At 42.9% G+C, this 72,089-nt stretch overlaps 2 protein-coding genes across 2 annotated transcripts in view; both read left to right on the forward strand.

The window, feature by feature from the left end:
* ephb2b (eph receptor B2b) overlaps positions 1 to 1,824 on the forward strand; it is a 144,674-nt gene extending 142,850 nt beyond the window's left edge. The window contains exon 16 of the mRNA XM_018725794.2: positions 1 to 1,824. This exon is cut by the window's left edge and continues 310 nt beyond it. The gene's annotated coding sequence lies outside the window, so the exon portion shown is untranslated.
* A 26,026-nt stretch (positions 1,825 to 27,850) lies between these two features.
* lrrc38b (leucine rich repeat containing 38b) lies at positions 27,851 to 42,236 on the forward strand. Its single transcript, XM_018725555.1, has 2 exons — positions 27,851 to 28,478; positions 41,745 to 42,236. The coding sequence occupies exons 1-2, from the start codon at positions 27,851 to 27,853 to the stop codon at positions 41,990 to 41,992; spliced, it is 876 nt and encodes a 291-aa protein (XP_018581071.1). The 3' UTR covers positions 41,993 to 42,236.
* Positions 42,237 to 72,089: the final 29,853 nt, after the last annotated feature.

Raw genomic sequence — 72,089 nt, forward strand, 5'->3', positions numbered from 1 at the left:
GGGGACTTGGAGGGTGGAGGCTCAGGGGGAGTCTGACTTCATTTTCACGGACTTGTCTTTTTTTTTTCCAACTCTTTGATTTTGTTTGTTCTTTTTAATAACTTTCTATTTTTTTTTTTTAAGAAAAAGCTGAGAAAACAAATCTATATGACTGTAGATTATATGAATATGTAAACAAAGCAAACTGAGTCTAGAGGCTACCCTTTAAAAGGGAAAGGAAGACAGACAAATGGAGAAAAAGGAGACCTTGCACCAGCCACCACCCAACACCATCTCATTCTGAGTTCTTTTTAATTATTATTATTTGTGGGAAATATGTAAATGAAGAGAGGTGCTGATCCTCTTCTGAAGAAAATCTATGGAGCAAAGACTTTGCAGAAGAAACTGAGAGACCAGAATTGCTCTCCTGTTGATGAGATTGGAGGGAATAAAAAGCTTTTACCATGAAATGGATCTTCTCTGGGCAGCCATTGCCTCCATAGACAGTGTTAGGGACCTCACTGATACGTGAATTTAAATCCCTTAGACACAAAACAGGTTTTAAGACGTTAAAAGAGGAGTTTTCTTCCCATTTCAATGACTAATCTCGATCTGAATGCGTGAAGTTTGTGATTTTTGAAGATTTCTTTCTTCTTTTTGCCACTGGACAACTACAGCGATCCTTTATTTTTCAAGCATCAGTCTGCCAAATGAAAATCCTCCCTTCATACCTCAGATGTCATCATCCTGTACATATCAGATGCACTTGATATTGTGATGTCATCACTACAAGCCTGACATTGTCACTAAGCCTTGGCTGTGTACTGAATTCAGGAATTTCATGAATTGATAAATAAACATTTTTAGAGATATTAGAGGGAGGGAATTATATGCTGTCGTTAATATTTTTTTAAATGTTAGTGGTGGACTTTTAAAAATTGGTAACGTCAGTGGCATCATACCTTTTTCTTCCAGTGATTTATAGTAAATCATGGGCTTTTTCCCTACGCTGTCAACATGGAGGGGATCCTGAGTGCACGCATATGAACGTCTCGTTTCTGCTAAAAAACCCCTGACGTGGCAGAAGCATGGGAGCCAGCATCCGAGGGCACGTCGACAGAGACGTACATCTGTTGCACACTGTTCCATCCTGGCACGAGTTTATGTCTCAAACAAGTACAGTATTAGGGTTTTAAATATGAGAAAGACAATGTCATCTGCATTGGAACAATGGCGTGTTTTTCATAATTGTGCAGTGCTTTGCAGATTTTACAGGTAGATGGGTTTATATATTGTGTATCTATTACTATAGGGTTACAATCTAGAAAGCACAGATGTTAATACACCTTCTTGGTGGTAAAATGTGGCGAAGGAAAGCATGAGGAAAAGAGGGGCTGGCCACAGTGAGCCAAGAATTAAATCCGTACAGCAGACTGGGAGCGACCCGACCTCGGCTCTGAGGAACGTCCAGCAGAGAGGACAAAAAGCTCAGCTTTGTCAACACCGGGTGGAAACTGACCTTTTCTTTATTTGGATGTTAAGATGACCACAGAGGGATTCAAACAGCTCAGAGTTTTACACTCACATATTTCTTCAGATCTACAGGTCCTGAAAGTAATTTGAGCTCAGAACTCTACCAAAGGGTGGAGCAGCGATGGCGCTCTTTGGATTGGAGACCAACTGCATTCTGGTCTGGACATTGCGCCCCAAGACTCTTCTTATGTAAACTGTCATAAAGTCCAAACGGTAATTTAATTCATTGTATAGACATATTTTGATATTTGGTAATTAGCCTGGGATTAGTAAAAATGTACAGCTTGGTATGTTTCCCCCCCCCCCCCCCTTTTTTTCCCGGAATATGTTTTTACGGTTGTCACTTAGCTCCTAGAAAATATCTACATCCACAGTGGAATAACTGAAGTGTCCCTTGACATGTTTGTGAAATGTTTATTTTGAAGTGTTCTGCTTCACAGGATGATTAATCGAGGAGTAGAGAAGACTCTTGGAAGGTATTTTGGCCCCATTCAGATGCTGCTGAGATACTGAGAGGTAGTCAAGTCAGAGAAGCAGATCCTGTTGTACTTGTCTAAGAGTTGTAAGGCAGGGAGCTGCCAAGTCGCCTTCAAAAAAAGTCCTGTTTGATTTCTGAGCCCAAGTCAAGTGGCGTCATGCCCACTGGAGCAGCTTCAGAAAGAAGACGTGTCCTTCGAACACTGCAAAGCTCTGATGTGCATTGATTTTCCCCCTTTTCCACCTTGAGGTCTTGGGTTCCATGGAAATCTGACATGGTGATGGGTCTGAATTCTAGACGACAGTTCTGAAAACTATCCTGTTGCTTTTACTCAGAGCCTGTGTCCTTTCAGTCATCTCCTGGCAGTAAAAATAAGTGCTTCCACTTACAATGCTGAACATATGATCCGTTCTTCCACAAAAAATGCTTCCCCATGTAGAAATGGTAAAACGTCCAGAGGCGTTTGTCCGCTTCAGTGCGCTTTTCCTTCTGGCATCACCTTGTCCCCGTCTCAGTGTTCAGGAGGAGGGGAAAGAAACATGTGGTCAGGTACTGAATGTCCGTCCGTTTATGTTGTGGTTTGTCTGTCCATCCCTCGGTCTGTGTGCGACATTGAAGTCAGGGCATGAGAGTATCTCTGAAACTGCAGTACTGCCGTCCTATCCTCCCGTCTTCTTTGCCAGCTGGTTCATCACCCTGGCATGAATATTTCACAGCCCAAACCCTGTGGATTTCTTCAGAATGTTTGGACCTTCAATTTCATTACATGGCAGTTTAATTTTTAATATTGCCACAGTGCCAGTTAGCAGCAGACAGAGACCAGACCTCTGCATGTTTTCCTGAGGTCAGCGTTTACCCCTTGCCCCGATTCTCTTTCTGGAGGAAAACAAAATGATACTCAGAAAGTCATTGCGGAGAATCAAAGATGAAGCGAGGCTTCCGCTCAGCAGTCGAAACAGAGGAAAACTTCCATTTGTTTTACTCTTCTCATTAATAGCAATAACAGTAAGATGAGCTCTTGAATGAATTGTACGCAGAGGCAATTTCATTTTGCGCTCTTTTGAATGAATAAGCGGGCGGAATAAACATCGTCTTCTCATTCTGACTCACTTTGATTGTGCACTGGAAGGAAATGTGTAAAAGACAGAGGAGTGGAGTATTGTCCATTTACTGTTTGTGGAGGAAAAGCAAAGGGCATGTTTGTACATCACCATTTTGCCCAAATTGCCAGTTCCATGTGTGCAGAGTGAAAAGTGTTGTCTGAAAGGGTGCGTAGTTCAAGCAATGTCACAAGCTTTCCATCCTGTGGTCCTCCAGCACCATGAAATCCCTTCTTGTAAGAGCAAAGCAGTGTCAGTTCAAGGCTCCTCGTTGCGCTGCCCCTGTTCAGGTAGATAACTGCACCTGTTTATGTGCAGCGGACAGGTGTGGAGCTGTTAGACACCGAAGAACAGGGAATGACTTTCCTCCAAGGCTCCACGCAACACCAGGTTTACATTATGGCTTAAGATACTGTCAAGACTAATTCAAGTACAAGTACATGTAGGAGAAATGCATTCATGCAAGAGTTGTATGAGTCCACATATCCATCCTCACGCACCATCCAGGACAATAATTAATCAATTATTTACCCTGTACTAGCTACAGGGTTTCAGAAATATTTATATATTCTGTAAACTCGCGTGTAGTATTAATTGTGTATAACTGACCTCATTCAGGATGAATAAACTTTTCCCACACTGGTGGTAAAAATGTACTTGTTAACTAGGTCTTCCTTTGTTATGGGAATAATGTCAAATTAATAAGTATCATCTGGAAAATATACATCCAAAATGTCTGAAAAGGAATATATTTTTAATGTAAAACGTGCTGCTTGCCTTCCTGCATACATAAACGATAGACGGATAATTATTACTATCAAATATGAAATATATTTTAAAAATTTATTTTACAGTATATGCATATATTTTTCCAGCATATGCAATACAAGAAATTCATGTGACAAATATTAATTTTTTTTAGTAATTTCCGTTGCCTTATATTAAAAATATATTCCTTATATGTTACATTTGTATTACTTACTGTATATTACTTACTTTATATTACTTAACACTGGCGGGAGTGTTAAGACCGACTCACTTTTTAAATGTTAACACAGCAGTGAAACAACAATCGATTATGAACTGTTAAATCAGGGATTACCACGCTCACCGATTATCGTACACTTCGTCGTCAGTGGGATCTGGTGCTGTAGTTGCACTGCTCAACTGAAGGCCTTTGTCACTCCCTTCCGTTGTCCTTCAGTAATTTCGTTATTAACTTATTTATTCGCCTTCCGTTTCTTTGGACTCCTTACAATTATAGATGTTGTCGTGACGTTCAACTCGTAATGTACACACACATCCCTCTTACAGCAGAAACACGATATGTATGTTTGACATGAAAGCCAATCATAAGAATGTAAAGGGTTCGAGGTGCTAGTAGGCACACGGTGGTCATGCCTCTGGAATGTCCCTCAATGATGTCCCTCCTTATGTTCAACATATTTCCCATGTAGGATTGGTACATTGTCTTGACTGGACGTTTATCCCGCAGCACTTTGCTCTGGTTGATCCAGGAAACATGTTGTACATGATGGGCTTTCTTTTGCTTTTTCTTTGCCCTACTACCACAGGTAGAGGTGAAAGCCAGTGGTATATATTCCTGAGCTAATCTGTTCACCCTGAGGCTCCTTAAAAGACTACAGTGACCTTCGTTGCCCGTGTGTTGACAAGTGCTCTCTTCGTCGTATAAAGTGCTCAGATATTTCAGCCACTTTATTTTTTCTTTCTCTCTGTTCTGTTGATGGGAAAGTAATATCTGTTAAAATGTGACAAAGAGTAGAAAACTACTGAAATCAGGTGTCTTCAAGAAATCAATTCATATAATATGTCATGTATAATATGGTATTGATATATTTAATACATTCTATAGTATATATAGCAATTATATTTACATCTCATAAGACAAATGAAATGCCAAACCAGATCAAACAATTGCAATATATGTAATGCATTTTGACATGATTCCTATGTGTCACTTTAACATATAATACTTTCTCAGAATGTCAAGTCATTGTGAAAGAAGTGGATGATCTGCATTATTTTGAAGTAGGAACCTTTACGTTGGAGAAGACGTGCTCCTTTGTGGCACGACGTCCTGGTTGGCTTTAAGCTGAGCGCTCGGTGCCGTGACCGACGTCTCTATACACTGAGCGAAGGTGTCAATCCTCAGACTGCCCGAAATGTAACTGAAACCTTGGAACTGCCCATCCCTGCAACCGTCTCTTTTTTGCGTCTCTAAGGTAAACCTCTACTGTAACTCACCTGGCCATGAGGAGGACCCTAGAAAGGACCATTTTGGGTGAAACCCTTCTGAGATCTTATCTGTGAGCTCTGGTTTGGGTTTAAGAGATCTGTTTTTGGATGGCAAGACAAATGCCATCAGACACTTTCATAGCTTTCATCCAGAAAATTCTGGAACGGGGGAACGTGGTCGCACCGGTGCTGTTTGATCGTCCGCATTTCAGTCTTTTTCAGCGTAAGCAAACGGGATACAAACGACCCTGCATTTTGAAAAGTACACCATTAGGTGCTTTGGCAAGTCTTTCAGTGAATGGAAATTGTTATGGAAGCATTTTTATATTTTCTATTTAATTTTAATGATCAGCAAAGGAAGCCTGAGAGGCGCTCGTGGTATTTTCGGGAAACGCAAAGACGAAAGCGTAATGCGCCGCTTTACTCTGCCAAGCGAACAGCCCCAAGCTATGCTTTCTCACCCTCCCGTGGTGACGAGCTGTTCCTTTGCTCTGTGGTCAGCGGGAAAAATGGTCCCCGTTGAGTGAAACGATGCAGCAACCCCTGTTGTCGGAGAGGCGAAACTGCGGTACGGCCCGTAGCAGAATTACCGCGTTTCTTGAGACGCAGGTGTCCAAACTGACCTTCCTCATGCTCTGCCGCCCACAGCCGCCTATGAACAGCACTGCCGGCCCTGACCACTGTGACTCAAGCAGGAGGCCCTGTTCTCTGTATAAATGTACATTGACTGTAACCCTGTGAATGATGTAACAATTTCATTATTTGTAATATTGTTATCGGTTTATTTTCTAAAAATGGAAAACCCAACTTGACTCTCCTCAACAATAAAAAAGAGGGACAAACAAGGAAATAAATGAAAGCTGTTGTATTTCCTGCTCGTGTTCTCCTTTCTCTTCCTGCCGTCTTTTGTTTATTATTTTAGTTTATTTTTCTTTTCATTATTTGTTTTGCTGAATGGTTATATTGAAGACTTCGTTTCGCATCTCAGCCCTTTGCAATAATGTAATGCCATCACTGGTGATACTAGTAAGTACGGACACACATACAGGATAACTACATCTGCATGCTGGGGCTCATGTTCAGGGTTCGAATGGCCACAGAAAGCCTGCGCACATTTCCTGGGGAGGTTACCATGATTTGCATTCTGGTCCTTCCGAAGAGAGGTGGGAATTCAGACGTTTCTCCGCAGGTACCCACCGCCCTCCTCCACCTTCTAATCCACCCATCGGCCTCACCTTCTTTACACACTGTGAAATACAGTGACGTTCAGACTTTTGGGAGAACAGTCTCCGGGAAACGGGCCGATCTTTACCTCCGTGGATGTCAAAAATTCAGGGGAACATTAAAAAGGAGCGGCTCATGGTGAACTGCGAGGGCTTCTATAAATAACTGCAGGAACGGCAAGTGTGGGAGTTAGAAGGAAAAAGGAAATGGATCCATGTATCTTCCCTGACAGGCTGTATTCTTCTACTTGTGTTGTGAGATGGCCTAGAACAGATTTGGGCAGCGACGCCATAAGAATGACAAGTGTGCTGGGTTTCGTTTTGGATCCATTCCATGAGAATATGTGCAAAACAACGGAGCCATCCTTCAGTTAATGTTGGGCGTAAACGCCATTTGGCATCAGGGAGCCGGTCTTTGTGAGCAGAACAACACACATAGATATTGATGATATTTAGGTACATTTTCATTTGTTCGCTATGTAGATGCTCTCCTCAAAAGTGACTACAACTCTGAGCAAACAGAAGCACTAAAGAACCTGAGATACAGACACATGATTTTCAAAGCATGCTTTGTGTCATACCACTGTTTGGCAGAAGATGCAAAAATGATCGTGACATGCAGTGTGAATTTATATACTGTAGCTATCACTGTGGTGGTGCACATTGCAGGAATCTGCATATGGAATTCCAAAGGTGGTCGTGACAGGGATAATTAAACTTTACCATGCAGATCAGGAGAGAAATGAGTTCAAAAGAGATGTTTTGAGACTTGTCTTGAATGTAGGAAAGGATTCAGCAGTTCCGAGGGAGAGAGGGACCTTAAGAACCTGCAGACTTTTGATTTCAGACCCTTTGTGACAAGAGGTATTCAGCGCAGTGCTCATGCTGTTGTGTGTGGAATGATCAGGTCCTGCAGGTATCTGGATCCCAATCCTTTGACCATCTTGTTGGTCGTAACCAAAGTCTTGAAGTTGGTACAGGTAGCAACAGGAAAGCAATGGCAAAAAATAAAGACTGGAGATACATGGGAGCTCTTTGGAAAGTTAAACCCAGCTTGTGCAGTGTCTGGAGGCTTGATGAAGCAGTTCATGTATGGGATCACTGCAGCCTCACTCTATGGAGCTGAAACCCCATAGAATGTGGTGTGGGATAGCAGCAGATATTACATATGGTTGAGTGTGCTGGGAGAAGGTGTGTGTCTATGAAGGTATGAAGGGCAGAAACGCTTTTGTTGACTCTCAGGACATTACTACAGCATCTTCTTCCTCTATATGGACATGTGGGCATAAGGACAATCACTCTGAACATGAGTGATTGTTACATGACTTCTTTCTCATCTTAGAAGATAACATCTAAGGAGTCTGACGTTTATACACATACATGTTCACGTTACGTGACGATTGTAAAGGCACGCATACACACGCCATGTAAGATGATATGTGTGGCCGACTGAAACACGTGTTGAGATGTACTGAAGAGAGATCTACAGAAACTGGGAAAATGCCGTCAACTGCATGTCGCAGAAGCTGCTCCCAGCATATTTAAGCGCACATGAAACCTACATGGAAGTTTCAGCGCGTTACTCTGTCAGTTACACCCTTCTTTCGGAAACTGAACACAAGTTCTTCCCCAAAGGAGGGACGTTGGCAGTTTCTCAGACTTGAATCCAAGACCTGTCCCTTGGAAAGGTAATCCAAGACAGACTGTCAGGATCTTAGCAGATTATTTGGTGAAAATTTGTCTCTGTTATCGTCCACATAGACACGGAGCCGAATGTGCAGTGGGAGGGGCCACGGCAGGTGGCCTGCGGTACGGGACCAATCAGGTGTTGTACCTCTCTCTTCCAGGTCATGTGATCCAACGATGGTGTCAAGGATGGTCCCTCATAGGTCGAAAATAACTGCTTCCCTTAACTACTTCTCCCTTTTTTGACCCTCTCTAACCTGTGTCTTTGTTTTAGAGGTGGGTGGAGGACAGCGCTTTTCTTCTCGTGTCCTGAAACCATTTTTTTCCACAGGTGTCGCATGTCAACAGTAATTCAAATCATATTGTCTTAGAAAGACTCATCTGTAGACAGAGCATTGACGCACAATTTGTCTCGTATGTAAAAATTCCCAGAGAGACCAGAAGACAAAGGCAGAGGTTTATTCTGCAAAGAATTTTTTGTTTACTTTGCACGGTTCATCACACACAGGAACGTACTTGGAGGCAAAGCTGACCGCACTGAAATGCGTGACGGCACAGACAAAAGTTCTGATTTATAATGCTCCGTGACGTTTTGACATTGCAAACATTTGGAGACTTTAATTTGTTTAATCTGAAGTGCTTTCTTGTTTGTTTACAGCGGAGTCACAGTTTACTGGAGGACTGGGGTTTAACATGCCGCATAAAGGTCCAAAAATGCGTTGAACTCGTTTGCCGTGCAAACCTTGTTGGGAACGCCATCCTGAGAGCGCGCCTACACAAGACAATAATAGCAAATGTGTAAAACATTTTAAAAATCCACACGTTTATGCAGAGCTGTTAATGTTAAAGAACATATAAGAAATGTGTGAAAAAATTAATTATACGTTCATGGGCCGCAAAAGGTTCAACTTCTTTCAAGTGTGCATTTCTTGTCTTTGAAACTCAGAAAAAGTGAAGTTGAAAACCAGGTCCTGAAGAGCAGAACTGTACATCTTTAAATCCAGGCTTAAAACCCACTTGTTCAGAACCATTTCTACACAACACATATGCATTATCTCTTTTTTTCCCCATAATTTATCTGAATATCATTTTCTCTTTTCCTGTTTTAGTCAGTCTTTGGGGAACACAGCAGGTTAATTATTTATGGATCGACTGTTATTCTTTTATTGCGTTAATGTTTTTAAATGTTATTTTTGTTGTTTTATGCTGCTGTTCTACAATGGATTTAAATTCCGATAATTTTTTTAAAAATTTCCTTGCTTTAGAGTTGAAACCTGAATATATGAATATATTTCTTCTACATTCTTCTACAAGAGCTTTTAGAAACTGTTTTTAATTGTACTATTTAATGTAAAGATAATTGATTATTATTATTATTATTATTATTATTATAATACCATCATCCTAATGCAGTTCATGTCTTTATTGTAATTACTCGTAATTATTTGTAATCCTGCAACAACCCTTTGCTGAGCTGTTTGTAAAAAATATCCTTTGCAATAACAGAATAGTAGTCCAAATCACAGAATCACTCAAAATGATATGATTTGTATCACTTCAAGTTGTAAACCAATAGATAAGACTTTGCTTTTCCAGCTTTTGTCACATTCTTTAAAGGTTTTTGTGATGTAGAGCTGATTATTGTGACTGATTGTGCTTTTTATTCACATAACGCAGCACTCCTTATGCAAGGGAACCCTATATTTATGGTTATTTATACTATACTTACTTATTTGACAGCACTGCAGTCACTGCCCTCTGCTGGCTGATCTAACATTTTACATTTTCATAGTTACAATTAATCATTTATCTGATACTTTTCTTCAAAGCGCTTACAATGTTAAGCTACTTACAATTATTTACTCATTTATACAGCTAGGTAATTTTACTGGAGCACTTTCCGGTTAGTACCTTACTCAAGAGTACTACAGTTGGAGGGATTTGAACATACAACCACCTTCCAGTGTAGAAGTGGACACTTTAGCTGTTAGGCTTACCTACTAGTCTTCATTCTGTGGATCCACCTTGTGACCAACCAGGACAATGAGCCTGTAGCCTAAACTTCTGTAAACACACGATACAATCATTGTTAACCTGAAGCAAGCAGTATATTTGTATTTTGAGAGATTTTGGCCTTTTTTCCTCGGAAGTTATACTCTGATCGTGACTCCAGGATAGGCAGTGAGACACATCACCTTACCCTAAAACGAATGCAACGTCACAGGCAGCAGCGTCTTAAGTGTGTATTATGTGTACTGGGGCGGGGTGGAGGACCACAACAGATGCTGACCTTAGGGGTCATTCTCATTTGCCTAGTCAGCCACCAAGGTGAGGGGGCTGCAGTGTTTCATGCCGTTTTCACACTTGGTGGGATTGGAGGGCCATGGAAGCTGGTGCTGCGGGCGTGAGGGGGTGTTGTCCTTGGTGGCTTGTTGTCCACAACATCAGAAATAAAACCTGGCAGGCTTGGCTGTAAAATTCCCACTGGGTGCAGGCCTCTGACCCCGTTGCCATGGCGACAGGGAAGATTACGGGGACTCCCGCTCTGAGGGACCTGTCAGAGAGGTAAAGACCCCAGATGCTTTAAGGCCCCAATTATGTGATTTGGTGGGGGGGGTGGGAGCAGCAGCTTTGTTCCACCCTGCAAGTGCTTCGAATGAACATGGTCCCCACACACTTTGAAAGGCCACTATGCCACAGACAGACCTTGTCCCCCAACAATGAATTGGCCTCGTACCCCAGCCGGGCAGACTGCCCTCCGCCACTTCCCTACTTTCTTTGTCTTGCTTTCACTGTTTCTCCGTTCCATTCCTCACAAATGCAAAATTCTTCCAGCCCTGGTCAGCCTAATTTAAAGGCTATGAAATGGTTTAAAATTAATAAAATCATACAACAGTCATTCGTTATGACAATTACAGTTGCAGAGGTTTCATCTGTGACTATTTATAATGGAATACAAAAACAGATGTTTTCCTGTGTCTGTTAGCCACTCACACACGCCCATGTTCTGCTCCCCCAGCAACACTGACACAGGTCGCCATAGCTGCATGATGGTTTTACCCCCCCTCCTTGGACTCTCTGCTTGAGCCCAGCTGCTTATAAACTGCAATTTGTTCCTCAATTTAACAGCAGCACCAGCATGGGCCCCCGCCAGTCAAGCTGGCCCCTTGTGGGGGACTGACACATGAGGTCAGCGCTTTGCTCCATGACCCCCCCATCTTGAAGCGAGGCCATGGAGACTGTGCCTTAGCCATACATTACCTGTAGGCACTCACTGCCGTAATGTAAAATAAAGCAGTACAGTTTACTACATAATGTTGCACAATGAAATGTGTTTGAATTATCTCTCCTTCTTTGTTTTGGTAAATGGTGTAGAATTACTAAAAAAATCTAATTCTTATTTCTCCTGACACACAGTTTTATATTATAGTCTAGTCTGGCATTACATAATAAAGATGTAGAGGGAATAAAAATCTAAGTCCATAAACATTAATTCCAAGAAAAATTATTTTTTTTTTAAAGATTAAATCAGTCATATCCACACACACACACACACACACACACTGTCTGAAGCAGGGTTGCGGCAAACCGGAGCCTAACCCAGCAACACAGGGCGTAAGGCAGGAGGGGGAGGGGACACACCCAGGACAGGACACCAGTCCATCACAAGGTACCCCCAGCGGGACTCAAAGCCCAGACCTACTAGAAAGCAGGACCTGGCCAAACCCACTCCACCACTGCGCCACCACACCCCCTCATCACTCATATCCTTGAAGATGAAATGTTTGGTCTCAAGGTTACAGATTTGAATCGCACATGCTGCTGCACTACCCTTAAGCAAGTACTTATAAATAGGTAAATAATTGCAAGTCGTTGAATATCGTAAGTTGCTTTGGTGAAAATTTTCAAATAAATGTAAAAGCTTCATGGCAAAGCTCTACAAATAGGTGCCAGACCATCATGAAGTCATTCATAACTTAATCATTTTTATCCGTGATCCTGGTGTCTTTAGATTTGTTCACACTTCGTCCATCAACATGGTCCATTTTTACTAGAAACCTGAGGTTAAACTTTTTCTAAGCTGAAATTAATCCACTCATGGAAACAAAACAATTTACTCACAACCACACGCCATATTGAAAACCACAATACACAGATCACTTTGTTCTTACCCTGTGCACTCTGATTGTTCTTTCACCTTGGGCTGTATTTACACTGCCTGCTAAATAAATCTCCTCCCTCGGCCTTGTCATAGCCACCCATAGATTCAAGTACCACTGCTACACTGATGATACTCAGCTTTTCCTCTCCTTTCCATCTGGAACATCACTGCCTGCCTGTCGGACATCTCTGCATGGATGTCTGATCACCACCTCCAACTCAACCTCTCCAAAACAAAGATCCTACACCTCCCAGCTGGTCTGTCTTCCTGTCATGATCTATCAATCAAACTGGGCAACTCCCTCATCTTGCCTACCTCCTCGGCTAAGAGTCTGGGAGTGAAGATTGACTCAGGTCTGTCTTTCTCTCAACACATCGGAGCCACAACCTGGACCTGCAGTTACCTCACAACTGATTCTGCCCAACTCCTTGTCCAGGCCATGGTGATATCCCACCTGGAATATTGCAACTCTCTTCTGTGTGGCCTTCCTGCTACTGCCATCAATCCTCTACAGCTCATACATAACACTGCTGCACGAGTTGTGTTTGACTTGATGAAGCGTTCCTATGTATCTCCTCTACTCGTTTCTCTGCACTGACTTCCCCTATAGCTGCCCGGGTCAAATTCAACACCCTGGTTATGGCCTACAAAGGAATCAATACAACTGCTCCAAGATACCTACGAGATTTGATCATCCACTACACTCTTCTACTTTTGCCCACTTAGTGGTCTCACCCATGAAAGGTAAAGCACGGAGGTTCTCAGTTCTAGCTCTGTTGTGGTGGGACGACCTCCTCCTCTCACTCAGAACTGCTGAATCTCTGTCCACATTTTAAAAGGGTCTTAAAACTCACCTCTTCCAGACTCACTTCACCCATGATCTCTTAAGTTCATGTGAGCTGTAAATGTTCATTCACTATAACTTTAAGATGATGCCCGGCTAAGGCTTTACTCAGCTACTCCTGTAATGTAACGTAAATGTTTATATGTGTCTACAAAAAAAAAAAAAATAGGAAGGTGATTAGGAATCGTGGATATTCGGATGAAGTTTTATGCAGCTACTTGTGTGATGAACATTGGTTCATATGGTGAAAGAAACAAACTGTACTTAAGAATTGCGCATCTGCCTCTAAGTCTCTCTAATGTAATGAACACATTGTATTTTTTATGATATGTACATCAATTTGGAGAGAAGCATCTGCTCAATAAGTACACTGTCCAAAACCACTTGCCCCAAGCAGGGTCACAGCAAGCCAGAGCCTAACCCAGCAACACAGGGCACAAGGCTTGAGGGGGTGGGGACGCACCCCAGATGGGATGCCAGTCTGTCACAAGGCACTCCAAGCAGGACTCGAACCCCAGACGCAACATAGAGCAAGACCCAGTCAAACCTGCTACGCCACCGCACCGCAATCCTCTCTATGTAAAGCCACATTTGTCATGTTTTGGCTTTTAGTGAAGCTGTGTGCCTCTACAGATATTACAAGAAAAGCATTCAAATTTACTGCGCTCTGAATGTACAACAGACACACAAGTGGAGTAAAAGTTACATCTCTGAGTCACTTGCTGTACAACAGGTAGAAAGTACAATTCAAGTGGCTCTTTACTCCATCATAGCTCTCGTTTTCCGCATGAAGGAGCAGCAGAGCCTCTCAAAAGCAGTTTGAGCTCCCCACCTTGTGGCAGTTGTACCTTACTGCTTCTGCGCCTTTTTGTGGCCCTCAGTGGTTCATTGATGGTTCCGTTCTGTCCCCTACAAAAGTCCCTGTGTGTCCATTTCAGTTTGGCCACAACCACAAATCCAGCGGGTTCATGCCACTGACACCTCTGCTGAGAAGACTCTTTATCATGTTCAGAATGTTTAACTCGGCTTTTTCCAGAGTGTTTGTCACCTAGCTTTCTCTTGCTCTCTAAAAAATTAAGGAAATTATACCATTAGATAAACATAAGGGCACTGAACAGGTTGTTTGCATTTATTCATTAATCTGACACTTTTCTCCAAAGCAATTAATAATGTTAGGCATCTTACACTTATTTACCAATTTATACAGCTGGGTAACATCAGTGGAGCAATTCACACACACATTGTCTGAAACTACTTGTCTCATGCAGGGTCACAGGAGCCTAGCAACACAGGGCGTAAGGTGGGAGGGGACACACCCAGGACAGGATGCCAGTCCATCACAAGGCATCCCAAGCAGGACTCGAACCCTAGACCCACCAGAGAGCAAGACCCGGTCAAACCCACTGTGCCACCGCTTATTTTTCTAGAGTACTCTTCTGACGCAGTGACACGGAGCGCTTTAACACAGGCATAAGGCAAGAAAAATAAGTAAAATCAGAACAAAGAAACAAAGACAGTTGACTACAGATGATCATAATATACTGTAGTACTTTTATAGAGCTATAAGTATGCCTACTGTCCTTGGAGGAAAGGAACAAAAGCTTCCAACCTAAAAACTGAGGGAGAAAAAACCTCCTGGGGTCCAAGGGCCAGTGGCTGCCCACCCCTCTAGGCATTCTACATTAAATAAGACGTCTAAGCCAGTTTTACAAGTAATAATTATACTGTTGCTGTATGGTAGCTTGAATCCCTAGCTCAGCATGGTACATCTCATCGATCATGGCAGTTGGTCATATCTTCAGCCAGCATGGGGGTGCGTCTGTGACCACCGGCCGGCCTCCTTAGCTCTTATGTAGAGAGAAAATGCTCAACAAGAAGAAATACAGTAGTTAGTAATTTGTAACTTAAACAAGGAAATTTAATTTGCATTGCTGTAGAGGTGGGAAAAACAAACACAGCCAAGTGGAATTACATTTCGAGGTGGAATACCTGAGTAAACATGTAAGTCTTTAGTCTGGATTTGAAGATAGAGACAGACGGGACATTTTTGACAGTAACTGGTAGAGTATTCCACAGTTTAGGTGCTCTATAACTAAAGACGCAACCTCCTACTGAGGTCTTATTGATCACAGGTACTTTAAGGTAACCTGCATCCAATGAACGAAGATATCGTCCTGGGATACAAGAATCAACAATCTCACAAAGGTAAGCTGGAGCAATGCCATGCACTGCCTTACAGGTCAAAAGTAGGATTTTATAATTCGGTACCTTGCTCAAGGGTACTACAGCTGGAGGTGGGATTCGAACATACAACCTTGGGATTCACTACAGTACCAGGTCTGTACCGTGAAAAATGAAGGTGGAGCACACATTTCAGAAAACAAGCACTTGATGAAAGAGGTAAATTCTGATAGAATTTTGAGGTATTTTACTGATTGGGTGGGGACAAAAAGACCAGAAAAAGAATAGTTCTAACTTCTAGGTTTTCAAAATAATTTTTGAAATTATTAATTTAAAATGTGTTCTCCTCCTGTGCTCTTTAAACAAAGGGAATGTTAGAACAGGCAGCACTTATTGAGAATGAAACACACACTATGCCACTAGAGGACAGTGCCGACTAGTTTGTAGTACTTCCTTTCACTCCAGATCCTGCTAGTCTTCTCTTACCTTCTACAAAAAGAAAAATCTGGGCTCACACTGGCACACACACCTCCGTCACAGCAGAAGGATAACCGTCACACAGAGAGCCTGAAAGGGATGAGCAGCAACATCTTCAAGGTGGTATCAGTGTGTGTGAAAGAGAACTCCCAGAAAATCACTCCACTTTAAGAACACTTAAAAGGAAATTTTCCCTCTCTTATACTGTTGATTTTTCCCTCCAAAATCTTAGGATCAGTAAACCTAGGTATGGAACTTGCAGGCTGAATTTTCAATTAAAAAATATTCACACATTTTAAATATTGTGAAATACATGAAAATATCCCAGAGTTAATGGAAAACCTGAGGCTGAAAATAAGTCAAACTGGGATTTGATCCTAAACCCTGATGCTTAGTGCCTTCAGTTGCTCCAGCAGGTGATTTGAGAACTGGAAGTCACCGCATGGAGGACCTCTTCATCTTTTTTGACTTCACCAACAGAAGAAAAGAGCAGACTGTTCGTCTCTTCCATGCAAATGAAGGGAAATGAAGGGAACAGCTCATTAGTACCTCACCTACAGGTAAGTCTCGAGTAGCTAATTCGACTGTGGATCTGGAGGAAGTGGGATCCTTATCATCTCTCTGTCTTACTTTCTCTCCCTGTGTCTCCAGGTTAGTTTGATTGCTGTAGTTTGATGACTGTAAGTCTCCATGAAAAACTCTATTATTAATACATACACTCTCTCTCACACACACACACACACACACACTGTCTGAAACCACTTGTCCTGAGTGGAGTTGCAGCAAACCGGAGCCTAACCTGACTATGCAGGGCATAAGGCTGGAGGGGGTGGGGACACACCCAGGATGGGACACCAGTCCATTGCAAGGCACCCCAAGCAGGACTCGAACCCCAGACCCACCAGTTGTACATTGTGTGCTGCTGCAGCTCAGGTGAATTTTCCTCTGGGATCATTCATTCATTCATTTTTTTGGGCATGAGGAAGGTGGAGAAACACTGCTGACAGAGATCCAAGACTGCAAGGTACACACACACACACACACACACACACACACACACACACACACACACACACACACACACACACACACACTTTCAGAACCGCTTGTCCCATATGGGGTCACAGGGAACCAGAGCCTACCCAGTAACACAGGGCATAGGGCCAGAGAGGGAGGGGACACACCCAGGACAGGACACCAGTCCATCGCAAGGCACCCCAAGCAGGACTCAAACCCCAGACCCACTGGGGAGTAGGACAATGGTCCAACCCACTGCGCCACCAACTGCAAGGTAAAGAAACAAAATATACATTTAGACGTTTCGACATAACAAATATTGTTGTCAGCAGGATTGCAGACATGTCACAGCATGTGTTTCATGTGCTTTGTGGCCAGTCGATCCATTGCCCCATTCAGAGGAGTGTTGCCCGAGTGTCATCGGGTTCCTCCAGAGCAGAGTCCACTGGAGATGCAGACTTGTGTTGACAGCTATAAACATGGTGCATTTTGGATAGGTATCCTTATTAAACTAACACATTAGGTTGCCTCCAGGTACCTCCTGTTGGACTGTTGTCATGATGTCAGCATGTTTCCATAGATGCAGCTCAGGGGAAGAAATAACTTGAAGCAGGAACAAGGAACAGAAACGATACATCATGAATGTCAGGCATCTTTTGGAAGATACGAACATAAGTTACGAGCAGAAGTTGAGGGGGACTCAAAAATATTAACGATGGTACTGAAATGTTGGGAGCAAATCTGGTGTGCTCCCCCTCGATTTAACTGTGTCATGATACATCACTTGTTTGGTTGCAGCTGGCATCATATTTTTCAGCCTCAAAGTTAATGTGTCTTTGAGGGAAATGGCACGTTCGCCATGAGTGCCTCTATTATCATTTTGGCAGGACTTTTACTGTGCCCTTGACTCAAAACATTTTGAAATTAAAGTCCAGAGTTTATTTATTAACATAATGCAGGCTGATTCTGTAGAGGTCACACAAGGACCTGTGAACACAGATTTGATTTCATACCACGGAAGAATGTAGAATACTTTATTTTGGATTTGTTTGTGTTCTCTTATGTCTTTGCTGTCAAATGCATTGCCCTTGACTGGCGAGGGCTGAGGACAGGCTCGTTGCCCATTATTTTTGTCCACTCCCCACCTGACAGCTGCCATCCCTGTGCCCTCTGCTTGTGTTGCTACCAGGGGATAGAGTGGTGATATCATCTATCAGAGTCATTTTGCACAGAGCCCACCAGTTATCCTGAGCAGTTACGCACACGCAAAGGTTAGCACGATTTTCGTACGTTTTAGGGTGTGGTGTTTGGAGAACACCAGAAGGTCCATTTCTGGGGAATATCCAAGATCCTCCGGTCCTGGTCAGCTCGGTGTTGGAGAGCAGAGGGTGCAGAGATGTACATCGCTTTGGAGAAAAGCATCTGCAAAATGAATAAATGTAAATGCATGTGACTGTTTGTTGTAGCTGCATTCCATCGGGACACTTGGACAGTAGCAGGATTGGCTTGATATTAGGAGCATGAAGAACAGTTGGCCAAAGCACCATTCTACATATGACATGAAAGTAAAATTTTTCCAGTTATGTGCAATGGGTGCTCAGTTATGTTGTCTTTCCTGTGAAAGTTCCAGAATTGTCCAGATTCACCCTTACAGTTGCTGGAATAAAACCTCTGCTAAAGCATACGCATCGCTGTGTTCGCCAATTCCATGACACAATGAGCTCGTGCCCAATATTGTCAGATGGCTGGACATGGCTGGCCAGTGCGGTGGCTGCACCGATGGGTAGACAAAGAGAGATGCACATGTCTTGTCCCCTATACTGCTTTTTACATGTAATCTGTAACATTTTAAATGCATAAAGACAAAGAGCTTTGGACGATGTTGCGAATAAATCTCTTGGGGATCCTACTGCAGCAGCGGTAAACCTTCTCAGCACAGTGACAGTTGGGTGTCCAGAGCATTGTAAGCACAAGTGGAGTTTCCAATCTTTATGATGTTGTTGGAGTCAGAGGTTAAGTTAGTGGTGAGACCTAGTGCCCTTCCAGGACCTCCCACTAAGATGTTCATTCTCCAGCAGCATCAGGAGCCAATTAAGGTGGCTTCCAGGGGAGAACATGCTGATTAGTCCATCACCCAAACACCACCGATTGCCAAAGACAGAAAGAATGGCACCCTCAACATGTGGGAACTGCACAGGTTCCCGGTTAAGTTAAAACATTCTAAAGGGCAGGCGGGAAATACTTTTATACTGGCAGGTGTGAAAAATATTTGAGTATTCAAAAAAGTAATATCATGCTTATTGAACATCAGTAAACAATCTAAATATTATTGGATTTCTCAGGTTTAATGAAATGGATCCCATAATTATGCAACTTTCAGAAATACACTTACTGAGAACTTTATTAGGAACACTATAGTAATACTGGGTAGGGCCTCCCTTTGCTCTCAGAACAGCCTCAATTTTTCATGGCATGGATTCCACAAGATGTTGGAAACATTCCTTTGATATTCTGGTCCATGCTGACATGATTGTGTCAAGCAGTTTCTGCAGATTTGTCAGCTACACATTCATTCTTGCTGTGAATTTTCCCTTCTTCTACTAGATTCAGGCCTGATGACTGGGAAGAGCACTGAAGAACACTGAACTCATTGTCATCTTCATGAAACCAGTTTGAGATGACCTTTGCTTTGTCACATGGTGCATTATCATGCTGGAAGTAACCATTAGAAGATGGGTAAATTGTGGCCATAAAGGGATGCACATGGTCAGCACCAACACTTAGATAGGCTGTGGCATTCAAGTGATGATTGATTGGTATTAACAAGCCTAGAGTGTGCCAAGAAAACATCCCCACACCATTACACTACCACCACCAGCCTGGACTGTTGACATAAGGCAGGTTGGGTCAATGGACTGATGTTGTTGATGGCAAATTCTGACCCTACCATGTGTGCTACTGCTATGACTGAATGATTAGGTAGCTGCATGAATAAGCAGGTGTACAGGTGTTCCTAATAAAGTACTCCATGAGTATATGTGTTCTTTTTGTTTTTTTCTCCCATTCGGCAATTCATCTAATTCTTAGCCAGTTATCCAGTTGTGATGTCTCTCCAATGACATACAGCACTCTCAACAAGTGAGAAGTGAATGCAAGCTCACACTTCCTCCACCCACTTCTGTCCAAACTGTGGGCTGCAGGCTTCATCAGGCCACATGACATTTCCACAGAAAAATGGGCCTGTTTCATACACAACCCTGATAGTTCACAATTTTCTGTAGGTGTCACTTTGCACAATGACTTGGAGAGAAGCCTAGCCACACTCCCATGGGAATATAGGTTAATTACTGCTATAAGGACCTTGTCCCAGAAGATGGATACAGTGTTCAAATTAGGGTTCCCATTTGAGCTGCTCAGCAATGCATAGATACACTCGTGAGAAGGCCCACATAATAAAATATTTTAAATTGTTCATTGAAATGCTTCAGTAAATTGTCTCCTCTGTCCTTTTTTGATTTAGCTGGACTCGGTTCCCCTTTTCCCTCGGAGTGAGTTATGACCCGACTTTGCCATGGGGTCATAGGGCTGCCGATTGAATCCCAGAACTAAAAGGACTGTTGGAGACAAATTAGATCGGTCGACTAGAAGAGCAGCACAAAATGTTATGTCTGCTGTGCCAACAATTTAGACGTATTTTTGAGGGACCATGACCTCATATTCAACTTCTCACAGTGTGTCATCGGTAGCAGTGATGAATGCAGGAGTCGCTGCTTCTTATTGTATGCATTGTTGAGGTGTCCTTCATTAAAAGGACTGTTATGAAGAGTATGTGTAAGAGTAAGTAGTATAGAATGGCACTACAAGACAACTGGAAGTACCAGGTGATACGATCATGGGGTCCTTGGGGTTGGACAATCAATGAGAAACCCAAGACAGTAAATAGAACAAAATGAGTCAGAATTTGTAAGGCAAGGCACAAACATGTAGGCCTAACACATTTGCATTTATTCATTATATGACACTTTTCTTCAAAGCAACTTACAATGTTAAGCTATTGTTTATCCAATTGTGCAGCTACATGATTTTACTGAAGCAATTTAGGGTAAGTATCTTGCTCAAGGGTACTTGGCACTGGAAACTGGCACAGTTTGTACATTGGGCATTTGTATAGTGCAGGGGTACCTCACAGACAGCACCACCGCCAGTGGGATGAATGGTGGCGACAATTCTAAGCAGCAAAAATTTACAGTGGTTAATTTATTTTAGGAGGGTAACATTCTTTCAGGATGCCACATTGCTGACTACACCGCTCCTTGCAAATGTGCGGCCTTCAAATCCATTTGCTTCAAAACTCTTTTTTTCAGGAGTCTATTGAGTTAAAAATAGTTCATTCTATTTTTTCCCAACATGTGAGTTTTTTTTGCCAGTATTTCAAAAATGAAGTTTGGTAAAATGTACAGCTGTCTGCATAAACCATTTATATGCAGATTTAGAGCTGGGAGATTTAATGACCTAACCAAAATATTTCAGGTGTGTTGTTTTGCTTCTAGCAGGATTCACCATATAAATAACAATATTTACATTTATTCATTTACTAGATGCTTTTTTCCAAAGCAACTTACAATTATTTACCCATTCACACAGCTGAGTAATTTAGGGTAAGTACCATGCTTAAAAGTGCTACAGTTAGAGGTCAGACTCAAACCTTCAAACCTGGGGTTCAAAGGCAGCAGCTCTAACCACCACACCAGCAGCTGTCCCACAGTAATGCATCTATAATTGTGGTAAAGGAACTATACAGATACCCATTATGGTAAAGGATACACAATTTATTGCATATTGATAACAAAAACACACTAAATCATATTCCTTAAAGTTGCCCTGTCGTGATCAGAATAGCCGGTTAGCATGTAAATAAACATGTTACCTAGCAGTTATAAAGACCATTTGAGACCTATATTAGGTCATATTAGAAGTGCTGGGATAAAAATCATAGGTGTGTTTCAATAATCCCTGTGGAAAACGGCTGCGGGGTGTCAGGAAGAAATGTCATCACCATCAGTCAGGTAGTGTCATGAAACAGCAGTTCTCTACAGTACTATGAGAAAGTAACTTTAAGCAGCATGTCCAGAGCTCAAGTGGATCTTCATTGCATCTGTGAATACAGAGCCAAAGGAATCTTTGTAGAGTGAAACGCAGCCCCCTTCTGCTACCGGAGCCTTCGGGAACCTGGTATCCAACCCATATTACTGGCTGTCATCATTTTCCCAGCTCCCGTTGGAGGAAGGGGGACTAGGACCGAACCCACATGATGCTCAAGAGTCTAAAATTGCAAGTCACTCAGGGTGACCAGAAAGAGCAGCACAAGTTGTTCCAGACTGTGACACAGCTGCCGCAATATTTATAACTTCCATTATTGTGGAGAATGAAGAAAAAGATGCTCATAGTCTCCATTCCACTGCCTTGTCATAATGACCGAGAGCACATCCTTGAACTGGAGGCCCCCAGAGCCTGTCAGAAGGTGTGAAACTGTGTGCTGTTCATCTTCCTGCTGCACAAACAGCCAATTCAAACCATGCACAGGGACCTTTCCGCTCTTGTTTTACCACGTCAACAGGAACAGGTTCACCCTGTTCCAATAAACTGCTTGTTTAAAGTGATGGTCACAGAAGGTTCACCAAATTAACAGGGTGTGAGGTAGCAGCAGGTGGATGGAGGTAGTGTTATTACACTAATTTATTTAGCAGACCCTGTTCTCCAAAGTGACTCCCAAAAACACTGTGTAGTACTATCGGCACACACCCTATTCACCAAGGTGACTTACGCTGCTACATACACTACTTACAATGGGTCACTCATCCGTACATCAGTGGAACACACTCTCTCTGTAACTCACACACTATGGAGGAGCCTGAACAGCATGTCTTTGGACTGTGGGAGGAAACCAGAGCACCTGGACCCCCACTGAGCAGGGATCAAGCCCATGTTCTTTCATAGAGCCCAGGAACTGTGAGACAGCAATGCTATTCACTGTGCTGCCCAAAACCACTGTTAGAAACAACAACTTGAGGAAACCAAAAGGAAAAGACACAAAAGGGATCTAATTACAACCAAACAACAACAGCCCCACATCAATCCACAATCCATTTTTTTTAATTCTTTCTCAAAAATCTACTCTACTCAGGATGTTATTGTCCACACCTTGCATTCATCTCCTCACCAATTATGGTTGATGGTCCAGATAGTGGACAGTAGGATCTCAAATGATCTTAGTTGGCTGGTCTGTTGCTTGAGTCTGGAACTGTTGCCTCAACACACCAGAAAATCACATTGGGTGCAGCAAAGTCCCATAATGAGCAATACCGCATGTATTAAGAATATGCAGAATAATTAGAATTTGCATGTGGGTTAGTATGCATTTACGTGATGCTTTTCTTCAAAGCAGCTTATATTGTTAAGTTACTTCCCATTATTTACCCATTTAAACAGCTGTGTAATTTTACTGAAGCAATTTACTTTGTTCAGGGGATATTGCAGCTGTAGGATTCAAACCCGCAACCTTTGGGTCCAAAAGCAGTAGCTCTAACTACTATGCTACTAGCTACCTCATGGGCCTTCTTTACTGACTGTATTCTAATTAAAGGTGTAACCATTAACATTTAGGTTGTAATAAATGTGTAGATGGAGTACTGAAGGAGGTCATACTGAAACATACCGATGGATGAACTGGTCCAGCAACTCTTCACACTCATTGTATTCTCGCACTCTATCTCTCCAAGCCTTACAGCACTTCTGACTTCATGGCCACAAGTTTTGAAGAAATTAAATATCGATTTGCTGTGCCTGCAATCTCTCCTTGACCGGGAAACAATAAATCAGTCATGGTCAACAAAGATTTTTCAAACAAACTGGGCAAACAAAGTTGTGAAGTCATCTTTGGAGGGTAATTATTACAGAGAAATAGTCCACATCCATGTTACTGCTCACATTAGCAAATGCATTCAAACAATCGAGGGTCACAAGACGCTATAATCAATCTGACAATCAATTAATTAATTCACATTGTGGAGGCAAAAGGAAAAGGGCTGAATTATATGTTTTTTGCAATATATATTTATTTTGTACAAATGTTTTGCTTTGTATATGATGACAGTGTGAAGATATTTTACTGGCTACAGTAATATTTGTGACCCGCAGGGACACTGCCACTCTAATGCTTCAATAGTCAAGTTCCCTGTGCGTAAAGATAATGATTTTATAAAGATCATTTTACAAATGGAAAGGCCCCTCTGTTGCCCTTGCTGTCTCCACAAGCCTGTTGACCTGCCTTGGCTTCTCTTCACTGCTGTAACCCCTGTCTGGCAAATACAAGGCATCCAAAAGCTGAAACCCTGCAATGAAGGCCTATGTGTCTCGAAGAGCACTTTCAAAAAAATTGAGGTGACATTTCCTGTGCCGCTCCCTGTGGTGCTTTTCATGGGAAGGCACCTGGTCTGCAACACAGGGGTCCAATCCCTTTCCATGCAAAGCAACTCGCAGCAGCCAACATTCATCATTTATTGATGCGTTCACGGTTTAATTGGATCATGGGGAACGGCCTTGCCCTTCTCGCTCACAGCAGGCTCACCTAAAAATGGTTACCTGCGACTAAATTTAATAACAAAATTTGCACCTCCACTTATCATGCTGCTAAATCTTTTACCATCTTGCGTTTCTGCTGGCATCTGCGTGTGCCGTCTTGCCGCAGAACTTGGGCTTGGCGGTGATGAATGGTGTGTGGGGTGTCTGTGCTATTCAGCACTAGCGCGGCCCCGTGAGCGAAGGCCGGGCTGGAAATTTCGAATCAGGAGGAAAAACTGCATGCTGTCTCAAGCCTAGGAAGGACAGTCTACTTAGCAAGATTTTTTAGAGCACGCTATCCTCAGGGAGGGAAAACAGTACAGTACAGTACAGTACAGCAGACTGTAGAGTTTCACAATAAAATGAATTGCTTTATATATTGTTTATTTGCAATGGCGAACAGAGATATTTTAGCCGAAGGCTGTAAGAACATGTCTTTGCTTGGGATAAAGAGCTAGATGCTCCTGTAGACTTTTTCCATACAAATTCATTAGTGCCTTCCCTAGAAGACATGAGGGGTCAGGTGACGTGCTATAGGAGCCTCCAAGTGCCGATTTTTGGTCAGTATGAAGAGGGTTATTTGTGGATCCCTGCCACACGTTTGGAAGCCGGTTTTGGGAAGGAAGGGAGATGGGTTGACTTCTTGAGACCAATCAGCCGGACAAAAATCTCGATTTGTGGGTTCGAAAGGAACCTGGGCACTGGGCCACAGAATTGATTTATCTGAAATTTTCTCCAAAGCAACTTATGAAGTTAAGCTACTGACAGTTATTTACCCATTTATACAGGTGGGTAATTTTACTGGAGTAATTTAGGGTAAGTATTGTGCTCCAAGGTACTACAGCAGATCCAAAGGCAGCACCTCAAACCACTGTGCTATTAGTTGCCCCTATTCACATTCCCATTCACACTCACAAAGGCACGTCACATGCAAACTAAAAAAAGAGATATGCCTATCAATAGTACATAGATTTTACACTGTGAAACTGAAGCATGACGGGTACAAGGTCGAATATTGGGGAAATGGGACAGCAAGGAATTGAAATAATCACTGACCTCTCTGATAAATTTATTTCCACAGGCCTTGTCAAGCTGAGGGTGCGCTGCTCAGCAGACAAGGTCAGAACTCTGTGCAGACTCATTGCTTTTGGGCAGCATCCATCCTGGTAATTACCGTACACATCTGAGCAAAAATTTGATCCCAAAAAATTCATGTCAGCCTCCGAAGTGTTGTGTGGACACCTGGCTTCAGATAACAGTCTTCGGTTTAACTTGGGTAATTAATTGTATGGTTAGCTATAAATTAAGCACAGCGTCTCCAAGAATTCATTGTGTTTCTTTCATTTGTTACTCAATGTATTTTTCCGAATCTAAAGCAATGTTTTCCCACTTATTTATATAACTAATTGTCTGAAGTCAATAACAGATCTCCTCCCAGATTCTCTCTCTGTTTTTGGTGGAAAAAGGGCTGTGCTGTGTGTGCCTCTCTGCAAGCTTCCCTCAGAGCAGAGGGAACAACCACACTGTCTGCGTATTGTAAATCTTCAGTCTCACGCACCTTGAATTGAGCATGATTTATGGAATAAAACGTATTATGAAATGACAAAGGCATTCTAATGCTATAAAAGTGCTGCTTGCAAATCAGTCGCATAGATACGGCATTGGAAGAGTAGACTGAGCTTCTCCGGTGTGAGGGCACGTAGAGCGTGTGAAGTGAAATGAACTGATTTACCAAGGAAAGAAAAAAAAAAAAATTAAACAAGACCTTATTTTGATTGCTGTGACCAAGTAAAGAAAATCAAATAACAGACACAAAGTTCTAACCCTTAGGGTTAGGGTTCACCCCAAACCTAACCCTCAGACCAATCTGAATTTGCTATGGCTGACATATTTATTATGTTCTTAGTTATATCAGAGTTAATGTTCATTAACATGCAGGTTGCTATTTCAGATATTGAAGCAGCCCTTCAGACTAAGGCTCAACACAATACAGTTGGGTTAAAGGATTGTTTTCCCTTTTCATGTGCGTGTGCCTCTAAATTTGTGCACAACTTGCTAGAAAACCAGTCTGGACGATATATTTAAAAAGTGGTTGGCATTTATAGACTCATTTGGAAACATTTGCTCAGGAAGTGACATAATACTGCAGTAATACTGCATTTTCAGAAGTCAGTCATTAGGGTTACATAACCCCATTATAGGAAGGGGCAGTGTTTTGCCAAATCACAAGTAATTACGAGTGATCACCCAAAAAAAAAATGTTGCGCTTAAGGAACGGATTTTTTTTTTTTAACTTCAGGGGTAAACAGGACGTAATATAACGCTTTAGCTTAGTTGTCATGCTGGCAAAAAATTTGGGAGAACAGCAGGAGGTTTGACCTCAGTATGAGATGAGGAAGACAGTGGGTTTTGTGTCCCCATACATGTGCCTCAGTCCCGATTATGGGTGTTTTAAGGTCTTTTCCGTTACAGGAGATGGAATAAAATAAGTGTAAGATTCAACCAAGGCAACTTGATCACATGGCAAAGGATCAGATCCGAACCCCATGTTCATACGTCATGAAAGCTGTCCAGATACCCACTCCTCTGCCCCTGGAAATACGTACATGTCTCAGGTCAACTTCACAATTGCCCACAAGGCAAAAGAAAGCAGCTTCTCCCAGAATGCACTGCCCCAGGGGGTCATCTTAATGTCATACTCCTTGATTCGGTTAATTTAGGCACCGTGGGCTGGCTGATCGGGTTTGCTCCTGCCTGCAGGCTCCCCCAGCTATGTTCCTCAAGCAACTTCTCTGCGTCTCCCTCTCCTGTGCTACACTCTCCCATGTCTTGGTGTGCCAGTTATTATTAATCTCTGGTGATGTCTCCGCCCTCTCTCTCACACACACACACACACACACACACACACACACACAAAACACAGGCTCGGCATCCCTCTCGCTCTCTCTCTCGAGCGCTAAGTCTCCTCCCCTTCCTCCTTCAAAGAGCATCGACTGCTATTCCATCCATGTGGTTCGCTGCACGATCTCACAGAAAACGGCGCCCAGCGTCTCCCTCTTAGCGCTCCACGCTCGCGCTCCTTCAGATCGGGACCCCAGGCAATGGCAGGATGCCTCTCCGCGGACACTGACTCCTCATTCTCACCTCACTCGCTCTCCCTCCCCTCCCCTCTCCTAATCCTCGACCCTTTGAACCCCATCCCCCTTCTCCCCCTCCCCTTCCATACCCCCTGTCCCCGACCCCCCTGTCAAAATCCTAATCCAAAACCCTTTATCTCTTCGCAGCCCCTTGACCATGTTGCCATGTGCCCGCTGGCTCCAGCCTGCTCTCGTCTTTTTCTCCTCTGCCTTATTGACATGGGGAGGCAACTGCCCCCCCAGCTGCCTGTGCCCAGATCCTCACACAGTGGACTGCAGCGGACAGGGGCTGACCCGACTACCGGACTCCATCCCACTGGACGTGCGCCGTCTTCTGCTCTCTAATAACTGGATTCCGCGGATCCCCTCTGACTTCCTGGTGCTCTACAGCGACCTGGTGTACCTGGACCTGCGGAACAATTCGCTCTCGCAGATCGAACCGGGCACACTGAGCACTTCTTCTCGACTGGTCTTCCTGGACCTGGGCAGCAACAACCTGACGGAGATATCTAAGGGCACCTTCGGGGAGTCCCGCAGCCTGATCAAGCTGCGCCTGGGCAGCAACCCTTACCTGAGCAGGGTCAGCAAGGATGCCTTCCAGGGCCTGACCTCTTTGCGAGAGCTGGAGCTGGAGCGCAATGCTCTCTCTGGCCTGCAGGTGGGGGCCCTGAGTCAACTACCCTCCTTGAGGCTGGTGCGACTGGAGGGGAATCCCTGGGTTTGCAACTGCAACTTTGCCAACCTGTTCACCTGGCTGATGGAGAACAGACACAAGCTTCCGAATGGTGAGCGAGCTAAATAAGGGCTTTTTCTCTCTCTTTATGGGAAGGAAGTAGTTACCACCTTGGGTGGAAGCTGGTACCATAGTGCTTAGATGTGTTGCCTTTAGACCCAAAGGTTGTTGGTTCAAACCCCACTTCCACCTGTAGTACCCTTGAGCAAGGTACTTACCCAAACTTGCACCAGTGAAATTACCTATCTGTATAAAGTGGTAAATAATTATAAGCAGCTTAACTTCACAAGTTGCTTTAGGCTGAACGAAAATATGTAAAAGGATGTTTCATATTCTGTACCATAGAGCCAATTCTCCATTCTTACATAACTGCTTTTTTTGTTTTGGTGTAAATGTTTTGCTTGAACAAATTCAACCTTTTTCCTTCACATCCCGCACTGTTATTTTTCCTTGACCCTTAATCACTTTGGTTGGTGTAGAGATGATAGAAACAGTGCATGTGATGAGAAAGGAGTTCCTCGTATCTACTTCACAGCCTGGTGGGTGTGGTGAGAGAACACCTGTGGCTTGTGCCTGTGAGACATGTATGTCACACACCTGCCCCCCCCCCCCCCCCCCCGCCCCTTCACCCTCACCCCAACTGGGGTTTGTTTGCATTCCATTAATTACTAAGTGACAGGCCTGCTGTTGACTGGAATGAAACAGCAGACGTCCCCAGTAAGGGAAATATGCGGCCCGAGGGTCGGGACTTCTGCCCCGGTGAGCAGAGTGATGATGATGTTCGCATTACTGTCTCAGAGGCTTTTTTAAAAAGATGCACACGAGAGAGAGAGAGAGAGAGAGAGAGAGAGAGAGATCAGTTGTTTTAAGGAAGTTTTCAGCGAATGCTGATTCTATATCCAAACGGAGTGTCGAAAATGCCAGAAAGCCAGATTCTCTGTGATTTCGTGAAAACTGAACGAATGCATGTGTATGAGTTTTTAATATACATAATAATACAGTCCCCCCACATTAGGAAGGTAACGTATTCCTGAAAAATCCTTAGTGTGGTGAAAGTAAAGTCAACTTTACTTCTGGTGATAAACATTTTTGAGTTCCTGAGCCACAAAAGTGACTTTTATGATAAAATATCACTCCAAGCCATTAAAATTGACACAATTACTATAGTAACAGTTATTATAACACACCCTAACAGGCAGTTTCCCTTTATTAATTACTCTATAATACTCCATGGCTGTCTTCCAGTGCTCCTTCTGTTCTTTTCTGGTAGTGGAGGGGTTAGAGCTGCTGCTTTTGGAATTGAGGGTCACAGGTTTGGTTCCAGCCTTTAGCTGTTGGACCCTGGAGCAGGGTACTTACCCTGAATTGCACCAGTAAAAATTGCCCAGCTGTATAAATGGGTAAATAATTGTAAGTAACTTAAAAAGAGAAGCTGTTTTGGACAAAATGAATGACTCTAAATTGCCCGTAATGTGTGTGTTACATCGCTGTGCTGTGAATGGCAGTTTAGTGGAGTGTATCTAGCTGAAGAAGTCACCTTGGATAAAGGTGTTATCTGAACAAAATCATAATTTGCTCCTTGTAATGCAAAGAATTGTCTTTTAAGGTGTAAGACAATATAGAATACAGACATACATACACACACTGTCTGAACCGCTTGTCCCATATGGGGTCGCGGGGAGCCGGAGCCTAACTCGGCAACACAGGGCGCAGGGCTGGAGGGGGAGGGGACACACCCAGGACAACACGCCAGTCCATTGCAAGGCACCCCAAGCGGGACTCAAACCCCGAACCCACTGGAGGGCAGGACCCAGTCCAACTCGCTGCGCCACCGTGCCCCCCTGCTATAGAATACTTATAACTCAAATAAAGTGAGTATATATGTAAATACTTAGTAATTAGGCCGCTAATTTGATAACGGCTCTCGATGACCAAATATGTATGTATGTGTTGTTTTAAGCACAGAAAAGCAGTGTATCATGGATTATAATACAACTAATGCAAATTTTTGCCAGAATTAAGCAGTTATGGTATGGGCTAAATTCCATGTGCACTGCATATGATGGGAGTCCCAGAGAGTTTCTTGCGCAGCATCTTCTTTCTCAGCAAATTCCCTGACATAGACTTCAGACTTCTGCCCTGAAGTCCAGTCCCCTCCTGACAGATAAACATTTTGAATGAGAGATTATGATTTTAATGGTTTTCAGCTGCTGTGTGCCTTTTAATACTTGCAGCTTGTCCCCAGTCAACTGAATAGATTCAGCTGCTTACTGATAAAAATGTGTGGAGTGCACATTAATAACAATATATTATCTGGGACAACACAAATATGACTCGACATATGCTGTGAAACAATCCCACACACCGTGGCAATAACATCTTTGTGTGTGTGTGTGTGTGTGTGTGTGTGTGTGTGTGTGTGTGTGTGTGTTTGTTCTGAGGCTCAGTTAATTTTACTGCAGACACTCAAATGCTGGTCTTCCCCAGCATTCAGATTGCCAGGGTTAACTTAATTTACTGAGGCATCTGTCAACATTTTCTCTTGGAAGGGGGTGGCATAGATACAGTTGTCATCCAGATATGCAAGCAAGCATAAATATGCAACTAAGCATAAACGTGCGTACATAAACCGCATGCAGATGCCATTCCCCGGTGCCAATGAAAGTTTTGCAGAATTAAAACAAGCATCAGAAGGGGCTGTGTGTAGAGTGTGCATTCATTTAATATACATGGAGATGGAGGTGGAGGTGGTATGAAGGGAAACTGTGAGGAGAACCTATTAAGGTAGGATTTAATATGTATATATGATGTAATATTTTTATTTAGGGGGGCGCAGTGGGTTGGACCGGCTCCTGCTATCTGGTGGGTCTGGGGTTCAAGTCCTGCTTGGGGTGCCTTGCGACGGACTGGCGTCCAGTCCTGGGTGTGTCCCTTCCCCCTCCAGCCTTATGCCCTGAGTTGCTGGGTTAGGCTCTGGTTCCCTGCTACCCCATATGGGACAAGCAGTTCAGAAAGTATGTATGTGTTTTTTTTATTTATAGTAGACAGCTGCAAAGGTCTCAGGTTTGAATCCCACTTTCAGCTGTTGTACCCTTCACCAAGGTACTTACCTTAAAATGGTCCAGTACAATTGCCCGGCTATATAAATGGGTAAGTAAATGATGGGAACTTAACACTGTAAGCCAGTTTGGAGAAAAGTGTCAGCGACACAAATGCATCTGTACTTCCCAAAGCTGGCATTGTTACCATGCAGTGGACTTCAGCGTAACAGTAAGAACAGAGTTTTCTCTGTGCAGTGTTTTATTCCAAAGCTCTCACCTTTACCTGACTTAGGGAACGTCTGTGTTTATACCTTCATCTGGGGGCTTCCTCACTGTGGCCCCAGGCTTTGGTGCGAAGTGACCCCTCAGAGATGCCGGAAAGACACGTAGTAGCACCATGAACATTGGAGAGATACAGTCAGGTCTCAAATGGAGATGCAAAGCTGACACCTGAACACCTGAACCTCACTGTGTCAGCAAGTCTTCCTGCAGGTCTTCCTTCTGCACCGCTAGATGTTTACAGCTCTGAGTATGAGGGTTGGGGAGGAGCACAAACACATCACCTGCTGTTAGTGTCCTGAAATAGACCACGGTGACCTTTCCGCTTGAGGTGAAAATCTGGTGTCTGTCTCTGGACTCCTCCCAAGTGGTGTTACATTAACCTGGTGTGGAAGAACACATCCGCCATAAGGAAGACATGGTGTCCTTTACCATCATAACCTTCATCCTTAGTTGCTGGTTAAAATGTCAGATTCGAGCTGACATCTGCATAAAAAAGTGACGGTGAGCTCCTATCAGCAAAATAAAATAATTTTCCATGCATGCGGATATGAACATCGAAGGAGTGAGAATTAGAGCAGGACACTTTCAGTTTGTAAGGTGACACCACTAAGCAATATATACAGTATGCAATAGGTGCACATTTTCTACTGAGTGGCAATTTTAAAAAAGTGCTCATTAGACCACAGTTCATCATTTATTTATCATCAATTATAACTCATAGTAGAAAGCATTGTATGGTAAAGTGTGGCACGGTTACATTTCTGGAAATAACACCAGTCTGAGCACAACACTTGGTAATCTGAACCAGCAAGCAAACATGAGAGATTATTACAAATAGATGGAGTAACTATCATGTTTTTTCAGTTGACCTGTATTATAGTGTGTATTTTTATACTAAGGAGGAGGGTGTGGTGGCAAAGCAGGTTCAGCTGGTGCCCGCTGTGTAGTTCGATCGCTGCTTGGGATACCTTGCGATGGACTGGCGTCCCGTCCTGGGTGTGTCCCCTACCCCCTTGGCCTTGTGCCCTGTGTTGCCAGGTTAGGCTCTTGGGACAAGCAGTTGTTGACAAAAACATGAAATTTTAGTACTATTATAGTATAGCTGAGTCATATTAAGAGTGCTGGCCAAGTAAATTAGATTTCTCTTCAATACACTCTGTAAAAGAAATGAAAAGAAAGACGGCAATGCTTGGGAAAATTGAAGGACAAAGGCGCTGACGAGCCAGCAATGGACAATGGACACACCCCTTCCAACACTAAGGATGCAAGTGGACAACAAAAGTCCCTGGAGACACTCTGTTTATGTGGTTGCTAAGAGTCAAAATTGACTTGATGGCTCTTAACAACAAAAACATATCATAACATACACAGCTGCCCAACACTGGGATGTAATCTTGCAGAAAGGTCTGCTTGATAATATGGATTAAGAATAGAGGAAACAGCAATTGTTTCAATTCTAAAAGGACGTTGATCTCCAGTTAAGTATTACGGGAGTCCAGTGTCCTACTAGTTCTACTCACAGATTATGTTGACAAATTTGTCTGTGTATGTTGTTACGTCCATCCTTGCTATGTGGGACTATTTCTGGAGCTCCTTGATGAAATCTTCACCATGTGATAAGACCTTTCTGACATGCGGAGATGCTCTGTTCTTTACACTTATTAAACTTCGGGCTTTTGGCAGCTAGTTTTTCTATAAAATCTTCATGTTGACCAGGGTGTGAATGGATAGATCCTGGAGCCAGACAGAATGAATTTGTCATTGACTTAGTCGTTGAGCTGTCTTGTATCAGACAGAAGCAAGGGCTGCAATTTATTTGAATGCTGTGAAATTGTTGGTGTAAAGTGTTTTTTCTTTCATTCAAAACTCAAACGTACTGAAAGGCCTCCTATCTGAGTGATAATGCTCTGATTTTCTAATAAGTTGTGTCAAAGCAACTAAGGTAGGTGCACTGTCCACCAGTGACTCTGTTCATGAAGAATTTTGTATAGTATTAACCAGGTTCTGCCTTCTTCTAAACCATTCTTGAATTAAGAACAAATGAAAGAAATTTTGCAATTTAATTAAAATGATTATCATATTATGTACTGCAATCATAGGTTGTGCTATTGGCATAATGCTTTAGGTGTTGGCAGTCTATGATACAATGCCACAGGTTGAGTTCACACAGCACTGGACTGTCATCATGGCTGCCAACCGGACAAAGTAATCCTTTCTACATTCATCTGACACTTTTCTCTAAAGGACATGGCAGTTATTGACCTTTTTTCACTGGAGCCATTTATGATAAGTGCCTTTCTTAAGTGCACTACAGCTGGGATTTGAACCTGCAACCATGGGATCCAAGAGCAGCAGCTGTAATCCATACACTATCAGTTGTCCCTAAATGCATCCATGCAAAACTAAAGGAGTTAATTGGCTTTTCAAGGACTAATGTCTCACATCATGTCCTGCTGATCATATCAATTACTGACAAAATATCCGATATCAATTTATGGGTATTTTCAAGTCTCTTCTGAGAATCCTATCCATCCTCACTTATACAGTAAGTCCTGTCAATCACCCTGACATTTCCCCAGTTGGTGGACTCTCAGGTGTATAGCAAAGATGGCATTTCGCTGTGTCAGAACTGGAAAGGTCACCACTCAAAAAAGACAGCATCTTAACCTATCAACTCACAGTGTCCTCCCAGCTATAGGGCTAAGTTCGAGGGATGGGGTAACCAACTGTATCTCTGCTCTAACTACATCCAGGATGCCCTGATCGCAGTCTGCTGCTCTCTCCAGTTAGGTTCCCGGCAATTCCCTATTCCCTCTTCACTGTTTTTTTTCCCAGGCTGACACACCTTCTTGCATGAAGTTATGGTGTTAACATGGTTAAACCTGCGTTCACAGGTCTGATTCCTGTTTAGGAAATGCCCTTCATGACTAATGCTTTTGTAGGAATGCCATGCAGTGGCAAATATGTATGGAATATAGTAATGATCCACATTTAAGAGAAGAAAACAATGATGAAAATAATCAGAAATTCTGACTGAATCATACAGGGAAGTACAAATTTTTTTTTTCAGCTGTTAAGAAAAGCAAATTATAACTTGTTTTCAGTCCATTCCTTGCCACAAATAAGATCTCAAATGGTTTTAAAAAGGTGTTTATTGTGAAGGGGTAACTAGTAGTATAGTGGGTAGCACTTTGGCCTGAAAGGTTATAGGTTTGAATCCCTACAGTAGTGCTCTTGAGCAAGGTACTTATTCTAACTTAAAGTGAAGTTACCCAACTGCATAACTGGGAAAATAATTGTAAGATGCTTTGGAGGAAAGCATCAGCTGGATAGACTAAAAAAAAAAAAAAAGTATTTCTTCATATCCATAAGGTTTATGTTATTCTTCTGAAGCACACACACAGACACACACACAAGCTGCTTGTCCCAAGCAGGGTCGTGGCAAACCGGAGCCTAACCCGGCAACACAGGGCGCAGGGCTGGAGGGGGAGGGGACACACCCAGGATGGGACACCAGTTTGCCACAAGGCATCCCAAGCAGGACTTGAACCCCAGACCCACTCAAGATCAGGTACAGGCCAAATCCGCCACACCGCCACACCACCACACCCCCTTTTCTAAAGTTTGACCACTCATTTAATCACACAAAAAGTTACACTCTGAACCGGGTGTAACTGGTATAAAGGAGGAAGCATCCAACACAAATCACACAACTTGCGCACTGATGATGTCACCTCCATTGGTGACAAAACGTTTGCAACCTAAATGCCAAGCTCAGCGAACAACCGAACACCTCAAGAAGTTAAATTTGTCCCCCTCAATATACTTGTTTAAACCCCAGCCTGAATTTTTTTTTCTGGACCCCTGGTAGCGTAGTAGTTAGAGCAACTGGTTGCAGGTTCAAGCCTCCCCTCTGGCTGTAGTACCCTTAAGCAAGCTACTTACCCTGAATTGCTCCAGTAAAAAAAAAAAAAAAAAATTACCCAGCTGTGTAAATGGGTAAATAGTTGTAACCTTAACATTGTAAGTTACTTTGGAGAAAAGTGTCAGGTAAATGTTTAAATGAAGGAAATAAATAAGATTAATAGATTATTGTTACACATCTGGAAATGAGAAATGTCATCCTTAATAAAAAGCCCTGACAGGTCGCAAAGTATTAATTTGCCTGTAGGAACTAATAAACTATAACAACCTATCCCACGCTATCCTAAATTTTAAAAAGGTAAAGATATGGTCCAAATCATACCTTTTGAAATGTGCATTAATTTTATTACAAAAATATTCTCCCTATATAGTGTGCTCCTATTAAACTATCATAAATAGATGCAAACAAATCAAATTGCTGTTGTGTTTTTGTTTCTTCATGTGGTTAAGTGTAGAACAAAAGTGCTGCATGTTAAAAGAATGAATAAAGAATAATTGTGTCTCCATAATGAAAACCTTAGCATTTTCAGGGACAATTCCTCACAAAATAATCCACTGAGCCAATAAATAGTAACACGTGGAAACGCGATGTATTTAGGGGGAACTAAGTGGTAAGGTCATTTAGGGAAGAGATTCAAGGGGACAGCAGTTTGTTCCTCTCCCATCCTGTCATCTCTTAATCTCTTGATCCCCCGATGAAATAACAGGGGATTATAGCCCATTACGTTCGGTGAAAAGTAACCAAAGCAGCTTTCAGAGAAGAAATTAAACAAATGGTTGTGTCTCTTCTCAGAGAAGTAGAAATACTAAAAACCCTCTCAGGTCGAGGTTATATAATAGGTGTGTTGTCAATGCTGGGTTTCCACTCAGTGTATAACTCAAACAAAACTATTACGCAAGGAAAACAGGCACCATTCCTAAATTCTTCTGTGGAAAAACATTTTTGGGTGGGGATCTCCCAGTTTTTTTTCCTTTTCCCTCCTTGCAATAATGCAACAGAATTGTCGAGAAGTTTTTAGTAGAGTAACATTTAGGGTATCTACCTTACTCAAGATATCACAGAAAGGTGGAACTTAAACCTACAACCTTCAGGGTTGAAACCTGCAGCTGTAACCACTGCACTAACCTCTGCTGCTGCACAAAAAGCATTAAGGCCTAGGAAAAGTTGGTCTTCGAAACACTGAAGTTCTTCGGCAAAGTTCTTGATGGAATTCGGGTCAATCATCCTACGTGGAGTGGATTAGATCACTTCCTCAACAGACCAGCTCATCACAAATACCAATAAGTTTGTGCTGCATTGAACATAAATAGAAGTCATTAATCACACTGTGAAGTGAACTAGATACGAAGCAACTTTATTATGCAATTTCTACTTTCCAGTATAAAAACAAGTGACCTCTAAAACGATGACTCACTTTCTAGGTTTCACTGGTTGAGATGTGGCTGTTCTTCACCATGTTTTCACTGTAGCAGGTGACGCTTTGTTGTCTTGAGAGCATCAGCTGCCCAAATTTCCAGCCCAGAAGCTGCGACTGGACTTCTTCCACACTGTAACATGAACCCAGTGTTTACCCATGTATCAGTGAGGGAAGATACTCAGATTTGCTTGTTTATCTGACGGTTTTCTCCAAATCCACATACAGTGTTAACATAATGGTTCACCCTGTTTATATCTCGTGGTCATTTTTACTGAGAGCAGCTCAGAGTAAGCTTATAGTTCACCTCTTCTCAAGACAAAATTCCAGTGAAAGTCCCTTACGCAAGCGCACCCAAAAATGAGAGTGACATAATTCAAATAATCCAACAGACACTGACTTGCGGACTCTAGGCTCATATTTTTGTGATCAGAATCAAGAGTGACAGGTGTGTATTTTGCAATAGGAAACTTTTGAACTATCAGATCAAAATGAATTAATCTCGAAACAGCATAAAAACTCTTAACAATAACCCTAACTGCAAATTTTCCAATACTGTGCTTTTTTTTAATCTACAATACCAAGTTTAGGTATTATTTCACACAGTGTGGAGCTCAATAGTCTTTATGTGACACAGGAGGAGTCGGGGCACGGGAGGTGAGACACAAATGCAGGATCTTTTATTGGAATGAGGAAGTGGCGATGCAAGTCTCGTGGTCAGGGGGAGGTGAGGGTCTAAACTTGAGGGGCGAACGTTGTAGCAAAGGAGGATCCGGAGACATGGTCGAAGGAACGAAGTGAAGGTCAGGATTCAGGGATGAGGAGTCAGGCCGGGGAGCAAGGAAGGGAGACGCAAGGAGCAGGACAGGTAAGGCGAAGTGGATGTTTTGAGAGGACGGGGGGGATGGTTGTCTCAGTGAGATTCTGCAACCAGGGAGCAGTGGAGTGAAACCCTTCATACCCCACTCTGTTGATTATAGCCAAGTGCTTGCATTTGGGGTGTGGTCATGGGCGTGATGCTTATAAAACCAGCTGATTTCTATGGTCCCTTGTGAGGCAACTGAATCAGGGAAAGTGAAATTTTTAAATATATTAAAATTAATAATGAATAACATTTTAAACTTAAAATAAATACACAATATAAATTTGAGTGTACACATACTTTCTGCAATATTCATGAAAATATACTTCTTTGCTCTAAAATGGGCAGCAATTACTGTATATAGAAGGTTTTTTTAATGCAGTTTAATTGATCTTGAATTTATTTTTAGAATAAAACAAATTAAAAAGTAATTACATGTTTAATGATGGATAAATTAACTTATTACTGAACAGTTATAGCAGGGGGGAAAAAAACAGCTCTCCTAAGTTTTCTATTGTTCCTTTATTTTATCATCTGCCAGATGTTTCATGTTAAATGAGTTGCTGACATGAATTGCCTGAGCTGTATATTGAAAAAGTGTGTCGGTAAATTAAAATCCAGATTTGAGCTTTGATGAGGTTCTGCCTACGCAAACTGCTCACCTCATCTCAGCGGTAACTGTATTTTATTAGAGAGCGACGGAGATTGTGCTGTTTGCTTTTCCACTGAACACCTTGGCTTATTCCACACAGACTGGAAATGCAAACAGAATGGAACGACTGGGCTCAAAGGACAACTCATCACTTGTCACGTGCAGCAGCATGTGAGCTCAAGAGTGGACTTGTTAAATCCTGAGATTCATTGACACATAGCACCAGTGCTGTACAGGAGGATTATTAAGGTTTGGGTCGAAAAGAGAGTAAAACACTTATTAGGAAGAGAGGAGGAGTCACACCTGTTGCCAGGAACTGGGCCGTTGAGGAAAATTTTAAGTAATTGCTTAAGGCTCTGGCAGCCGAGTACCATTCGCTCCAATCAATGATACACTCTTTCACCGAGCCAAACACATGGGGCAACTGGGAATGTATTGATTAGAGGTGCTGCCCTTAGACCAAAAAAAGTTACAGATTTGAATCCCACCTCCAGGTGTAGTACCCTTGAGCAATGTACTTGCCCAAAATTGCTCCAGGACAATTACCAAGCTGTATACATGGGTAAATTATTGTAAATAGCTTAAGAGTGTAAATTGTTTTGGAGGAATGTGTAAAATGAATAAATATAATTGTAAATATGTTGACCCACATGGGACCAAAGCGAATAGAATCACTGGTATGTGATGCTGGTATTGTGATAAATGGAATGTTTTGAATGCTATTGATTGTGCTTTGAGCTCTGTTCTCCTTCAACTCATTGTGCGTATTAGTATTTATTGCTTATTCTGCCTGTCCACATATTAAAACCATTAATCAGTCAATATCTTACACATGAAAAAAACGCATCCGCCCGTGCAATCAAAACTGTGTGTGTTCCAAGGCAAGAGACCGATCATTGTGTCCCTCTTCATTTTCCACCATATGAACCACACTTCATTGGCTTGAATACAAGAAGGAAACTAAATACCACATTTTCTCCGATTCACAGGAGCCTGTCAGATAACATGTAGCTTTTTTCTTAACAAGTATGATGTAAATATACATTTATTTGCCTCAAATCAAAATCTGTGTATATTTCAGAATATATTATATAATGAATGCGAAATGCACGCTTGCCTTATTTAATGCAATTTGGACTCTTTTATTAGTGTTACTCATTCACTGCAATAAAAAAAAAAAAAAAAACAGTATCAGGTTATGTAAAAGCAAACAGTAATCTTTCGGCTTTATTTATTGTGGTGATTACTACAGCAGGAATACACAAAGGGCTTAATTTAGATGAAATATACATCTCTGTGTCTATGCAGCATTTTATTCTTAGCCACCTGCTTGAGTGTGGAAATTCCTCTTGGGAAGAGACCCGCACGCAATGCAGGGCTCTGAAAGCCAACCATTAGCTGCATTGTCAGCGCCAGGGAATTTAATGCCACTTTGGGGCAGCATGGTCCATTCACTCCCTAGATTAAGTTATCTTTCTAGAAAAGGTCTCTGACACTGAGCAATAGTTCTCGCTCATGTAGTTTGCTCCCTGTCATGAACCAATTATAGGCAGTGGGCAAAACAGTACCAAACGTAAATAATGTACAGTTGAAAGTCCTGGACATGTCGTTGCCAATATGGCCAGAAACTGTATGCAAGTAACATGAACTCTGCATTACAAATAACCTTCCAACTATCCATTATCAATAATCTCTTTGCTCTGTGATGGATTGGTGTCCCCTCTAGGGAGTACTCTTCACACCCTGTAATTCTACTACTGGCACAGTAGGGACAAATCAAAGTAAAAAATTCACCAGGAACAAATGTGTTTGGACCGTGGGAGGAAACCAGAGCGCCTGGAGGAAATACGCACTAACACAACGAGAAACTGTGAGCTCTACACAGGCCGAGTCAGATTTGAATCCATCTCTGAACCCTCAGCCAAATAAGTGTGAGGCACTAGTGCTTAAATTACAAATAAAACGAAACAAAATTCTGCTTTTTTAATTCATTAGTATTTGTTCTTAAGAAAATAAAAGAAATACTCAGTCAATAATCGTTAACTTTAATACAGGGTTCCTTCACCCAATAGCATAATATATTTATGGGAAGGAACATGCTCAGAAGACCTTATTTCCATTAATCAAAATGGGAAAAATATATGCATTTCTCAGCCAAAGAGGTTCTCCAATTTTTTCAGTTAACATGCAAAATTCAGGCTCTAACAAAAATCAAATTTAAAATTAAGTTTAACACCAGAACTTTAAATTCATGGGAAAAGGTATCTGAAAGTTAAGCAGAGAAGTCTATGTTAAAAGGAATGATATTATGGGAGAATTTTTATTTAAAGGAGCAAATTTCTTTAAGAAATCTCTTTTTTTTTATATGGAAAATAGACAGAATAGACGTGGCGTTTATTAGCATATTGCAAGAAGAAAAGTACCAGCGATGAGCCGAATGTTTCTTTTCTCGAGAATGTGTTCAGACAATGCCAAGTTCTTTCCAGTGTACTTGAATACTGATATTTTTTTTAAATTTAGTGTTACTTAATTTATTTTCCCAATTCAGCTCCCATTTTTGTTGATGTTGTAATGTCTTCTACTTATTGTGGTGACAAACACTATGATTTAAGGTGAAATACCAGGGTTGTACTGTATTTCATTTTCTACTGAGCAATTCAGAAGGGCACAGAGGCCATTAACCATGCCGAAGAAACATCTGGAAAACATTTCTCTGTCTGGTTCAAAGTCATAAATAACCAGGACTGCCTTTTTTATATTAGGCTGAAGGATACATTTTACATTTACATTTACATTTATTCGTTTAGCAGACGCTTTTGTCCAAAGCAATGTACATCTCAGCAAAAGTACAATTTATGCATTACACTGAGAGAAGAAGACATAGCTGTACACATGAAAGTCTCAAGCAAACCTAGTTTGTTCCCTACCACTTGCTGCACCGAGGTTCATCGTTCGAGTAGGTGCATAAATACAGTAAACTGCCTCATGCCAGCAAGTAGCACATATCTGTGAATTAAGGTGTTGTTTACATGCAAATTATTAGTACACCCATAATCAGTGATGACTTGACTACTTTTTCACACTAGTCAAATGAAATGTAACTGATGCCAACACAATTCCGTCTGTTCTTCTTCTTCCGCAGGGGTGGAAAGCTTGGAATGCTCACTGCCCATGGACGGGCGGACGGTGGCTCTGAGCCAGCTTTCACAGGAAAGTTTCCGGAAGTGCCAGGAGACCCTGACGCTCACCGATCTCCTGATCATTATCTTCTCCGGCATCTCGGTCTCGGTGGCTGCGATCATGGCCAGCTTCTTCTTGGCATCTACTGTTCACTGCTTTCAGCGCTGGAGCAAGGGCAGCAAAGGTGATGATGAGGAGAGTGAGGAGTGAAGAAGGGTCACCAGTCTGGGTCCATCTGCCCTTCTCCTACCTTTCCACCCCCAGCCAAGCAACTGCAGCCATGTCCAAGTTCAGGTGTTTACAGCTATCGCTCCCATCACTGCAAACCCTGTTCCCACAGAGGCACCTTTTATAGGGTGACTCAGCACCAGCCTGAAGACAAACTCAAGCTTGAGGACAAAGTCAAGGTGATCATGACCATGTCTTTATTGTTTCATGTTAGCTCTCGGCACACGGAGACATGTGCTATTGAAAACCAGGTAATGTATTAGCATTCAAACTGCCAAGGATTTATGTCTTCAAAAGGCTCTACAGTGTCTTGACCTTTAATAGTTCTTCCAGCATCAGCTTTCTGTTGTGTGGACGTAAGCAATATATCTTACCGACCAGTCAATTACTCTCTTTAGTCTATAATATTAACCTAGGGCAAAGCTTTTAGAGATATGTATAATATATATACAAATGGTATACATATATACATATATAATATATGCCGTACAATAACATATTCAGAAAAATCACTGTTAAAAAAGCAATGTAAAAACAGAGGATGTTTAATAATAGACCTACAAATTGCTATCTTGCATTTGAATTTAGAAAATTTCCCAACAAAAATAATATTCTGTAAGAAAAAAGAAGACTTCACTGTTGAGGATTGTATGAATGGAGATGCAGTCTGTGCTAAAAATCATCTAAAATGGTATCGCTATATACCATAAATGTGATCTTTAATATCATGTGAACTAAATATCGCTCACTTTTACCATTTGCATGTAATTTGTTTCCTGCTAACTAATGAGCAAATTTATGAATTTATAAATATGAAATTTTAACATAACTGGCAAGGTCTTCACCAACTCCTCGACTTTCAAACATAACTGGAATGGGAGGGTTAATAATTTTGTTGTTTCATAACTCCAAAGTAATGTTTATTATTGCTATCTGTAATTATGAAAAGATTAATAAAACAGGTTTCGCTGAATTTATTTTCACCATAGATCTCGAAAACCCTTACCATATTGTGCTTTTTATTATTTGTATAATTTCAGGCTTCATTGAAATTAAACTAAAATTCCTGAAAATAGAAATGCACTACCTTGACAAACTTGTATTTACATTTACATTTATTTATTTTGCAGGCGCTTTTCTCCAAAGCGACTTCCAGTCAATTTAATTTCAGTTAATTCCTTCAGGATACATTAATGTTTTTGCATTTTCAGTGCTCATCACCTTCTTACCACTTTCAGCTTTCTCCACTTTTCGCACCAGTGTTAAAATCACCAACACTCATAAGTACCAGACCTGAGCTGTAAGTACTGTGGACCTTAGTTCAATAATTCTGTGTGATTTATTTCCTTCTATCTCACACACACACACACACACACACACACACACACACACACACACACACACACACAGTGAATGTGATCTGAATTAAAGAAGTCCCACACTCCAGGTCCATTTGGGTCCAGTGCATAATTACCTGTTGGTCAGTGGGTGAGCACAGGTTTGGTCTTGAAATAAATAGTAATTTGAAGCAAAATAATAATTTCACCATTTTTAAGTTGAGGAGCCAGTATATACAGTAATTACTTTGTTTAAAACAAGTAAACCAAGATGCAAACACTTTGAGGAAGTTTAGAATTCAATAAACTGAATAAGTAAGAAATTATTTTTTTCTGTAATCTGTGTATGCTATTAATTACTGAGAAATGTATTCCATCTCATACTAAAGTGCATAGAATCTTCATATCATGAACATATTTTATTGCAAAGCAAAGCAATAATACTTTTTAACAGTCTACGATTAAATTCCTGTAACATAGTTTGGGTTTAAAAATAACATACCATTGTTTATGTTAATGATGGACCAAAATAAATCTTTTTACAGCTGGTTTGCAGTAATGTTGATGGGTTGTTAATAATATTTTTAAAGTCAGGTTAACCGGTTGTTCTGCTCAAGGGAATCACATTGTAAACTTATTGGTTTGTATTGTTCATTTGTGGAGTCTCTGAGCATCCTTTTCCACAAATTCAATCTTAGCACCTTCTAGACCGTGACTCATGAGTTCTGCTGTTGTTTAGGGGCGGCTGAACCTAATGGATGGACACAATATTTTTAATCACTTTTTGTCTGATGTCATGTCTGTACTTCAGTTCAATCAGGGTTTTGGTTTAAAGTGAAACTTCTCTGTAAAGCTTGTATTTTAAACCAAGGTCCCACTACAGCAATAATTCCAAAAATGATTTAATGTCAATAGTTACAATATATGTATCAGATCCAATTTTAGTGAAAAACATAATTGTGTAGCAATTCTGACTTTATTAAGTACTGATGAGTCAATGTCGCCTGTTGATGACCACATAAGATAAAGTGCCCCAGAACGTTCTGTTCTCAGTGAGGAGGGCAGTGTGTTATTTGGTATGAAGTATTCCCTCTGTCTTTCAATTATTCAGTTTGGTTTAAAACCCTTAAACGTCAAAAGGGGTACTTCTATATAAATCTTTAATGCATCAGAGCATCAAACCAAAAATACTTATTTTTAAGTCCTGTCTGTAGACAGTTGATGTGCAATTGTCGCATAAAGGTGTAGGGGTTTTTTTTTATTGAAGCCAGCACTTGACCGCTGGAATGATTATAATTTGCCGTCAAGTGAAACAAAAATTTAAAATAAGTGAAAAAAATTCTACGGCATATCGTATTTGCAAAGAGTAATAGCAGAATGACCAAGTGACGGTAGGCCAGGTAAACCACATCATATTCCTTGTGTAAATTCAAGGTTGGCTTTAGACGTGGGTAATACAGACATTGTTCTACAGTTCAGAAGCCCTGTGCTGGAATAACTGCTGTAATTTCGTTAAGATGTATTCATGCTTTCAGTGTTGATAACTGATTGTATCAGAATGTAGGGTTGCGGTGGACTGGATCCTTTTCAGAAAGCATTAGGCACATGGCGGGGTACAGCAAGGCACCAGCCCATCACAATAAATTGATGCATACAAATTACAGTAATGAAATGTGATATTTTGCATAAAAATACAGGTAGGCTGATTTTGTCAAGAGAACAATGGCTTTCTCACTGCAGAGACTTCACTCTGATACCTTTTAGTTGCAAATAGTCCTTATAACCACATCTTTCTCTTTTAAAATAAGGCCATTTAAGGATTCATATGTTTCATAATCCAGATATACACAATGTACATTTCTTGTGCTGTTTGACTTACTTTTAAAAAAACTAAATTGTGGCAATAGTCTGAGCTTTCCTTTTTATGTTACAATGAGTTTCTCACATATTTACTTTAACCTTATACTATGTCAGAAAATGTGAAAAGCAGTTAACTTCATTCATGAGATAAAATTAATACAGCTGTTTTTTTTTTACATATTCAGGGTGTGTGATGGAAAGACAGGTCAAAAACAGGCTTTAACTTAAACCAACCTCAGTTTTGCGTGACATTGTACACCAATATCATCTTCTGTTGCAGCCGTGATACAGTGCTGTTAAAAGTATAGGTGGTCCCCAGTTTACGATGGGGTACGTTCTCCAAAACCCTTCATAAGTCAAAAATATTGTAAGATGAAAATGCATTTAATGAACCTACTACACACCTATGTGTGACAGACTGGGAGATGTCGATCACTGTCGCTGCCCAGCATCGCGAGAGAGTATCACTCTGCATATCGCTTGCCCGGGAAAAAATCGAAATTCAAAATTTGAAGTAAGGCTTTTACTGAATGTTTACTGCCAGCTCACCATCGTAAAGCCAAAAAAACCCAAGTCGAACTATGGTAAATTGGGGACCACCAGTATGTGAACCCTGTTGGGATGGTTATTATTCTTACATATAAAATATTAAAATAAATATGCAGAAAATCTCAGTGTTAAATCTGAAAAGAAACCTATAAAATCAATGAATGACTGTGATCTACACCCTTGATTCTACCTACCTACCTGGTATAACCAATGTAACTTGGGCTTCACTTATTTTTACACCTGCACTACTTGTGTGTTTCTACTATACACGATTCCCTCTAAAGCAAAATATGGAACTGGTCATGACACACCTATTATGTCACATGGAAAAAGACTGATTCACATTAAATTAGCATTTTGTGGTGACAAGGGCTTCACATACTTTCACACAGCACTGTACATCCAGATACTGTTGAGCAGTGACCAACATCATAGTTACTGTTGTACGCTGTAATAACTGCCATGTCCTCAGTACCTGTCCCGTATATATATATGAGTTTTAACATGTTGTGAATCCTCAACTAAGGTTCCCTTCTTAGCATTGGTTTATACTACATATCTTTTTAGATGAAATTCAACTACTGTGTAGTTGTGTTCAGATAATTTACCTATATTCCGAAGTCTTACCACAACCACTTTCCAGAGTCAAGTTTTGTTCAGTTTGAATGAGACCTGGTCTATCCACTGGCATAAAAAAACAGCCCCGGCCCCTTGCCTTGCTCTTCCCTGCCGTATTCTCTAATAACCATTTGGTTTTTTTTTTTTCCTTCTTTTCATGCTATTTGAATGATTACAAGAAAAGATAATAATTTTATTGTGATTATTTGTAGTCAGCATAAGTATATATTTTTCAATAAAAACATGGATGACATGCCCTTCATCTTCAGATTTTTCTGTGTGTTCGTAGTTATTCTACTCATTTCCTGCTTCCATGTCTAACTGTTGGTGTTTCTATAATGAAAAGTAATACTTCAGCCTGTTTTAGCTATTAACTGGTCGGAGACAGTTTGTAAAAACTTCACAGCCATACACCAGTACAAGCCACAAAATCTGGTTTAATATATTAAGCTCACCAACATAAAAACCATACCAATAAATGCAATTTCCCATGATAATCGATACAAACATTTTTACTTTGCTACGTATTCAAAGAACACTGTCTCAAAACACAAACTCCATGATCCATTACATTGTAGAATGTTGCACAATCTAAATTCGGCCGAGACTTGACAATCGTAATCCTCAACCCGAACTCCCAACCTCCAACCTCCTACCTAGCTTCACACTTCCCAGCATGCCCTGCCAAAATATTTGTTGTAGGGGTGATGGAAAACCATTTCCATGGTGCCATGGTGCCATGGTGCATATGATGGCTGAGAGTGGGAGTAACACCAAGAGTCCTAACAGTTACACTAATCCAGCTTTGTGTTTCACCAGCTCCCACGCAGGTGTCAGGTCATTATCTACAAATGTTTACCGAACTGCAATGAGTGCCTTCTTATACCGCCCATCAGTGTAGTGAAAAAGTCAGCACAGAAAAATCGACATAGTTTTTAAAAGGGAAAATACAGGTTGAGTCTTACCTGCTTTCTATGAACAATGTTTCTTATTTTTTGAGTTTCCCAGTTATAAAAATTTTCTTTAGTTTTTTCCTGCATTAGACCATGCAACTCTAAAAGCAATGGAGAAGCATTAAAAATTTCCTTGTCCTGTCTCAAAACATTCTTCGGTGTTATGAATTGAGGTTTCGTTCCAGAGAGCGAGGGGGGCCGTGTCTGTGCTTTTGCTGCGGTGACTTGACAAATCGTGAATGGTCCTTCCCAGCGGCCGACCGCTAACAGGGTTTGAAGGTGTGCATGCGTATATGGAAGGGGATGAACGGGAGTTAACAGAAGGAATTGTGGAGCAGTAACATTTGTGTTTTCTGCACCACCATCCATTCACTTGAAAAGACTCAGATTAACAGTGTGGGGCTGGTGGGGGGTGCTACAAGAGGGAAATAAGGATTCTACTGCTCTTCTTAGTCGTACTGTGGTTGTCACAGCTACATGGCTGGGGGCTTTCAGACAGGAGGTCCAAACCAGTCGACAATGACTGGAGAGGCGCGGGGTGCCCGTGGCACCATTACATCACAAATCTGCCTCCTGCTACATTAATGGGACCTGGCATCTCAGAAGACACATGATGTGCCATTCCAAGCCCCACCCACTTAGACCATACCATACCTAAAACAAGATTACACATCATGGACATAAACATAGAATAACATAAAATATACAATAAAATAGAAATGCAATACATTGAAAAATTTATTTGACAAATACAATATAATCATATCCAAACAGACACAGGAATGCGCAATTCCGACCAAAATTGCCAATACATTTGAACACCCCTACCATAATGGTGCCTTCTGAGGAAAGGGTGGGCACTTCCAATGATGCCCTATAAAGCCAGTCCAAAGGGGTTGCTTCTGGTTGGCAGTAAGGAAGCAACATCTAGTAGGCAAAGAGGTAGTTTGGTAAGATTGAAGAAACAAAACAACGGTCAGAGTTGCAGTACAGTAAATGTACACGGTTACTGAAACAGCAGTTAAACTTTGAATGTTCCGTTCTTAGTCAGAAGAGCAGTTCTCGGTGTGTTATTTGGTATATAGTGTTTCTTCTGTCCTTCAACTACAGAGTTTGGTTTGCAACCCCGATGCACTGATTAGCCACAGTATTAAAACAACTCACAGCTGAAATGAATAACATTGATTATCTTGTTACAATGGCACGTATCAAGTGGTGGGATATATTAGGCAGCAAGTGAGCAGTCAGTTTTTGAATTTGATGTGTTGGAAGCAGGAAAAATGGGTAAGCGTATGGCTCTGAGCGACTTTGACAAGGGCCAAATTGTGATGGCCAGACGACTGGGTCAGAGTATTTCCAAAACAGCAGGTCTTGTGGGGTGTTTCCAGTATGCAGTGGTTAGTACCTACCACAAGTGGTCCAAGCAAGCACAACCGGTGAACCGGCGAGATGGTCATGGACGCCCAAGGCTCATTGATCCTCAGGGGGAGCGAAGGCTGGCCCGATCCCACAGAAGAGCTACTGTATCACAAATTGCTGAGAACCCTAATGCTGGCCATGATAGAAAGGTGTCAGAACACACAGTGCACCGCGGCTTGCTGCTTATGGAGCTGCGTAGCCACAGACTGGACAGAACACCCATGCTGACCCCGGTCCACTATTGAAAGTGCCTACAATGGGCACGTGAGCGTCATAGCTGGACCCTGGAGCAATGGAAGAAGGTGGCCTGGTTTGATGGATCACATTTTCTTTTAGATCATATGGACGGACGAGTGCTTGTGCGTCGTTTCTGGGGAAGAGATGGCAGCAGGATGCACTATGGGAAGAAGGCAAGCCGGCGGAGGCAGTGTGATTCTCTGGCCAAGGTTCTGCTGGGAAACCTTGGGTCCTGGCATTCATGTGGATGTTACTTTGACATGTACTGTACTATCTACCTAAAGATTGTTGCAGACCACGTACACCCCTTCATGGCAACGGTATTCCCTGATGGCAGTGGCCTCTTTCAACAGGCTAATGCGCCCTTCGACTAAATTAATATAATGTAAATGAAGGCACTACCTTCGATCACATGGATCTACTGTTCATAAAAACATTCAACATTGTTTGTATTAACTGTTTAATACTGTATGTCTTTACTGAGATTGTTTTCGATTTAAGTAGTTTATTGCTGGGAGCTGTCATCAGCTGGAAGGTTAAAGCTTTGATTTAAGATATCTGGAGATCATCGGTGTGAATAGTAATAGCAGCATGACAGTGATGGTGGGGCCAGGTAAGGTTTTTACTTGATCACTGAATAATGGAATAATTGAATCTGTTAACAGTAGCAACGCGGCCTAGTTCCGTGTGCGTGTGTGCCTGAGCCCACCCACCAACAACATTGTGAGCTTGTTGCCCATGTGGTGAGAACGGCTGTATGTTCTAGACGGATCTGTAAGTGGTCATACTGGGACAGCTCACTGTCACATATACAAAACTAGAACTGATTTAAGTTAATTTCCTTGTCTGTTATTTGTGGTGTTTCTGGTTTACAGTGTTTGTCTCTATTTTATGGTAGTATTGAGTAGAGGCACTTTGCTCTTTGCTAAATGGTCCTCCAGGCTTTTGTTTCTTCTCTAAACTAAGATTACTTGGTACTCTTCCAGCATGTTCTTCTGAAGTGTGGTTTTGGAGCTATTTTTAATGTTTGTGCTGCTGGTGAGGCTGTTTGGAGCAGGTTGTAAAACTGGGATCTTTTTTTGGTCTTTGTCTTTGGTCCTAAGGAAAGTTCTGGAATCGCCCCTGGGCCTCACAGCTTTAAAGACTCTTTTAATTACATCTCTGAGTCAGTCCTTTCAGTAGAGTCTTAGGAGCTGCCATTTAATTAGATCTTTGGATGTGTGTGTTTCAGTATCTTGCTCAGTTTTTAGTTTCCTGGACCATGTCCCCACAGCGGTAAAGTCTATGTGGGTCATAAATAGGAATTCACCGAATGGGATGATTTCATGGAATGAACTGACCTTGTTCTGAGACAAGTGTGTGGACTTCTGTGTGCGTCTACTGGTCTCTGACAACATTCACAATACACAGGGGCAGCCTGGGTGGTGCGAGAGGACGTGGGTTCAATCCCTGCTCAGTCTGTGTGGAGCTCGCATGTTCTCCCCATGTCTGATTCCTCCAGGTGCTCTGGTTTCCTCCCACAGTCCAAAGACATGCTGTTCGGGTTCCCCCATTGTGTGTGAGCGATAGAGAGTGTGTGTTCCACCGATGTATGGATGAATGACCCAATGTAAATAGTGTAACTAGCAGTGTAAATCACCACGGTGAATAAGGTGTGCGGGCTGAAAACACCACATAGAGCTCATTGGAAGTTACTTTGGAGAAAAGTGTCGCAAAATAAATAAATGTAAAGTAAATGTACACAATAAAAAGAGGCAGCTGGTATTATAGTGGTTAGAGCTGCTACCTTTACACCCAATGGTTGCCGGTTCAAATATCATTCATATATTCTGGCTTTAGGACCCTTGAGCAAGATACTTACCCTGAATTGCTACAGTAAAAATTACCCTGCTGTGTAAATGGGTAACTAATTTTAAGTTAGTGTAATACTAAGTATTAATAAATGTACACATATGTACATATAAATATGTATACGTATGTGTCATTTCGGAGGAAAGTGTCAGATGAATAAACGTAAACGTGCCCAGAATTCACAGGCCTGAACCTGATGACCGAGTCAGTTTATAAAAAAAGGAGATGAGCCGGACGTCTAATGGGTGCAATTACTGTCTGTACATGGTGAGGAGGGCCTCTGCTGGACATTTGTACACATGTTCGTTTGGGATGTGACAGTGTGAGTGTTTTTTATTTTTTTGCTGTGTGCTCAGGAGTCACTTCACCAACAGTGTTAAAGTTCACTTCCAACTGTGCTTTTTCCTCTAAAGAATTTTCTGCCACCACGCGATAAGTGGAAAAACAAATTGTTGGACACCTAGAACATTACATGTACCTGATGCTTTTAACAAAGTCACTTAAAATAATTTACCCATTCATATAGCTTGGCATTTTTACTGTAACAACTGAGGGTAAGTGCCTAAGTGCTCAGGGATACTACAGTGGCAGATGGGATTCAAACCAGCAACCTTCGGAGGCAGCAGCTACCGACGCTACCCATGTAAAGGAAGGCCGGGACCCATATAGTAACAAAGTAGCTCTTTTCACCTGGCCAATAAGGGCATCTGCTTTCAAGCAAATAAAAAAATTACAATTCTTGCTTCTAATTTTTGATGGTGATGATTTAACAATTGTCCTAAAAATAAAAATATGCTGGACGAAAGAACTGCGAAACACTGACGCCTGAATGAAATTGTTCTCGCCGAACGCCGATAGGCTGCATGTTGATGTACAGGACTCTGCACTTGTGTCCTTCAACACACGGGCGATCAGTCACTGACGGGAATGGGCTGCCGGTACAATCTCTTAAATCAAGGTTTTAACCTTCCAGCTGATGGCAGCCCCCAGCAATAAAACACTTCAGTCAAAAACAATCTAGGTAAAGACATTTGAAACAGTTAATAGAAACAATATTGAATGCTTTTTATGAACAGTAGATCCACGTAATAGAAAGTAGTGCCTTCATTTACATTTTATTAATTTTGCCAAAAGTTTTCTCCAAAGCAACTCATATTCATACAGCTGGGCAATTTTACTGGAGTTACTCAGGGTAAGTACCTTGCTCAAGGGTACTATAGCTGGAGGTTAGATTCAAACCTGGAGCCTTTGTAAGTAAAGGTAGAAGCTCTAACCATAACATTACCAGCTTCCAATCTTCAGCTGTAGTCTAGAGTGTATGTGTTTGTGTTGGAGTCTTCTGGGTCTTCTGGATTCCCTTTACAGGCTGAACCCATGAGGTTTTAGTGATTTGGTTGCCTTAGTGCGTTTGTATATTAACATTGTTTATTTCTACTTTAGGGGGCGCAGTGGTGCAGCGGGTCTTGCTGGGTCCTGCTCTCTGGCGGGTCTGGGGTTTGAGTCTCACTTGGGGTGCCTTGTGATGGACTGGTGTCCCGTTCGGGGTGTGTGCTCCCACCCCCAAAGAGCTTATACCCTGTTTTGCTGGGTTAGGCTTCGGTTTGCCGCAACCCCACTCGGGACAAGCGGATTCAGCCAATGTGTGTGTTTCAAATTTTCCCATTCCTCTGATCAGCGTACTCCACCTTTACCCCGGCGACCTGCTGGGGGTCGCCTTTGACTGTCGTCGAATAAGCAGTTACCTTAAAATAAAAACTGCATATGCGCTGCTGTACTATTACAGTGAACAGGTGTCTCAGTGTATTAACATATAAATAGGAATGTGAACTTGGATGTTAAAAAAAAAAACACAAACATTGCAATTATCACAGTGAAGCTATTCAACGTTATGAAATTTAAAAAGTAAGATTGAGAGATTCCTGCTGGACCTGATGAGTCATTCATACAATTCTGCTTAAAAGAATGTGAACATTATAGAATAGTTCTCATTCTTGCGTAAATATTAAAAAAAAACGGATAAAATATAAATATTAAATCTTAAATGTATAAAATGAAAGAATGACTGTGATTTACACCCCTGATTCTGCTTACCTACCTGGTATAACCAGTGTAACTTCGGCTTCACCTATTTTTACACCTGCACTACTTGTGTGTTTCTACTACACACATAATTTCCTCTAAAGCAACATATGGAATTGGTCATTACACACCTGTTATGTCGCATGAGAAACACCGATTCTCATTAAAAATCCATTTTGTGGTAAAACTAAGGGACGCAGTGGGTTCACATACTTTGAAGCAGCGCTGTACTGGATCCTGCACTGGCTCCTATTGCAGGATGAGCATCAAAACAAGAATTCTATTATTAGACCCCGCCTTGGCTCACCTTCCCTGTTGGTTTCTTGCCCACTGACATCCTTGCTGACTCACACAGCAACACGTCTCTCTGCAGCGCTGCTGACATCTCCTCGTTTCCCTCCCAGCAGTGGTGTGTATGTATCTGTACTGTTTGCTGCTCCACCCACCCACACACACACACTTCAGTCTCATTTACATTTTTTTATTTAGCTGAGACCTTTCTCCAAAGCGGCTCACGATGTTAAGGTACTTACAATTATTTACCCATTTATACAGCTTGGTAATTTTACTCAGGCAATTTAGGGTAAGTACCTCAAGGGTACTACAGCTGGAGGTGGGATTCGAACCTACAACCTTTAGGTAAAAATATTTTCTGAAAACTGAGTTGTGAAATTTTTACCTTAGTGTGTTCTTGAGCGATATAAACCACTTTTCTGCAGTCGGGGTTCCACACATTTGACCACTAGTTGTGAGGGTACAGTATTGTTTACAGTAATGGATATTAATGGGTTCAGTCAACTAAACCGCTCGGCTCTTCTGGAAGAGTCTTCAGGGCTTCGCTTACGTGCGGCTGACAGCTTGTAGGCCTGTATTTACTTCACCTGACAGTTTCAAAGGTGTGAAGGGCAAAAGCCAAGCGGAACCACAGCCAGAGACAAGTATCATTATAAATAAAGAGCATGTGAGGTAATTGCAAAATTAATTAACGCACATAAATTGCCCTCAGGGAAGAGCAAAAAGGGGGATAGTCAAGTTCGCTGTGCATGTGAAAGACCCAGAGCACACTGGCTACTGCACTGTGTCTGATGGATCACTTCTGTTTGTAATGAAGCCTTAAAATTACACTTTATGCCTTGAAGGTTGTTTCCATAAAGTCCTCTGATCTCAGTTAAAGTGAGGGAAGGGCATAAGCTCACAGTACTTCGTAGTAAACCAAGGGCACTAACTGTTATGACACACACACTGTCTGAACTGCTTGTCCCACACAGGGTCGCAGGGAGCCAGAGCCTAACCTGGCAACACAGGGTGTAGGGGTGGAGGGGGAGGGGATGCACCCAGGACGGGACGCCAGTCCACCACAAGGCACCCCCACTGGGACTTGAACCTCTGACCCACTGGAGAGTAGGACGTGGTTCAACCGGCTGCACCACTGTGCCCCCCGCTGTTATGACAGTATTTTAGAATTAAACTCTTAATCTGACAGTTTTAAAGTGCCCTCTAGTGGGTAAAGAACATAATGTTGGCTTTTTATTATTATTCTTGTTATTGGTGGTGTTTTGTTTTATATACCTATTATAATTAGGTTTCATAACACACCTTAAACAAATGAACCATAGATTATATAGAGTAAACTGGGTTTAATGGAAAGAAACTTCATCTTAGCAGGATTTGTTTCAATGTTTATTGATTTAGATGTGTATCTGCTTGCGGTTTTCTCCCAACTTGACTCATCAATACAGGTTCGGGTTCAGGTTCAGCTATATCCTTCCATGGCCCAAGAGCTGCGGGTGAATGAGGGGGGGTTATTTTTAGAGGGAGTGTCCTGTTGTCACTTCTGTAATTTACTATAATTAATTATGGCTCGCTCTGTGTGTGTGTGTGTGTGTGTGTGAATACAGATGTGGCATCTTTTATCTATATATTTACATACAGTGTATGTGCATAATGGGTGCATAATGGGGGGGTGCAGTGGATTTAACCGGGTCCTGCACTCTAGGAGGTCTGGGGTTCGAGTCCTGCTTGGAGTGCCTTGCAATGGACTGGCATCCTGTCCTGGGTGTGTCCCCTCCCCCTCCAGCCTTGCACCCTGTGCTGCTGGGTTAGGCTCCGCCTCCCTGCAACCCCACATGGGGCAAGTGGTTTCAGATGGTGTGTGTGTATGTACATATATATGTATTTACATTTATTTATTTAGTAGATGCTTTTCTCCAAAGCAGCTTCGTATATATAAATGAAACATCCCACATCATTCTGATAATCTTCAGCTACAGCTGAATCTTAAGTCCTTTTTACTTATGAATATTAATAATGCTTCCTAACACTCCATTTGTCAGTTGAGTTAGCGAGTGGACAATAATTTTAATAATAAAGTCACCCCCTCCTTCATCCGTGCACCCACTCACAATCCACAAGGGGGGAGCAGAGAAAGCAAAGTCGCCCCAGTAAGGTACGGAATCTCCTCGAAATCTCACACTTTCCTTCACAGTTTTACTCGTTCTTGGCAAACTTCTCCTTCTTGGACCCTTGACCCGGCTCTTGGGACTTGGCTCTGCTTCCGACCTCGGACTCCCATGGGTTTGTTCTGAACACCGCGTTGACCACATCCTTACCTTCCCACCTCCCTTTCCTGCTTCGGTTCCACTTTCACTAGAACAAACTCTGCATTTGGATCCGTCTTCGTGTCCGTTCATAATAACTAAATGTGTCAAAATGCCTGGAGGAGAGGATGCTAAGACACACGAGAAATCCAATAGAGTCTATGAAGACATGTCGTTACTAATGCTGTTTGTTTCCAGAATTCTCTAGGATCCTCTTGTGCAGACAGAGCCACAGCCACCGATCGTTGATAATGGCTCCCCTGGGATCTGGACCTTTCCGCCCTTGACTGCATGCAGAAGTTGGAGCTCGATGTAAAATTGACCCGGTCCACTGACACTGTTATGGCCTTTGGGAGCAGTGCTGGGTCTCTGGCGGCAATATTTCTGAGCCATGTCTCACCGACGACTTGCACAGGCCCCAGCCGCCCTGTCCGCCACGTTGCCTTAGAGACCGTTCTTGAGCTCTGAACGTCATGATTCCAGGGCCACCTGGGAAAGGGTGTGGTGATGTCACTTCCTCACTGCCCTTGCAGTGCGAACCCCTAGACGTAGCCACCCCCCGGGCTGCAGAACACACACCTGCAGTGTCTTCACAGCCTCGGCCAAGGGTAACAGGAGAATCTTGACATCGGTTCGGCGCGGAGCCCAATTTGTTAGAGAAAGGCTCTTTGTCGCAGTGAATTATTTAGTGTACCAAGACATTCCTGTTTTTTCCATTTTCACTTTAGAGTTTCCGCCTTGGTCATTCATTGTTCCCAGTCGGTGACCTTCACACTCACAACCGCCAAACCTGTCCTCCGGCTACTCGTTTCCCTCAGTTTTGCTCAGTTTTGGTTTCTACCTTCATTTCAGTTTAGGTAAATCTCGATACTCCGGAACCTTCTGCAGGTACCGTACAAATTAAAAGATTGCGTCTACCTCGCTACTGGCCAGCTGTTTTGTCTCAGAAGCCCTAAAAAAGACAACTTCTGAACAAACAGCGGGAAATACAAGCTCTCAGTGTGTTCATCTTGGTTGCATGACACTGCATATTTCGCAATACGCTTTACAACTGCTATGATGATGGTGCGGTGGCGCAGTGGGTTGGACCGCAGTCCTGCTCTCCGGTGGGTCTGGGGTTCAAGTCCTGCTTGGGGTGCCTTGTGGTGGACTGGTGTCCCGTCCTGGGTGTGTCCCCTTCCCTCTCTGGCCTTACGCCCTGTGTTGCTGGGTAGGCTCCGGTTCCCCGTGACCCCGTAAGGGACAAGTGGTTCTGAAAAATGGTGGTGTTTCTTCCCCTATAGGAAGGGCTTTTGGAGTGTTACCATATTTTACCACAAGAGGGTGGAAGCACTCTACTCTGCATTAACTGGTTTCCGGAGGTACTGCTACATTTGACATGATTTCCGTTACAGTTAAAAGTACTGGAACTCCTATTTGACCCCTAGGAGAGCTGAAGATGATGAGTTTGTGCACTTTTTGTGAAGACCTGCTGACTAAATGCAAGTCACTGGAGCATGGTTTATGTCACTTTGTACAAAGCACATGTTACTTTAAGGAAAATAAAAGTTATAGCACACACTGTCCATTTTCTTTATTGCTACTCCTATAGCTAGTGTCTCGTGTCTCTAGTGTCTAGTGTTTAGTCCCCAGTGCTTAGTGTAAATTACATGTCCTCTTTAGTTTTCTTTCTTGTAGGGTGTATTGTATGTGGGGGGTACAGTGGTGCAGTGGGTTGGACCGGGTCCTGCTCTCCAGTGGGTCTGGGGTTGGAGTCTCACTTGCGGTGCTTTGCGACGGACTGACATCCCGTCCTGGGTGTGTCCTCTCTCCCTCCGGCCCTTCGCCCCGGCTTAGGCTCCGGCTCCCTGTGACCCTGTATGGGACGAGCGGTTTCAGCTGATGTGTGTGTGTATATTCCATGTAAACCTTTTTTAGCATTGTGTTTACTGTTCGTGTACGTTGTGGCCACACTTTGGCCTGTGTACTGCACTGTCCTCTATTTGCACTCATCTGTTTGTAACATGCGGTGGGGTGTGGTGGCGCAGTGGGTTGGACCAGGTCTTGCTCTCCAGGGAGTCTGGAGTTCGAGTCCCGCTTGGGGTGCCTTGTGATGGACTGGCGTCCCGTCCCCTCCCTCTCCGGCCTTACGCCCTGTGTTGCCGGGTGGGCTCCGGTTCCCCACGACCCTGTATGGGACAAGCGGTTCAGAAAATGTGTGTGTGTTTGTAACACACTGCACTATACTGTATGTTCTGTGTGGCATGGAGCTCCAAGAGAGACAAAATTTTGTTCTCCTGTCTAGCTCACCTCTAGGTGGAAGGACAGTTTACTTTGACTAATAGTCAAAATAATATTCTGTGATAAACAAAATGTTCTGTTAAATGTAATAAAAATATTGTTCCAGAGAGGTTTAGATCTTCTGCACACACGCTAAGGGACCCCTTGTGCCCCTTAGTTTTACCACTAAATTTTTATTTAATGGAATGCATTGTCTCTCATGTGACATAATAAGTGTGTAATGACCAATTCCATATGTTGCTTTACAGGAAATCGTGTGTGTATTAGAAACACACATGTAGTGCAGGTGTAAAAATAAGTGAAGTCCAAGTTGCATTGGTTACACCAAGTATGTAAGTAGGATCAGGTGTGTAAGTTATCATTCATTTTATAAGTTTATTTTAAGATTTAACATTTATATTATGTTAATTTTTTAAAATTCTATACAGTAATACCTCTCCCTACGTCGTTTCGTGTTGCGTCGATTTCGACTTTCCGTCGGTTTTTTGTTAAATATATGGAAAAATGCAATTTGTCTTCAGTCGGCTGACGCGACTTTACGTCGGTCGGCCGAAAATATTAAAAATTGTTAAAAACTTAAAAATCACTTAAAAACAATAAAAAAAGTGTAAAATCAAATAAAAATAAACGTTTAAATATATAAAATAATGTATTGTAATCTATAAAATCAATTAATAGCTTAAAAATAAAAAAAATTGTCTTATTTACCTACTGTTCAGCGCCGATAATGTAGAGTTTTTTTTGTTTGTTCTTTCTTTACTTTACCATTAATTGAGGTGTATACACTTAAGGGGAATGCTTATTAGGGGTTTATAGGGGGTCTAAATCGGTTTTTTAGGGGTTATTTCGTTTTCCGTCGTTTTTCGACTTAAGTCACGCCCTTTGGAACCAATTAACGACGTAGGGCAAGGTATTACTGTATAAGAATGATCACTATAGGGTTCACATACTTTCAACAGCACTATATACAGTATACACAGAGAAGTATACCGTACATATACAGTACATATATACATAATTATAAAAGTTGTAAAGTAGGAGAAACAGAAGAACAGTCTCGGTAACCTTTACACTTGATAAATAGAAACACTATGAGTCATTGTCATTCCTCTTGGCTATGTGACCATCTGTTATGCTTCTCCTTCTCTCTTATACCTTCTTTTTGTCCCTTGGATCTGCTCTCCTACAGCAACTTTCATAGTTTACAGATGTACACACACACATTTTCAGAACCGCTCATCCCATACGGGGTCGCGGGGAACCGGAGTCTACCCGGTAACACAGGGCGTAAGGCCGGAGGGGGAGGGGACACACCCAGGACGGGACGCCAGTCCGCCGCAAGGCACCCGAAGCAGGACTCGAACCCCAGACCCACTAGAGAGCAGGACCCGGTCCAACCCACTGCGCCACTGCGCCACCGCGCCCCCCTCCAGATGTACAGTTTTTATAATAAATATCTGCCAAAGTTACAGGAAAGGAAAGAAACCACGCCAAAACACGAAGTGTACGCTAAAGGAAAATGTGCAGTAATTTCTATTAGTAGTTTTCCAGTGCACAAGAACAGGTGTTTTCTTTTTTAAAAAGAAAAAACTTAAGCATAAAGGTTGTAATTTTGTTACTTCTGCTCTTTCTCACATATGTGCTTATAAAAGGCTGGATCTGAATTTTCAGAAAACCCGAACCTGTTGCGTCATTGCTGAGGGCCTCTAGCTGCGCGTTGAAAGTAATGACGGCGAGTGACAGCGACGTCACGCTTTGTCACAACAAGAAGAGGACCGAACGAGCTTTGTGGTATCGTCAGCTTTCGCAGGCCTTGCATCAGCGCCCCGAATCTCCTCCTGTGTTACTGAGTGAGAACGCCGGTGAGACCTGCAGCACCGTGTTCTAGAGCCCTCGGCAGGGTCACTGGGTGCAGCGCGGTAGAGAGATGCTCAGAATACATTCGGCGCACGCGGAGTGAGGACAGGAGGCAGATGCTCATTTTTGGAAGCTGACCCGTGTGCGTGTGTTGGAGGGTGACGAGCTCCCGATTCAATATGGACGTGACCGAAGCTGCAAAAAAGACACATTCTATTGATTAGCATGCTGCCTCGGGGAAGCTGGTAGCGTAGTGGTTGCAAGTGCTGCTTTTGGCCCCAGTGGTCATAAGTTTGAATCCCACCTCCAGCTCTTGCACCCTGGTGCAAGGTACTTATCTTAAACTGCTCCAGTAAAATGACTTGGCTGTGTAAATAGGTGAGAAAAGCATTGAATAAACGTACATTTTCTCATTTAGCAGATGCTTTTCTCCAAAGCAACATACATCTCACAAAAATACAATGTGCTCATTACATTAGGAGAAAGAGACATAGCTGAAGATGTGACTCTAAAACACACTTAGCTTCCTTCCCCATATATACCGACATTCATCACACAAGAAGCTGCATAAAAATTTCCCAGAATATCGCCGATTCCTAATCACCTTCCCAGTAGTTTTCTTTTTTTTTTTGAGATACACGTAAACATTTAATTCGCATGTAAAATTCCTTCACAAATGTAAAGGAATATGGTATGTACAGAATAAGATGTGCCATTTGCACTAAAATTAGCTCTTGTTTTAGGGGCCTTGCAACCAGCTAAGCTCGAAAGAAACGCTTTGTTTGAGACCTCAGGGTTCGTGGACTATTCAGTCCCAGCCCACCAGGCTTAAGCCCTGGTAACACTGTCACCCCCATCCCTGGAGCTGGATCACAGTGTCACTTGCTGTGTCACTAGCAAAATCCCTGCCTTTCAGTGGCAGCCAGATCCACATCAAGCCCCCTCCTCTGCCCTTTCCCACCGCATGCTGGCTTATTCCCCCCTCCGGTGCAGATGCCATTAGTCATGGCCGGCTGGCAGGTTCTGCTGGAGATTGCGGTCCTAGCTCTTGACCAAGACAAGACCCAGGCGCTGTTCCCAGACTGCCTTGCCCCATTTCTGATGGCAAGCTGCAGAGCCGTGTGTGTGTGTGTGTGTGTCTTTCACACGGAGGAGCCAGGCTGCATCAGACTGCAATGAAAATATTTTCCCTGCAAAACCGTTCAATGTGTCAGACGTTTTTCATGTTCTCTCCTGCCCTGGTGAGTTGGTCATCTGAATGCACTGCTCTAGCAGGCAGTTTAGACCTGGTGCCCATGGTCTTGAGTCTTAGGTACATTAATAGCCGAATACAAGTGAGAGCCTTTCCTCTAGTTTCTCCTTCACCCGCTTGTGGATGGAAGCATTACCATGTTCACACTCTGTCCACTTCAATAGCAGCAGGCAGCGAATGTTCCGAGAGTGAATAATACGCCGCTCTCCATTGAGATGCTAAGAGGTCCCAGATTCTAAAACAGTTGTTGCCAGGAACACAGGTCTGCCTTGTTAAAATTCCATGCCAAGGTACCTAATGGAAATCCAATTTCCAGAAAGTACTTTAGTGTGCATATAATTAATTCAGGTACCCAGCAACACTGGATCTGCCGGGGGTGGGGGGCGGGGTAGGAATCTCACGCTGTTTACTTATCTTTGTGATGCTTTTATTTGAGGCTTGCAGGTCCACCGGGGGTTGGCATTGTAACGTGGATAAGGTCTGATGTGGAAAGCCACAACCTTGCAAGTGAAGAACTTTGTTTGTTTCTAGGCCAGCACCCAAACTCAATCACAAACTCTTTTCCCCGGTTTTGCTGAGCCTTTAATCCACATTTCTTCCAACTTCCATCACGTTTTCAATGTTGTAATGCCTGGAGGAATGAAAAAGTACATTTTTGGTTTTCAGTTGAAGACCTTCAGCTATAGATGAAATGTCAGACTATGGAGTCCTATGAACTTTTCACTGCTACTGACACCCTGATCTTAGTTAAAGGCTGAGTAGTGGTACCAAAGGTAGTTTAAGCATGTATGTGAAATTAGTAAAACTTGCTTGTTTCTCTAAAGTCCGTTATACCCCTATAGTAGCTGGTAGTATTGCGGTTAGAGATGCTACCTTCAGTCCTGAAGGTTGCAGATTTGGAAACACCCCCCTGCCCTCTAGTTTTAGTACCCTTGAGCAATGTATATGTGAGTAAGTAAACATAAGTACCTTAATATTGTAAGTTGCTTTGCAGAAAAGCATCAGCTAAATGAATAAATGTAAATGCTGAAACACAATTCACCAAGCACTGAGATAAACAATTATGAAATCAGGACCGAAAAGGCCACAGCTGATATCGTCCCTCCAAGCCGAAAAACCCGAACCCCGATCTCCTTCACAGCTATCGGCTGCATACCCCTCATAGCACAAAGATAACCTTTTGGTTCATCACTGGCACCTGTGCACCACGTCCCGGCTATGGGCTCTGAGGTGGGTGGTAAGGGTAGGGAGGGCTGCACACTTGAAAGATGCTCAAGGAAAGGAGCACAGGGAGTGGGAGGACTGGGAAGCTCGGGGCCCTCAGCCAGAGCGTGGTTTGGGTTATCTTTTTTTTTTTTTCTCTCCTCTGAAAAAAACAGGAAAGAATCAGAGCTGGCCTGTGGATGAACCCATCGAGGACTAAGCTCTGCAGGGTCATCCCAAGTTCACGCCTTTCCCCTGGGCGACCGCGTGCTGTCAGCATGGAGCACGAGCTCCGCGGTTATCTCAGGAAGGCCGGCGGTACGCACGCTCGCGGCTCGGCCCCCCCCGCCGCTGGCTTGGATGGCTCAGCTGGCAAAAGTGCGTTAAAGCTACACAAAGGCGTCCCCGAACATTATTTGCCAGCAAAACGAACCAGGGAGACGAGCGCAGCATTTGGATTCCACAACCTCTCATCCCCCGGTGTCCACCGCAGAGGGGCTTTTAAAAAATCGTTCCACTGAACGTTTTACGAGACAGCTTCGCCACCTGGTCGGGACATTCCGAACGATACGGTTCCAGCTCCGTTCGAAATGATGGAACACTCAAAATCTCCAGTTCAAATAAACAACAGCAGACTTTTCCCACAGCTTATGAAAATATCATATTTTGAATTATATAACAGTTATGAAACGCAAAGCGCGGTTATAACCCATAGCCCTAACGAACTTCAGGTTTGGAACGTGTTTTTTTGTGCTTTTTTTTGAGCACCGAACCTTTGTTAAAGGGAACCGCTTGTTAAACTCAAAGGGCCTTTTGTTGATATTTCTGTGCCTTTCAGGATAATTAATGTGACTTTCTGCAGAAAATCATTACATGTCAAAAATGTTTTCACTGCAGTCCAAGCTTTTCAGCATGGATGATTCTCTGAGCGCTGCTTTGCGTTAAACGTTCATTTCGGCATACATGAGTGAGCGGTCTGAAACCGTAGGGTGGGGGGGTGGGCAAGGAAATGTCGACACCGCAAACGGGGCGAGGGCTCGCCAAGCTTTGAGTGAGATAAATGTGAGGCGATCAGTCACCCTCGCCATGAGTATGGGGCAGGGGGTCCATGGGTGGTCACCCAGCTGGGATTTTAGCGTAGACAGTCTCCAGGGGTCCTTCTCACCAGTTAAGTAGTCCTGCTTACCACGTCAAGACCCAGAGCAAGATTTTGACACTGCTACATAGTACTGCATTTCTTTCAAGAGTGGAAAAGATGCCTGGTGTTATGACCAAAATATTCATTTGAAACTATAAGAATAAAGCAGTTGTTGGAAGGTTGCGTACTTTTATCAATGACCTTATTTTCAAACCTTCTTTATTATTGCTCTTAACTAATAATTTTTGGGTGGCCCTGTTGGTAGTGTTGCTGCTTCGTAGCGTCTGACCTGTTTGGGTGCAGGTTTGAATCCGGCTCAGACTGTGCAGAGTTGGTAGGCTCTTCCTGTTTCTGGTTGGGTTTCTTCAAGGTGCTCTGGTTTCCACCCACAGTTCGGAGACATGCTTTTGGTAAGAAGGACCGCCAAGAGTGCCTCTTTGTGCACAATAAGTGAATGAGCCAGTGACTAAAGGAGTTTGTAGTGATCGTGTTGTGGAGAGGCTATGAGCCATTCATTGTCCATAATGGACTCTAACCCTCCTCATCCTGAACTCTTCCGCTGCCTAACTCTGAGTCACGGATGAGACCATGAAAGATCCTGCTTTCTTCACATATTCATATGCTTAGGGTTATGCTAGGGTTACTCACTGCCTATTTAGTCTGTAGATCCTACCATACATACAATTTACATAAAATATACATGCAGTACTTGCATGAAGCATGAAGAGCTGAAGGTTTGCATCAATACCTTGAATTAACTGACAGCATCATTTTCATGAGATGCCTCTTTTTGAAAGGATGACAAAGGTTATCGCCAAATGACTGACAACCTGCCAGTATATGAATGATGCAAGCATTCCGTGTGGTTTTTCTTAAATCGCATGTACAACAATTGAGGTCATGCATAACAGATTTATGGATATGGTATGGGGCAAACATCCAGTTTAGTAGAATATTCCAAATGAAAAAATTTGTAGGTCTGGCTAAAGGAAAAAACAAACAGATCTGTTCTTTCGCTTTGCATGGAAGGGCATGACATAAACCAGTTTAGCTTTTTTTCCTAAGGGCTTATTTTACACTGCTGATCAATGAGAGCTGTTATGACTCTTTGCTTGAATGTGCTCTTGGTCTGGACTGTGAACTCGGTCAGAGAGCAGGGGGGCCTGTTGCTCCTGAACAGAGAGCTGTGAAGAACTCGGGCAGTCTCTGCAAGCGTGCCTTTCTAAATCTCCTTTAAGCACAAACAGCTTTGAGTTCCTGGCAATGCTAACTCAAGTAAACCAAGAACGGGGCTGCTGAAGTGGGGTGAGCGTAGTGCACGAGTGGTTTCAGCTTTTTGGTTTTACTTATGCCGCTATTATTATTATTATTATTATTATTATTATTATTATTATTATTATTATTATTATTGTTGTTGTTGTTGTTATAATATCCATATATAACTGCATAGTACCATTACTTTTATTCAAATTCAAGATTGGATATTTTTGCAAATGTGTTACCTTGGTCACAAGTGCTTGTAAAACAGCATTAAAAGCAGGTCCCCCAGCATTGCACAGCATGGTGGCACAGTGAGTAGTGCTGCTGTCTCACAGCATGTGGGTGGTGTGAGAGGATGTGGGTTTGATCCCCACTCAGTCTGTGTGGAGTTTGCGTGTTCTCCCTGTGTCTGTGTGAGTTTCCTGTGGGGGCTCTGGTTTTCTCCCACAGTCCAAAGGTGTGCTGTTCAGGTTCCCCCATAGTGTGCGAGTGACAGAGAGAGTGTGTTCCACTGATGTATGGATGAGTGACCCATTGTAAGTAGTGTATCCAGCAGTGTAAGTGACCATGGTGAATAAGGTGTTTAGGGTTCATGGGAAAAGGGGGGTGTGGTGGTGCGGTGGTGCAGTGGGTTGGACCAGGTCCTGCTCTCTGGTGGGTCTGGGGTTCGAGTCCTGCTTGGGGTGCCTTGCGGTGGACTGATGTCCTGTCCTGGGTGTGTCCCCTCCCCCTCTGGCCTTACGCCCTGTGTTGCCGGGTAGGCTCCGGTTCCCCACGACCCCATATGGGACAAGTGGTTCGGAAAGTGTGTGTGTGTGTGTGTGTGTGGGTTCATTAGAAGTTGCTTTGCAGAAAAGTGTCTGCTAGATAAATGTAATATTGTTGATTAAGGTATGTCAGATGAATTTCTCCCAAAAAATGGAGAAGATACTTTGGCTGAAAATATGAGCTGAACCCAGGAGTGAAATGGTGATGAAACATTGAATGATGACATGTGGCTTACCTGTAACACTGGAGGTGCTGAAGTAAGGTTCTCAGAGCTGCCTGTCTGCAATACAGCCCACCAAGCCTGTCACACATGTATGAAATGTACTTCTCCAGGGTGCTGTATGTGGTACATTGCTGTTACACAGCCCGGTAAGTGGATGCTCTGGACCCACCTTTCAATAGCCTCTGCATTATCTGGTCCATCGTGAGCTGCCGTCCCTTCCATTACAATGAGGAACCTGCAGAGGTGGTTCATGGTACTGGGTCGACACCACTTTTCACCCCTTTCTATTTCCACATCAGTTCCTCTGGATTACACTGTTAAAAGTGATTTTACACTCAATCCACACTAAAAGAAAAAGGTTATTCGAGAGATTCTGCCTTAACACACACACATTCTCTGAAGCGCTTGTCCTCTACGGGGTCGCGGTGGACCGGAGCCTAACCCAGCAACACAGGAAGGGGAGAGGACACACCCAGGACAGGACACCAGTCTGCCGCAAGGCACCCCAAGCAGGACTCGAACCCCTGACCCACTGGAGAGCAGGACTGTGGTTCAACCCACTGCGCCATCACATCCCCCTCGCTTTAAAACAGTAATGCAAAAATTTAGTTCTATTTCTTCTCCTGGAATCCAACGCAAGCTGTACATTCATATGATTCAGTTAGGAGGAATGAGAGTAGATCATAACATATTCCTCTATATTACTCATATTAATTTGTAACAGATGTATGAAAGGGACGAGGTTCAATTATTATTATTTTAAACATTCAACTGATACTCTATATGGGTGCTCGCAAAACAATGAAAATTAAATCGCCCTTCTTTAGCCCTTAGTTACATGCAGTAAACACAACGGACAAAACAGGACTACACCTTAGCATCTTAAAAAATGATCACTGGCCTCGTGTTTCTGACAAATTGGAAAAATGAAATAACAGAGATCTGTCAGTGTGATACGAGCGGTTTCATTTGCATTTACTTTACAAGCTGATAGCACGGCGTGCGCAAATCGTATTCACTCGTTTTCTTTCGTCAGTTTTATTATGCTTTTTGTTGCGCGTTATGTATCGCTACAGCTCTCGGCCGTATAGAAAAGACGATGCAGCAAAACAGGACGTTGAATTATGCGACCATGTTGTATGACACGTCGTTAGGATGTAAACCGTTCTTGTTGTGAAAAACGAGTCACATGTAACATGGGATGGAATCATCTGGAATCATATCGTGAGAGCTTCAACTTATATAATTTGTACATTAAAATTTATGCACTAGAGTAATTATAAATACCATGGTTATGTTGAACACCACATTAGGGTCATCTTCCATCCTCTGTATCTGTTCCTTCACTATTCTCTCCCAAAACACTTGTGATCCATTATAATAACCTAAATCCAATGTCTATTGTAATAATGAGCCCCAAAAGCAAAAAAGTCCTTCAGGTGAATTAGTAACTGAATTGATCTTGGTGTGTTGATGTGTAGGGGGTGCGGTGGCGCAGTGGGTTGGACCGCAGTCCTGCTCTCCGGTGGGTCTGGGGTTCAAGTCCCGCTTGGGGTGCCTTGCGGCGGACTGGCGTCCCGTCCTGGGTGTGTCCCCTTCCCCCTCCGGCCTTACGCCCTGTGTTGCCGGGTAGGCTCTGGTTCCCCGTGACCCCGTAGGGGACAAGCGGTTCTGAAAATGTGTGTGTGTGTGTTGATGTGTGTGATTCCCTGCCTCAGGCCTGTGTATAAATATAACAAAAATATATAAACACCCATTGTGTGTGCACATGTTTATATCATAGAGTAGCCACACACTAAGGGCAATTGAGAGTCATAAATTAATGTGAACTGCATGCCTTTTTGGGGGGGGGTGTAGTGGCTTCATGGGTTTGACCGGGTCCAGCTCTCTGGTGGGTCTGGGGCTTGAATCCCACTTGGGGTGCCTTGCGACGGACTGGCGTCCTGTCCTGGGTGTGTCCCCTCCTCCTCCAGGCCTGTGCCCTGTGTTGCCGGGTTGGCTCCGGTCCCCGTGACCCTGTATGGGACAAGCAGTTTCAGATGGTCTGTGTGTGTGTGTGTGTGTGTGTGCCTTTTCACTGTGAGAGGAAACCAGAGCACCCAGGGGGAACCCACACAGGGAGAAGATGGCAGTTTCCGGACAGACTGAGCAGGGATTGAATCTACATTCTCTCGCACCGCTGTGAGACAATGGTGTTACTCACTGCTGCCCCTTCAAATCACACATCAGTCCATGGTAATGTAATGCACTGAAGGTTTTGGAACAAGAAACAGTAAAATGGGATTTTTTTTTTTTTAATGTTTGCTCCCATGCTGCCACAATTACATAGCACTCGGTACTAAGTGCATGTAAACAGGATATAGTTAAACAAAAACAAATGTGTTCGAACCAAAGGCCATCATCAGTTCTCAGACACACCATAGAGGGTAGCTGTGTGTGTAAAGCGGCTGAATATGAGACAATCATGTTGTTATTCCTCATAGGGATGGAGTGGGGGCTGATGTGGACAGCTGGTAGTGTATTGGGTAGAACTACTGCCTTAGCACCCAAAGGTTGCAGGTTTGAATCCCACTTCCAGCCATAGTACCACTGAGCCACATACTCACCCTCAGTTGCTCTGGCAAAATTAGTCAGCTGTATAAATAGGTGAATAATTAAATGTAGTTTGATTTTGTAAGTCACAATGGGAGATCATACGAGTTGCTTTCGATTTTGTGAACGTGTTCACAGTTTGGGGTCTCGCTGGAAACACGAAGAGACTTCAGCTGTCTGAAGAGAAGAGAACGGAGGGAGGATGAGGGAGCAGGGTCAAAAGTGGACTGAGCTGTCAGGGGGAGGAGCTCTTGACAGGATCAAGGGGGAGGTGTGTGTGTGTGTGTGTGTGTGTGTGTGTGTGTGTGTGTGTGTGTGTGTGTGTGTGTGTGTGTGTGTTGGCTCGAGGTGAACTGCGGCATCACGCACCAGATCATTGGAGCGTGCCTGTAACCGTGTGCCGGCGAGTTCAGCCAGAGTTCATACAGGAAATGTGTATGACCTGGAGTGGCACACTGACCTGCAGGCACAGGTATACACACACACACACACACACACACACACACACACACACACGCTTCTTTCTGCTTTCAGACACACGTCTGGAATAACTCCATAAAGGTACTGTCTTCCGTCAAATAAATTATTCTCCACACCTCCACGACAAAAATCAAACCCAGTAGATAAACAAGAGTTCGTCCCATTAGTTTTGGGTAAAGAACGAAAGCTTTTGTCCCATGTGTTTATCAGGGACGTCCATTTCATTGCCGTGCCCGTCCTTCTGGGGACATTTTTTAAGTGTCTCTGCTGGGTCAAGAAAACGCACAAAAGTTGGGAGTGTAGTGATTAGAGCTGCTGCATTTGAGCTGAAGGTTGTAGGTTTGAATCCCACCTCCACCTGTCAGTACCGTTGATACAGCTACGTATGCAAAATTGCTCCAGTAAAATCACCCAGTGCTCTGCATGGTAAGTAACTTAACAGTGTAAGGAATTTTGGAGAAAAGTGCCAGATAAATGTAAATGTGGTAATTTCTCCCATCGCTGAGGGAGCATAGCAGGTTGGATTTGGGTTTGCGGCAAGGGGTGGCGGGTGTCACACTGGCATAAACAAGTGCTGTCGGAAGCGAAGGCCTTTGTAGTTGCACTTAAAGTGAGTCCGATATCTATATTGTACACACACACACGCACTCACTCGAGGCCCATGCATAGGGAAACTAAAAAGATGGCAGAGCTCCAGCCAGACTGACTCCCAGAAGATGATGAGGAAACTAAACAATCCCATAAAAACTGTAGGATGGGAAGAGATAGGAGATGGTGCCCTGTCCCGCAGCTCCACTGCCCTGCCGGTGAACTCACCCCCCTCCCCCCATCCTGGCTGTCCCGCGCAGGCCAGGCAAGCGTCCAGACCCAGCTCAGTTACAGTCCCAAAACAAGGAAAGGAGAAGTGCAGAGAGACGAGGAGGAGGAACAGGTCCAACAGGCATCTCGGCCGTTCTGCCAGCTCAGACCTCACTGCAGAGTTTAATGCAGGCGAGTATGAGCAAAATTTTCGAAAATATCCTTACTTGCCGAAGAGCCACATCTTTTTTGAATTTCAAAAGTAGAATTTCTTTTTTTTTTTGTTATAAGGTGGAATGCAGTTGGGGAAAAAAAAAAAGATGCCCTTATTTCTACTGATATCCAGTCGGACTTCGGACAACTACACCGATGTGGGACACTTGCCTTCAAATAATAAAAAAATTGTGACTTGAAAACAATGCACAGAAGCAGACAGTGGGGTCTTTATGGTAAATCTATTGGTTGGTCCTGCTCTGTCTCGGTGCATTTTTGTGTGTTTGTGTGTCACTGAGCGTAAACACATTTTTGTGTGTCCATAGACAGTGCTGCATAGGCAATGTGTGAACCCCATATGCCCCTTAGTGGTACCATAAAATGGTTATTTAATGAGGATCAGTGTTTCTCATGTGGCATAATAGGTGTGTAATGACCAATTCCATATGTTGCTTTAGAGAAAATCGTGTGTGTGGCAGAAACACACAAGCAGTGCAGGTGTAAAAAGAAGTGAAGCCAAAGTTACATTGATTATACCAGGTAGGTAAGTAGAATCAGGGGTGTAAATCATATTCATTTATTCATTTTATAAGTTTATTTCAGGATTTAACATTTATTTTTTGTTAGTTTATTTTAATATTTTGTATATAATAAAAATTACCTATAGGGTTCACAGACTTTTGAACAAGACTATATTTTTTGAATATGCCGTGAAGTGAATATGAAATACCGTGCTGGTGGAATTCATGAATGCAGTATGGTATACAGTATGCCATATGTTTTGATTCACAGCGCTGACGTCCTGCTGTTGTTGTAGAGTTTGTGTGTAACTGCAGAGGCAGGGCAAGGCAGCGTGTCGAACCTTGTGCTCCTGGTGATGGCTGTCTGGCCTGGATCCAAGCCCCCTGAGCTCGACCTGGAGTTGAACCTCATTATACTGGCCACCGAGGAGCTTGGGTCCTTGTGTCTGAGCTGGAACGAGGGTTGGGAGGGCAGTGGAAGGAGGGGTTGACAAGAGACAAGGGCTGGGGGAGTGGGGGGGGGGGTTCAGAAATGAGAAATGAGGATATTTTGATGCCTTTTCAGTGTCAGTATTCCAGCACAGCGCACGAAAAACAATGGGATTTTCACCGAAGAAACTCAACTAAAGTTACTTTGCTGTGGGGTACAGAAAGGAAGGGTTCAGGGGCTGGAAGTCAGAAATCATCTCATTCTGTAGCCTTCATTTCTACACTGCCTATAGTTCTGTACTTCAGAAAATTTCACTACTGCAATTAAACATATAGCAGAAAGTATATGCTTATTGTCCTGATTTTGGTTCAGCTGAAGCCAAATTAGGAATTGGGAATTTGTTAATTAAACTGAAATTATTTTGATTGGTTTTCCACTTTCCAGCTACCAAAAGACCTTACCCGCTTCCAGTGCGGTGCCTACGTCCCCGAGGCTGCGCTGAGCGAGAGGTCAATAAGAATAAAAAATCTTGGACTGTCTTGGAGCACATTGCCATCTACAGCGCTCTTATGGGTGTGATGACTATTGGACTCTGTTGGAGGCTACAGATGATTTATGAAAACAAGTCCAATGCATGATCTTATTGACCTCTTCATGAATCATTTACTGTAAAGTATACTTTACCTGCAAGCCAAGTACCAGAAAGCAATCCAGAACTTAAAGAAAAATGTGGTTGACGGTCAGCTCGAAGGTGAAAAAAGGGCAACTGACTGAAAATGCTTTGTACAGAGTCCGCGGTGGTCACCCGGTCCGTTAGATCCTGCCCCTGGGCCACTTGGCTCGGCTTGCCAGGCGAGCTCTGGGCAGATGGCACTCTCCCTCTGCGCAGGGCCCCAGGCGCGACTGCCCGGCGCCGGGGCCCCCAGTTGCAGGCAAGGGGTGGAAACCTCAGAACAGTCCGGCCTTTGTGAATCGACTGGAAAAGCCGTCGGGGCTGCGATCAAATGACCGCAGCCCGAGATTCAAGCCAGATGTAGGAATTCCAGTGCAGCGCTCCTCTGCTCGGCCCCGGCGCAGCTGCCAGGAGGGAGGGGGACTGGGGGGTGAAGAAGAGGGGAAAAAAGCTGCTTCTGCTCAGCAAAAGCTGACCACACTGGCCCTTTTGTGTTGCTGTGACCTGAGGGCTTTGCGCCCCCCTTTGTCATGCAGGGTCCAGGAAACTGTGATCAACTCGGCAGCAAACTCTCGGCAAGCTGTGAGGTCACGGCTCAACAGACACTGGAGCGGTAAGTGTCCCCGTCACGTACTGTATGGCGTGGTCCACGGCTCTACACTTCTAACAGCGGAGATGGTCCTAATCTAAGCAGCAGATGTCAGTTGCATAATTCCCTAACCTTGCTCAGACCTCAAATAAATCTCCTTTAATGAGCACCGCTATAAGCCATTCGTGGCCGTAATAAAAAACGACGTAAATTGCACCAATATGTAAAAGCTGCCTTAACAAATGCTGTGACAGTCCACCCAGAAGACTTGTTTTTTCTTCTCAGTTTTACCTTTACTTTTA

The sequence above is a fragment of the Scleropages formosus genome, chromosome 22 (genome assembly GCF_900964775.1).
Source record: "Scleropages formosus chromosome 22, fSclFor1.1, whole genome shotgun sequence".
Taxonomy (NCBI): Eukaryota; Metazoa; Chordata; class Actinopteri; order Osteoglossiformes; family Osteoglossidae; genus Scleropages; species Scleropages formosus.

What these genes read in the sequence shown, in the direction of transcription:
- lrrc38b (XM_018725555.1), top strand. Translation starts at nt 27,851, where the DNA reads ATGTTGCCATGTGCCCGCTGGCTCCAGCCTGCTCTCGTCTTTTTCTCC. An exon ending in CAGACACAAGCTTCCGAATG is followed by an intron (nt 28,479 to 41,744) that starts GTGAGCGAGCTA and finishes CTTCTTCCGCAG; the next exon opens with GGGTGGAAAGCTTGGAATGC.